Genomic DNA, 71,037 nt, shown 5'->3' with positions numbered 1-71,037 from the left:
TGAATTCTTTGGTAGGTTTTCTAGGTCATCTCATTTAAGTGCATGAAAATTGTGCTCAGTATCTTATTGTTGATATTTAATGCATTCTCGATGAACCTGTAACTTGTCCTCATGATAAATTTGATGCAAAAGTGTTAAAAGTATCTTGTGCATAATACTATTTTGTCAACACTCATAATTACATCTAACACCCAAATGTGTTGGTTGTTGCCAAGTTCCGCGTGAAATATTATTTCCATTGCAAGTGATATAGAAAAATAAATAAATTGAGTTACTCAAAAAACATATAGGAAAATATTAATGTGAATTGGAGGAGTATGGGGGATTTTCATTTGTGATAAGTGAGGATTGACATTGATCAAGTTGTCCAGTTATAATGTCTCATATATTGTCAAGTTAACTTTTAATAAGGCAAAAGTTCAGCATTTTATTGAAAGCATAGAAATGCATTTGGAATTATAGAATTTAGAAAATGTAATGTAGATAGTTTGTTAAATGACGGAAGACAAAATGAAAGCAATGTATACAAAAACACCAACCTCTACCTAATTCACCCTCCCCTCCGTTGTTTTTTCCTATCCAGAATACAACAAATGATCTACTTCATTATATGTACCTTTGTGTCTAGAAAGACATTGCTACGTTTCTTTTCCTTCTTTCTCACACACAGTGCATACACATGCAAAAAAGCATATAAAAAGTACATTGTAAAAATGAAAACGGTTAAAAGATAAGTGATTTTGATTGTTTGATCTATTGAAATCCTTAACACTCAATGGATAAAAATGGAAGTCCGACTTTTTACCTTGAACACAAAGCAATTTGATTGGTTACATGCTTTGAGAGAGACAACAATGACAATGATGATATATTCACTCTAATGGGGGTCAACTTGGCCCATGGGACCAACAATCGTTATAAAGAACTATCCTAGAGCAAAAAGAAAATGTAAAAGCTTAAATAAAAAGCAAAGATAGTTTGTGGCCGAATGCATGAGCATAGAGCATGCCTAGTGTCATTTATTGTTTTCTATGGTCTCAAAGACAAATTGATTGAAATCCATGCCTAACATCCTAAAATGTGAGGCACTCCAAAGTGACATGTTCTTGTGTTTATCATACACTGACACGACATTGGTCACAATCTTTTGTTCTCCTCAAACTACACCTAACTGGAGGTTCTCTTTTGAATGTTTATGTGTGTGCAACAATGTTAATGTGATTGAAGGTATTGCCCTCTTTGCTATGAGTTTTTGAGTGTGAGATTTATGTTACTGCCTTATACTCAAAAGCTCTCATGTGCATGCATAGTGGGAAGCATATTGCTCACAGATGTTCATTCTTCATGTATAGTTGCTCCACATATATCGAGATTTCACTATTGGAGAAATCATCCCATTTCTTCCATGCACTCAAATTCGATAGTTCTCCATACCTTTGTAAATTTCTCGGACGGCAAGAGTCAAAGCCGGAGTCCGATGAGGAGAAGGAAAAACTTAAAATTTTGAGGAATTTCAATTCCTCAAATGATGAAAATTTTAGAACTTTTGAGGAATTTCAATTCCTTGAGTGATGTGGGCAAACTTAGAATTTTGAGAAATTTCAAATCCTCAAGTTATGTTAACCTCAAGGAAATTTCCTTGACAACCATATCAGCATTGTAAAAAATTCCTCGAGTGCCACATGGCAATCGAGGAATTCCCTCTTTCAAGTTTGTTGCTCAATATCGTCACCATTGCTATAATCGTTCATTGTTGTTGAACATGTTGTCCTATGTTGCCACCTACTACCAACCGTTGGTAGTTACAGTCTCCGACCTCATCATTTTGTCGTAGTAGTTGTTGTTGCCCATCACCTTGTATTGTTGTTGTTGCTAGACATTCCACATTTTCTGACCTTTTATTTTTTTACCCTTTTAATTAGACCTAAATCAAAACAAACAAAAGAAGACCTACCCGCACATAGACAAAATTTTTTCATCAAATACCCCTCCCCTTCCTACCAACACAATTTGCATACTTATATACATATATCCTTTTTTTGGGACTACCCATTGTGCCTCAAAGTTGGGGAAAACCATGGGGACGTGCCTATTAGGAGTGGAACTAGTCAGTCTGGTGCGTTCCAGTCAGTTTTGGGACAATCTATAGGTTGGGACCAATTGAGGGCACCACATTCATTCATGCATGCTAGAGCTAGAGCCCCAATCAAGCTTACAAGACCACGTTAAGAACCCTTTTGTCGAATCTGGGTGGTCGTTGCATGTTGTCTCCTGCCAAGGGGTTCGAGTGAGTAAGTCATTTGCTCACCTTGTTTCCACTTGCGGTGCTTGAGACTTCGTTCCTTGCTTGATGGTAAGGCCATGAGGTGTCTATTTTCTCCATCGAGTCTTGCTTTTATTGCAAGCTCTCCGAATTGGCCAATTGCTCCACTATGTGGATCACATCCTCCAAGCTTCCCAGTTCAAGTTTGTCCACCTCCTCTCAGCGAAGGTCGCAATCCAAAAAGGAACCCATGCAACCTCTCAAAAATGATCCACATTAGTGATTTACAACATAATCCTTCTTTTAGAAATATGTTCTTATATATGGCTATTGGGACTAGTCACCGGGGTAGTCCATTAGGCCTCAAAGTTAGAACTAACCATACCATGAGGGCATGACTATTGGGATTGGGACTAGTCTGTCTAGTGATTCCTAGTTAGTTTTGGGATAGTTTATAGGTTCAGGACAAACTGCACACATATACAACATTTACATATACGCATTCTAGCACTCTTACATACTACCACTTAACAAATAAATTGAAACTTGCCTTATTAGAATTAAAAAATGTAACATCGACATCCCTTTACATACTCATACTTGAACTTGAACACACACGTATACTCACTCACTAATACACACACACACACACACACACACACACACAAAATCACAAGCATGTTTAAATATGTTTTTAACATATACGCCCACGGATCACGAAAGCTTACACTCAATCGCTAAAAAACCAGGAAAATGAATCCTACTCTTTGAGAAAATGTTGACAACCTTGAGCACTCTATCCTCAAAGTCTCAACATTCCCATCCTCTTTGGTTTAGGTCCCCAATGGTCCCGCTCACATGTTCACACTAGCTCAACATTCAACACTCAACACTAGCTCCATGTTTTCATGGCAACATCAATGAAGTTGAGTGTTGAGCTAGTGTGAATTTGCAGGCCCCACTTGTGAATATGTGGGTGCCTATGAAAGTTTAGCAAGATAAGCAAGGACCTAAACTAGAGAAGACGCTGTCATCGATGAAGGATTGTAGAATATGTCAATACAAGTTAAAGCATACAATCAAATCTTCCCTTTTCTTCTTGTACGAGTGCACTCGTAGGTGCATCCGTTGTATGGAAAATATATGATGTAGTAGGCCCCTTTATGTGCAAATGTCTGTAATAATAATAATGCTTTTGTAATAATAATAGTGTGTGGGCGATTATTGTGTCTAATCATATTTCTCCAGAATGTATGATTATTTTGTTTTATGTGAATGTGCATGTAGGTACATATGTGAGTGTATACATGTGATTGTCTAAATGTGTGCTATGTTTTATGTGCTAGAAGTTTTAGATGCTTCAATGAGTATATGTGTGTAAGTGTATTTGTGAATGTATAAAAATGTAGGTGTGTGTTTGTTATATTTTCTCTTTAAGTGCGCTCATGCATGCATGTCGTGAATATGTGTAAAAGGGTGTGCGCGTAAATGTGTGAATCTGTTCTAAGATGTGTACGTGTCAAGGAGATAATTATAAGAAAAGATGAATAGTCAAGTGGTTAAGGCTATATAGGGAAGGATTTGAAATTTATTATAAAGGTGAAATGGCTAAATGGTTAAGGTAATTCATTGTGTGGGGCAAGATTCAAACTCGAATGATGGTTGTGCCACAATTAGGTTTAGAAAAACAAGTAGCCACTAAGGTGGTTGAGCCACAATTAGATTTAGAAAAACAAGTAGCCACTAAGGTTATGCACCTCCTTGTGTTCCTAGTTTTACGATTGTATCTTTCATACCGTCCATTATAATCCCGGTACCGATCATATCTATCATACCGGTCATAGTTGTCCCTGTACCGGACATCTTGTGCCGGTCGGTATCTCTCTTCTCTCCTCCAACGTTCTTCTTCCTCTTCCTTGGTACTCCGTGGTTCGATTTGCCAAACCGGTGGTGCTTGGTGATTCAACAAATTGTACTTGCACTGCTCCATTGTGTGGTTCCTGGAATGGCACAGTAGACATTGCGACCGCATGGTACATTCTAGTGCTGAGTGTCCGGCATTTAGACATGTTGTGCATTGAATGGCCTGTCGAAACCAGAGATCCTCATCGGTTGGTAACGCTCGTTGGAGTGCTCCCATTGTTAGCCAAGAGCTTGTTTTCTCCATTTCTCTAATCCGGTCGATGACCTGGTAGAGTAGAAGGGTTGAAGGATTTGTACCCCTTTCTCTCAAATGAGAACCCAATGATGATGCATTTCTCTAATTTTTCGATCAAGCTTTTGTTGCTTCTCATCAGGAATGTGCACGAATGCAATTGAGCCAAATATCATAACGTGAGATAAGTCTGACTTCTTCCCAATAATGGTGGGGGTTAAAGTCATGCACTCCGGATGTTGTGCATCAATTCATTAGGTAAACAATTGTGCATTGTACTTCGGCTCAATATGATTTTGATATGTGCTCCTCATTCAGCATAACTCTTGCTACCTTGAGGATGTACTAATTCTTCTGTTCAGCTACACTGTTCTATTGTAGTGTATCTCAACACGTAAATTCTTGACTAATTCCTTCTTGCCAGAGATAAGTTGTGAAATCGTTGGAAAAGTACTCTTTTCCTCTGTTTGATTGAAGGCGCCGAACATGTCAACTCGTTTCTTTTTCGACTCTGCTTTTAAGATTTAGGAAGTTTGAGAACACTTTAGTGACTATTCTATTGCATATAAGGGAAGATCTAGGTGTGTCTAGTGAAATCGTCGATGAAGGTCACATAATATCGGCATCCTCTGAATGCTACCGTTTGTGTCATAGACATATGCCACGCCACGATGAAAGGTAAGGATTGAACCCAAGACCTCCTCTCCTGGTCTCCATTGGGCAACCCTACCAACTAAACTACATCCATCTATGCATCTTTATATAAAATCCAACTTCATGTATGGTAGATTAAATATTGGAAGTTCCTAGCTTGCATGCATCCTCATGCATTCTCTATTCCTAGCTTGCATACATCCTCATGCATTCTCTATTCCTAGCTTGCATGCATCCTCATGCATTCTCTATTTCTAGCTAGCATACATACCTCTACCTTCTTGTATAAATACTCAAGTGCACCTTGATTCTAATCCAGGTGAACAACACCAATTACAGAATCATAAGTTAAGTTCTTGTTCTTTCTCTCTCTCCTAGTTCTTAGTCTCGTCTTGGTTCTACTCTATTATACTCATCTGTATCAGTTTGTTCACCTTCTCCTCTTCTTGCTACCATGTCCGACTCCATCGACAACCTAAACCAAGTAATGGTAGCCTTGCAACAACTTCAACTTGAAAATGAAATCCTTAGGAATCATTATGAGAGCTTCAATCCCGCACATCAAGAAACCCACCACCTGCTGAGCCACAACCGCCGTCGGCACCTAGCCCAACAACTTCCTCTTTCCATCCATATGTCCTCGAACCAACCATCAGCCTACCCGACAAAGTCAATGGCATGAGGGGGTATCTTCACGGCTTCATCAATCAAATTCAGCTTATCATCTATTTACAATCCCAACAGTATGCTAGTTCGACTTTTCTTGGGTCGACCTCGTCGACTCCCTTCTCTCCGGGCCGGCGCAAGTGTAGTTTGCACTTCTGGTCGAGACCTCATCCCCTCTCTTAGAAAACTTCATCGCTTTCCTTGATGAGCTCGAAGCTACGTTCCGTGAGACCGTCCGGCAACGAACAACACTCACAAAACTCTATTCCTTCCAACAAGGCTCACGTCCAAAGTTCCGTCAGATTGCCTACGATGTCAGTTGGGATGACCAAGACTTATGCAACCATTTTCATCGCGATCTCCGAAAAGATGTCAAGACTCTTCTCTTAAACTTTCCAGAGCCCACATCATTGTCTTAATCTCCCAAGCCGTCCAATGTGATAATTATCTGTTCAAACTTCGTCAGGAAGAATGTGGGACTCGTGGGTTTCAGCCTTCCTCCCAAAATGCATCAATAGCCAGGCCTTACATCTCAGTTTCACCCCCCCACGCCAACCTTACCATCACCTAGTGATACTCATACTATGATGGAGGTCGATTCCCATACCCCGATGGAGATCAATCACGTTCGGTTCCAACCAATAACTAATGCCCAACACCAGCATCATCATGACAATGACCTCTGTCTCTATTGTGGTAACCCCGGCCATGTCATCCTTCACTACCCGATGTGGGGCCATCAACACTAATTCGACCGTGCACGTCTTGCGGAGGTTCCTTGACAACAGGAAAAAAGACCAAGTCCAGCTGTAGTACGAGCCATGTCATTGAACGCCTCTCATTACCTACCTTCTCCATGCTCCCACAAGTCCGTTCCACCATTAGGAGGGTTTGCTTTGCAAGTACACTCTCATGCTTTGATCGACTTCAGACCATCTACTTGTTTTATCGATATATCGTTTGTCCGAGCACATAACATCCCCACCGTCCGCACATCGCAACCCATATCCATTGAGGCGATCGACGACCGGGTTCTCTCTTCGAGGGTGATTACAGAACTCACTATCCCATTGGTACTTCAAGTCAGGCCCCACCATAAGGTACTAACGTTCTACCTCATTGCAACCCCCCGACATCTGATTGTTTTGGGGCTATCTTGGTTGGAGACACACAATCCGATAGTGGATTGGGGCAACCGCACCATCACTTTTCCAGTGCGGACGATTCTGGTTGGGTCACAACACTCTCTTGATTCGATTGCGGCCGATTCCGGTTTGGTCACTACACTGGCTGTTTTGTCGTGGGACATCTCTGTTCCTATCAAAAAATTTCCCCCATGATAATAGTGACTTTTTGGATATATTTGAGAAGCGAAATGCAAATCGGTTACGGGTCGGTTACCGGCACATCACCTCAATGATTGCCCAATCGAACTCCAAGTTGGCGAGCATCCACCATTCGGCCCTATTTATGGACTATTTGAACCTGAACTTGAGGCTCTCCGCACATATCTGGCTGACAACCTCGCTAAGGGCTTCATTCAACCCTCCAAATCACCGGTCGGGGCCCCAATTTTATTTGTCAAGAAGAAGGACGGTTAATTACGCCTATGTGTGGATTATCGGGGTCTCAACAAAGTTACAGTGCGTAATTGTTATTCCTTGCCCTTAATTCCAGCGCTCCTCGATCGACTCCAAACCGGGCGTATCTTCTCCAAAATCAACCTGCGGGGAGCCTACAATCTGGTGCGCATCAAGGCTAGGAACAAGTGGAAAACGGCCTTTCAGACACACTATGGGCATTTCGAGTACAAGGTGATGCCTTTTGGTCTTACCAACGCCCTAACAGTCTTCCAGCACATGATGAACGATATATTTCAAGAGTACCTCGATCAATTCGTGGTAATCTACCTTGACGACATCCAAGTTTTTTCTTCCAACTTAGAGATGCACACACAACACGTATGGTTGGTTCTAACCAAACTTCGGGAATATGGGCTTTACGCCAAAAGTGAGAAATGTGAATTCAATCGAACCTCTATCGAATTCCTGGGTTACATGATCTCACCCACTGGGATCACAATGGATGAGCGCAAGGTAGTGGCAATCACCGATTGGCCTCTCCCGACTCGACTGAAAGAGGTAATCATTTCTTGGTTTCGCAAATTTCTATAGACGATTTATAAGCGGGTTTTCTTCCCTTGTGCAATCTCTCATCCAACTTACTCAAAAAGATACTCCATTTCTCTGGACCCCCGTGGCACAAAATGCTTTTGATTCCCTCAAAGCAGCTTTTCTCTCACCCCTTGTGTTGATCCACCCCGATCCCACGAGACCCTTCCAGGTTGAAACCGACGCCTCCGACTTTGCCATTGGCGCAATTTTGTGTTGGGAACACGACGTTCCTTATGTCCGACGCTCGGCCACAACCGAGATTCTTTTCATACATAGAAAAACAGGTAATGAAACGCGACACAAAAGAAAAAGAAGAGGAGAAATGGTACACAGGAGGTATACGTGGAAAACCCCAAAATAGGGGAAAAACCACGGCAGCCCACGAACTCACTATGCCGAAATATACAACAGTAAGATCACTGAGGCAACGACCTCGTGTTCTCAGATCTTCGCCACAGGCGGCGGTTACAACAGAGGCAACGACCTCGTCTCTCTCTCTCTCTTTCTCTTTCTCTATCTCACACTCTGTACAGTTACACGCTCTAATTTCTTCTTGCACCAACAAGAAAGAATAACAACGAGAATGACAACGGTAACTAAAAGTTTGCCTTAAGTCATATTTATACTAATATGACTTTTCGGCTATTTACAAAAGTAGCCTCGATGGGCTCCATCCGGCTCTCCGCAGTCGGGTACTCCTCATCCGGTTCATACCGGGCCTACACCATCCGACTCTCCGTAGTCGGGTACTCCTCATCCGGTTCATACCGGGCCTACACCATCCGACTCTCCGAAGTCGGGTTCTCCCCATCCGGTTCATACTGTTTCGGCCTCGGCCTATCGGCCTCGGCCGAGTTTGCTCGTCGGCACTGTTCTTCTCCCTTCCCATCCGGAGGGACCTGTCTTCCAACATTTTTGTCCCAACCAAACGACGATGGCACACTACATTGGGTCGCTTTCTACTCCCAGAACTTTACAACCCCGGAAATCAATTATCCAGTCTATGACAAGGAGCTTGCAGTTATCATCTCTACCTTCGTCGAATGGCAACCCTATCTCGTTGGGGTCCCGTTACATATCCAGGTGTGGACCGACCACAAGAAACTCATCTACTTCACCACCAGTCATACATTGAATCGAAGGCAAGCTCATTGGTCATCTTTTCTCCCTAACTACGACTTCGAAATCTTGTTTTGACCCGACGTTCAACATGGGAAAGCGGATGCCCTCTCTTGGCAATCACATTTTGCGTACGCCTAGGTGACGACGTATATTCTCAGGAATCACATTGTTTATTGTGGCCCGATCAACTATAGATGTTCGCAACCTACATGTTGCATGATGATTCCTTGCTCAACGAAATCTCTCAAGCCACCATGTCAGACCCATTCGTTACCAACATCCTGGCGCGCATCAATTACCCATTCCAAGGAATGCAAACCTTGGATCTCAGTCACTTTACAACTCGGGATGGGCTACTTTATCATAATCACCTCGTTTACATACTAGCCGGAGCATGTCATACTCGAGTCCTAACAAATTGCTACGATGATCCTCTTGTCGGCCACTTTGGGGTCATGAAAACATTGGAGTTGCTATCTCGGGGGTTTTGGTGGCCCCAACCTAGGAAATTTGTCAAAGAAGTTATCAAGATGTGTGACGTTTGTGCCCACTCCAAAGTAGCTCACCATCGTCCATATGGCCTTCTCCACCCGCTTCCACTTCCTAGTCAACCCTAGGCCTCTCTCTTGATGGACTTCATAACCAACCTCCCTCACATCAATGGTCATGACACAAAGATGGGCTCACTTTGTCCCATGCTCAAAAACCATTTCAGGGGAGGAGACAACGGACCTTTTTTGGAAAAATGTCGTTCATCCACATGGCTTATCCGAGGATGTCACTTCTGATCAAGGTCCTCAATTTATCTCCCCTTCTGGCGACAACTTCCGCAAACATTCTGGACTTCTATGAACTTGTCAACAGCGTACCACACTCAAACTGATGGCCAAACCGAAAGTATCAACCAAATCCTCGAACTATACCTTCGGTGTACAGTCAGCTACCAACAAGAGGATTGGGTGGACTTCCTTGCCATGACAGAATTTTCCTACAATAATAGTATCCATGCCTCAACTAAGGTTTCCCCACTCTTTGTAAATTATGGGTTCCACCCTCATTTCAGCATTTCCATTCCTGCGATTTTTGTCAATCAGTCGGCAGAGATGCGTGCCACCACTTTACAAGATGTCCATCGTGACCTCTCCCTTGAGCTCCATTTCGTTGGCAAACAATATAAGGATCACACTAACCTTCATCGCTTGGCCGTGCCAACCTTCGCAGTCGGTGACATGGTTTGGTTGTTACATCGCCACATCACCACCACCCGTCCTTGTGCGAAGCTAGACTACAAAAAGCTAGGCAACTTCCCTATCATCAAGTGAAACAACCCAATCACATTCCGGATAGCGCTTCCCCCAACATTCAAGATTCACAATGTTTTCTACGTCTCTCTCCTTGAACTATACCATCCTTCTCAAATTCCGGGACGACAACCTCCTCCACCGACACCCGTGGAATTATCAACAAGGGAGGAGTACGAGGTTGAGCAAATCCTCGACTCCCGCTTGCATTGACAAAAACTTCAATACTTGGTCTTATGGAAAGGTTACCCCATTTCGGATGCCACGTAAGAACTGGTTACACCTTTACAAAAGGCTCCCAAGACCACTCGAGCTTTTTTTCAAGGGTACACACAGAAGCCGGTCATGGATCTTCGGAGGCAACTTAGGGGGAGGATAATGTCATAGACATATGTCATGCAACAGTGAAAGGTAGGGATTGAACCCAAGACCTCTTGGTCTCCATTGGGCAACCCTACCAACTAATCTACATCCATCAATGCATCCTTATATAAAATCCAACATCATGTATGGTAGATTAAACATTGGAAGTTCCTAGCTTGCATGCATTCTCATGCATTCTCTATTTCTAGCTGGCATACATACCTCTACCTTCTTGTATAAATACTCAGGTGCACCTTGATTCTAATCAAGGTGAACAACACCAGTTACGGAATCATAAGTTATGTTCTTGTTTTTTCTCTCTCTCCTAGTTCTTAGTTTCGTGTTGGTTCTACTCTATTATATTCATTCGTGATAGTTTGCGTTGGACCCCACACATATGAGTGAATTACGTCCATGAGGCCTTTGCTTACGTTTCTCTCCTTCGAAAATGGATGCCAATGTTGTTTGCCGATTTGGCAAACTTCACACACTCCAATACTGTCCTTCTCTATCAATTTTGGGAGTCCGATGAAGACTCCTTTCGTCTGGAGGCTTTTGAGCTTTTGGAGGTTGATGTGTCTGATTCTTTTGTGCCACAATTCTATGTCCATGTCGGCTTTGAGACCTTTTGCAAACATGATAGATTTCAACTTGTATGAGTCAAGAATGAACATTCGGCCCTCTCTTCGTCCGTGAGCAATGACTCGGCCTTCTTCCTCAATGAAAGAACTTGCGTGGTTGAAATGGATTTGCATGCCTTGTTCCATAATTTGCCTGACTGAGACCAAATTCTTCATTATGGTCAGAACATGCAACACGTTTTTGATATATAGGTTTGGTTGCTAACATGTCGTATCGGGTGAGTGGTGTCATCTCCAGGCTCAACATAGTCGGGCCGATCCGGGCTCCCTCAAGCCTCAAAACCAGTCTTGATGAGATGTCATATTGTTTAGGGCATCGGAGTCAACAAATCACACATCTTCTGCATTGGACGTCTCAGTCGGATTGGAGGCCGACATAGAATTTGCGTTATGTCTTATTACGAACATCCCTCCATGATTGTCGTGGTTAGAGTTATTGGCATGATTGGTGAGTTGTCGGCTTGTGCAGGCCGACTCACGTTTCTTCTTTCAGCACTCTACCTCATGGTGGCCAATTTTGCCACAATACCCACATTTGGTGGGATTATTTTGTTAGCGCAATCCAGCATGAAAGCTCCCCCTCCTGCCGAATGTTCCTCGAGTGTTTCCAACATCTTGCCTATAGTAGAAATTATGTTCATGCAATGATTCTCTATCGTTTCAGCCTTGGCCGAATCGGCCTCTTTTTCCACGATCATGTCCTCTTCCTCCGTCCGAGTGTGAATAGGGCATGTGACCTTCTGATGCATTGCTCCTCGTTCGGATGTGATTTTCTTCAACCAATAGCATCGACTGGAGATCAAAGAAGGAGGGAGGATTCTCTCATACGAGGACGGCTAATTTTATTGTGCTAAAACGGGGTGCTAGGCCATCGAGGCATATTTACACCATTTCATCGTCGTCAATGTTAACATTGATCGAGTCGAATGAGTCACACAACTCCTTGAGCTTCAAGGTATAGCTTGTGATTGACATATCCCTCTATTGGATGTTATTCAACTCTTGACGAAGTTGAAGTTTTTGTGTGGTTGTGTTGGCTACAAAAATCTTCATTAGGTTCACCCATGCTTCCTTCGTCATCTTAGGCTTCCGAATGAAGCCGAGCATGTGGTCGTGGACACATGACGCCAAACAGTACAACACTCGACTTGCCGCTTGCTCCCATGTTGGGTAGTCAGCGTGTGTTGGGTTGGGTTTCATTTCTTGTGCTCCCTCAATATAGCAGCTCCAATAACCTTGACCGACAAGGTATTGGTGCATCTTGTATTCCCAATAGGCAAAGTTATTTCTATCCAGCTTTTCGCTAGGGAGAGAGTTGCCTATCTGACTGTTCATGATGGTCGATTGGTTAAAGTTGTTTTCCTTTTTCTTCTTCTCTGCTTGATGAACCAATTCTTCTTGATCGTCGGTGTATAACACAACACGGGTGAATGGGTTGGATCAGAATACCAATCGCTCTAATACCACATTAAGAATCAAGTATGATTCAATGCAGTGGAATAGGTGTGTGTGTGTGTGTGTGTGTGAGAGAGAGAGATAGTCGACACAAGATAGACAGAAACTAATAAAATTGTATTCACAAGAATGACAACCAATAACGATACAAAGGAGAAGAGAAGGTGCTTATATGGTCACCTTCTCTCTACACCCTCTTACTACAACTATCTCTTAGGAAAGAGGAGGGAAATTAACTACCTACTAACTATGTGCCATAGAAGTTTAGTCTTTATGACACATTAGTTACGTTACATAGTGGTAGTGGTGTGTCCACACACTTGTAGTCTTAGGATGTGTTCACACCATAGGGAAGTTGAGTTTGATCCTCCATAGGAACAATCCACATTTGTTCTTAAGCAAACCTTTTTTACTCATTCTCATGTACATGGACCTTCAAGGCAATGAGAGGCTTCGATCTTTCCATATGAAATTGCTCAATTTGCACTACAATGATGTAATCACCTTGATATAGATGGGTCCCTCCAGAATTTCTAGAATATTCTTCCCTAATTCATGTGAAACTTTTGGCTTATCTTTAGCTCTAGAGCTCACATTGAAGTAAAACTTCTCGTAACATCAGCGAGGGCCTACATCATGCCATATGGCTTTTCCTTGACTTCGATATTGATTTCTACTTATCTAGTAACTTGCACAAAACTAGACATATAGACCTCCTCGAGATCACCTAGAGCAAACTTCAAGTTTCGCATCCATCTACACTAGCTCCAAATCTTCCTTCCCCACACACACTTGGTTGCAGTAGCATTTACAACATTATCATCTTAATGATCGGCGCGAAGACTAGCATCAACATTCATCATAATCGAGTACCCTTTAACTCTTTCAAGTCAGAGGACCATGGTGCTTGTAGAATTGGTTGTACTTCGAGTAGCCAAACAATCAAATAGGGACACTTGACTCATGCTACTCAATGCTCAGTGCCAAATAGGAAAAGGAATACACTTTAATGTAGCCGCTCTAGCAAAGAATCGAACTCTAGAACTCTTCCACACATCGTATGATCGGGGAGGGGAAGGTACGACAGTTAACACTTGGACCAAAGCATGCTTCACGATTCAAGTCACAATATGACTACGGTACTAGTAGAGTACCGACATTAATCCACAAGATAGGAATTGGGTCATATGTACCTCGAGACGATCATATGATCGGTTAACGGTTGGGTTGTTCATGAGGGACTCGGACTAACAATGGATATGGTGGTTGGTTGGTTGTATGCATGGGAGAGTGTAGCTTTCTTTCGAGGGTTGGCTCCACATAATGAAAGTGTTTTTTCCGTGGGGGGAGGATTATAAAATCAACATCTTTAGATGTATTGAATTTTGCAGCCAAACCTCTAACAGAAAAAGGCTTTAGTTATTATGTTCAATGGCATTAAATGAACACTATCCACCCTCACTAACTCTTCCTTCTCTTGTCCAACAAAGCAATCAATGGGGGGGGGGGGGGGGGACCTTATAAATGTCACCTTCTATTCATTCCAAGCTCTTATCAAACCAATCACACACTTAAAAAGAAAAGATAGACTAGAAGAAGCAAATTTTACATCCTCATTGATATACCCATTCAAGGCATGATTCTGATTGCAGCTTAAGCTTGGTGATATGGCAATGAAGATGGGAATGGTGATGGTACTGATGATGATGATGATGGTGATGGTGATGGTGATGATGGGTTGTGATGAATCCCTCACACCTTCATTCGTAATCGGAGTTAGCGCAGAAAAATCCTACGCTGCCCTTTTCGTGTTTGGCGATTCGTTGGTAGATGTGGGCAACAACAATTACATCTCCACCGCCGCAAGATCCGACATGAAACCATTCGGAATCGATTTCCCCGCTGGCGCGACCGGCCGCTTCAGCAATGGCAAGGTCGTCGTCGATTTCATCGGTCCGCCTCCTACTCCTCCCCCCTAAATTTAAGCACTACTAACCCATGGAATTAGTGCATAATTTAGTGGTGTTTAATCACAAAGTTGGACTAAATTTGCCCGTAATTAGTGGTGTTTAAATGGTAACAGATCAACACCAATGCTTTTAAAACTTGTGTGTACTAACCTATGGAATTAGTGCACAAATTAGTGGTGTTTAATCGCAAAATTTCGAATTTAATCGTAACAGATCAACACCAATACTTTTTAACTTGTGTGTACTGTCCTATGGAATTAGTGCATAAATTAGTGGTGTTTAATCACAAAAGTTTGACTAATAGTAACAGATCAACACCAATGCTTTTTAACTTGTGTGTAGAGCAGATATTGACATATATAGGTTTCTTGTGTGTTCCCAGGTAGGTTCTAATCTAACGATTTTGTGCTGAATTAAGTACTTATTAACATATATCCATTTAGTATAATTTTGTGCTGAATTAAGTACTTATTAACATATACCCATTTAGTATGATTTTGTGCTGAATTAAGTACTTATTCACATATATCCATTTAGTATGATTTTGTGCTGAATTAAGTAGTTATAACATATTATATCCATTTAGTATGATTTTGTACTGAATTAAGTAGTTATAACATATTGTCCATTTAGTGTCTTAAATTAAGTGGTAGCATTTCCATTAGGTATGATTAGTGTTAAATTGAGATTAATAAAGTGGTTTTCATTAATTATCGCTTGTGCAGCCGAGAGGTTCGGGCTGCCGTTTGCAGTACCGTACCTTGACCCGACCACCAGAGGCGCGACTATCCTCAAGGGGGTCAGCTATGCTTCGGCTGCTGCCGGCATTATCAGGAGCACTGGCTACAACTTCGTGAGTCATTCGAGGATAATTAATTAAGTAATTAGGATTGGATAATGATATATATATCGGAACATAATTAATAAAAAAAAGAGCTCGATCTTATCGCTATGCATAATGTCCTAATTGTGTATAATTGTGTGCTAAAAGTGATTAAGAGAATGCCGATCCTAATGGTATAGGTATTTGAGTCGTTAGGGTGGACTTGGGATTCATCAAGATTCGGACCGAAAAGTGTCATTGCATAGGTTATATCGAGAAAAATTAACAAGGGATTTACAATAGAGTGATTCGAACATTATTCATGGTCATTTGTGTGCCACAATAATGCAATCATACATTAATCACAAAACGGGTGGTCCACGAGCAAATGGGGGTATGTTGCTCTAGCCAAAATTCGGGTTCTCGGTCATCTTCCTCTAGCCAAATTCGGGTCCTCAATCATCTTCCTCTAGCCAAATTCGGGTTCTTGATCATCTTCCTCTAGCCAAATTTGGGTCTTGATCGGTATTGTATACCAACTTTGACCATTATAATCCAATATCCACGAGAGCCCATGAGTTAATGGGCATGTTACCTCAAGCTAATGAACTCCATGAATGTATGCACAAATGTACATTTTTGTAACAACTAATGAGGTTGTGGTGATGAGTTGGAATCCCCTCTCTTATGGGTTTTGAGGCTATGAGTTAGAATCCAAGATCCCTCTCTCTTGTGCCATATGTGTTCAAGGAACACCCATGTTCATATTGATTGTTATTGTGTGTGTATAGTCAATATGTGTTCAAGGAACACCCCATGTTCATATTGATTGGTATTGAGTGTGTGTGTGTGTGTGTGTGTGTGTGTGTGTGTGTGTGTGTGTGTGTGTGTGTGTGTGTAGTCATTTGTGGCCCTATACAAAAAGCATATTGAAGTGACTTTGATTGAAAGTTGAAATTTGGTAACAAATGTATATATGAAAGTTGGAAACTCATCTTACTATAATGTTAAATAGATTGGAAGAGTGGATTTAGACACACAAATCTCATGGTTCGAGAACAATGTTGAAGAGCTGACTAAAATGCTTGGGGCAGAACGGACCGCAGATTTCTTGAGTAAGTCATTGTTCGCAGTGATCATTGGGAGCAATGACTATGTAAATAACTATCTATTGAGGAATTCCGCAACCGGGAGAAACTATACAATTCCAGACTACCAAGATCTCTTAGTGAACACATTCATAGGCCAACTTAATGTAAGTGTGAAAGCATTGAATCCTATACAAGTTTGGACCATGGTTTTTAAAGGTTACAAAATCCTCTAATGTAGACCTATTGTTAAATGCAGCGAATGTACGAATTGGGTGCACGTAGCGTGTCAGTGGCCTCGATCGGGCCGATTGGGTGTATTCCTTCTCAATTAGTAAAAGCTAATTCGAATGGCGAGTGTGTGGAGTTTGTTAACAAATTGGCACAAGACTTCAATGCTGCACTCGAGGCGAGGTTACCGAGCTTCAATGCCAAATTGCCAGGAGCCAAGTTTCTATATGGAGATGTCTTTAACCCCATCTTTGACTATCGCCAAACTCCGGAAAAATTTGGTAAAATGCTTTACCTTTTCACACTCTTTTACTCTAACTAGCCTTCCTTTTGTTAATTGTTGGTGATTGAAGGTCCTTGAATGGATCAATGTCTTGAATGTCCTATGAAAGATTACATAGGTAGATATACAAATATAATAGTTTTTTCATGTATCTAGAATATTTCAATCACAATAAACTTTTTATTGATTTAAGTCATTTTCCTCATAGAATTTACCAAGCATTTTCGTGAAGAAGTTATGGTATGCATAATTGAGCAAGGAATTGTAGACTCTTGAGTGTGTCAAACTCACATCACCATTTTATTGTTATGAAGATTAGAAACTTAATACAAGCTACTAACAATAATGAATAAGTGTAGATTCAAAGCTAGCAACTTGTGTTTGAAATTTTATAAGCTTCTTTTGCCCCAAGGTGTGTTAACGCAAAACTAAGTGTTTCGACACTTTTGTAGGCTTCAAATACGGTGACACGGCATGTTGTGGTGTGGGAAGATTCAATGGACAATTACTATGTTTGCCATTTGTGACACCCTGTGAGGATAGGGGAGACTATGTATTCTGGGATGCTTTTCATCCCACCGAAAAGGCTAATGGATTGGTGTCCGAAAGTTTATATAAAGGCTTTGTCAACTAAGTCTAATGCCTTCCAACCATTACTTTTTATGCCATCATAAATGATACAAGTATGTAAAGTTAATGAAGGATTCATTGATGCATCCAACCCTCCAATCAATCAATGCAAGTGCCTACCTCATAACCATTTTTTGCCCTTTATTGTAAGGAATTTTCGGAGCTCTTTGATGGCCTACTGCCAAAATAAAGATTTTATAGTTCTTAATTCACTTGATCTATTTGTGAGATTCATATTAATACAAGAAATTGACAACAAAATCCGAAAGGCAATAGCGCACTATTTATTAAACAAAGATGCAAAAGAAAAAATAAACAAGTGTTTCAGTTCTCTCTTTGTAGCATACACATGAAGAAAAGACCTCGAGAAGAAATGCCCCGCCATCATTTACACGGATTCAATGTGGAACACCTTGTCATGTTTAATGGAATGGCTCATAAGATTGTAAAGAAATGTTAAAACACTAAAATACCCCTAGTCTTTTGAATCTTTACCAGTAATACATATTTTGTCGTAAACTTACAAGGACAATTCTTTGGTACAAAAAGATTATGCGGTAACTTTACGCAGAACATTTCTTTGCTCATGAGCCGGGTTGAACCTCTTCCCAATCATTGCTAGCTACATCGGAGATGACGAACATCAAAGGCATAGTGAATGCTTCAATCAGTTGGCATTGTCTGCAATATCATATGCCAACCAATTTACATATTGCATAATATTATCTCTCATCTTCTTTACTCATGCTTTCAAGGACATTTCCACCCCAATATGGTGCATCCAACCTAACATGGTTTGAAAATTTATCCTTCTTGAGCATATCAAGGATGCCTTATATTAGGAATTTGTTTTCACCTAGACATGCCAATGTGGAAATCACAGAGGAAAATCCCCAGATACATGAGATAGGTAAGGATCCACCCCTTTTATGGTAAGACTCCACTTTCAGAGCTTATTTGAATATTTCTTTGTTAACTTAATATACCGCTCAACCCTAACCTCATCAATATTTTAGCATACATGACACCCCCTACATTTGATGCAAATGTACAATGGACATCTCGGTCCTTTCCTTGCCTTTACTTAGTAGATCTTCCCTTGGTAGGTTTCACATTTGTCCCCTCAATGTTGAAATGCTCCAACAACTTCAACAGCATATTCCTTATGTTACAGCACTGGAAGTCTACTACCCCTACCCAGTCCAACTGCACCCAAGGTTGTTATTCAATTGTAACCTGAAAGCATCAAGACCACCGTTGTTCTTGTGAGCAATTAACATGCCATCCATATATACCTAGTTGTGTTGCAGCAAGACGTTGATGCAAATTACAAGAATCGAAGGAGCTTGAACGCAATGGTATTGTGGATCAAGGAAAAGATTAAACATTGAGGTCATCATAGAGCTTCAACACATTGTCTCATTGGTGTGTTTTCCACAACTCTTGCTTTCCCCCCAAGGGTAGAATCCACATAGATGTTTGACATCAATATGTATGCTAGATCGTGATTCGGTTGCATCTGTAATACTCGCTTGAATGCCTCCTCTCCTAAACTAACATTTCCATGTCTCTGGCAAGCTCCCAATAAAGACAACCAAATTGCTGCATTAGACTCTATTGATAATCTTGAAAATATGGCTTCCACCTTTGAGCAATCACCAGCTCGTGCAATAAGGTCTATCATATACACGATGTGATCAGTTTCTGGAGTCATGCCATAATCTCGATTCATGGATTCAAAGTATTCTATTCCTTCATCTATGAGTCCACCATGACTACATGCACATAACAATGAAAGAAAAGTAACCTTATTAGGAACAACATGTGCACAACGCATTTTATTGTACCAATTTCTACTGTCCTTTGAGTTACCTTCACGAGCATACCCGGCTATTAATGCACTCCATGACACTACATCATGCTCTGGCATATTATTGAAGACTTCTTGAGCATCCATCATGCTTGCACAGCTACCATATGCATGAATAAGAGTGGTTGCTATACGTAGATCCAACTCAAGTCTATACGATGCAATGATTGAATGTACATGCCTGCAAATATCTACACTTCCTGTCTCACTGCAAGCTTGTAAAGTGCAAACAAAGGTAGTTTCATCTAGAGAAACACCAACATTTTGCATTTCATTAAACATTTGTAAGGCCTTATCTTGTTCATCATGAAAAATACATGCCGAGAGTATCTCATTCCATGAATCAGTTTGACGCTGAGGTAGCATCTGAAAGACCTTCACAGCTTCCCAAATGCTTCCACATCTGCCATACATACTAATAAGACTATTAACGACAGATATGCATAAATCAAACCCATTCAGCAATGCATCATGATGTAATGCCATCCCGATTTCAATGGCATAATATGAATTCACTTGTATTTCCGTATATTTTTGGTTCTCTTCTAATATACAACATGCTTCTAGTGTAATAGAAATCGTCCACTCAGTGGGAATGACACATTGCTCTTGCATTAGTTTAAGCACCTGGAGGGCCCTCTTAGCTTCTTTTGAATCAACATATGCCGAAAGAAGAAGATTCCATGCCACAATGTTTGGTGAGGCTAACTTACAGAATGCATTTTCGGCTTCCCGAAGACATCCGCATTTGCTATACATACTAATAAGAATGCTACCAATGAATAAATAGGTATCAAAGCCCTTCCTCTGAGCATCAGCATGAAATGCATGACCAATTTCCAGTGCTATCAAACTTTCATTCTTCCCCTCTGCAAGGATGCAGCATGCTTGAAACATGACCAAAAATGTGCTCTCGCTAGGAGTTATACCTTCCTCTTGCATTTGTCGATACAAGTTTAAAGCTTTGTCTGGTTCAGCTTGCTCTATATAGACTGAAAGCATGGCATTCCATGGAATGGGATCACTATGTGAAAGTTCATTGAATACTTTTTCTGCAATAGAACAGCCCCCACACTTTGCAGACATGTTGATAAGGGAAATACCCACAAACTCATTCCTAACAAGCCCACTTCCTTCAGCATCAGCATATAGAGCCTGGCCAATTGCTAGCGAGAGAGGCTTTATCCACTGCCCTTCTGTAACGAACTTTTCTTCGTTTATTGCAATTAAGCAACATGCTTGAAGAAGTGTGGGAAATGTCCAGTCGTCTGGATTCTGTTCTTTCTGAAGCATATATTGATAAAACTGTAGAGTAATTTCACCTTCACCTGTTTCAAGGTATGCTGACAGCATGGCATTGTAGGAGACTATATCAGGCTCTGGCATTGAGCAAAAGACATTTGATGCTTCCAATATGCTTCCGCATTTGCCATACATAGTAATAAGTGTATTTAGAATGAATGGATCTGTATGTAGCTCTTTTTTCTTCACATCAGCATGTAATGCACGGCCAATGTCCAAAGATAGGTTCTTCATTGATGGACGGCCTTCAGCATTTTCTTCAGCCATCGCACAACATGCTTGTATAACTATAACAAGCAGTTGCCCATCTGGAGAAAGCTTTTCATCGAGTATTTGCCTATATAATAATATACTCTTTTCTTCCTGCCCTCCCTCAAGATAGGCTGATAGCATCCCTGTCCATGACACAATATCTCGATATGGAAGCCCAATAAATAAATCCTCAGCTTTTTTAACGTCCCCACACTTACCATACATATTCAAAAGATTGTTGCCCACAACTAGATTTGAACTGAAGCCTCTATTCCAAGCATCTGTATGGATTTCTTGAACCCATTGTAGTGACACTACTTTCCTGAGCTGACCTTCAACAACCGCCGCACACTCTCTCTCTGCAAATTTCCGGCAAGCTAGAAGAATAGCTGTGAAAGTTGCTCCATTCATATTCACCCCCTCCCGACCCATTTTTCTATAAAAATCCAAAGCTATGATTGTATTGTTCACAGCATATATCCCAAGCATTACATTATATGTCACAACATCTGGATGTTTTACCTCAAGAAGAACATCCTCCACTTCTCTAAGCGCCCCACATTTTCCATACATGCCTAAAAGGGCGCTATTAACAATTGTATTGGAGCTGAGGCCCTTCCTTCTAGCTTCCATATGCAATATCTTACCTTTCTCTAAATTACAAGAATCTGTACAAGCTTTCAACAGGCTTACATAAGTGTAGCCATTGGGTTCCACACCTTCCTCACACATGCATTGATGCAATTGCAATGCTTTTTGTGCTTTACCATCATCTACATATGCATTTATGATAGCTGTCCACGAGAAAACCGTGCGATAAGTCAACTTTTGGAACACTTGGAGTGCATCTTTGAGACTACCACATTTCAGAAAACAGCATAGCAAATCTTCATTAAGACTTAGGTTAGAATCAAGGCCACATTTTGCAAAATGTGAATGTATGAGTTTTGCCTGAATCAAAGCCTTTTGTTCGCCACAAATCTTCATGAGAATGCGATATGTATTCTCAGAAGCAACAGCATCATGCTTATCCATGACAACCAGAAAATCTATGGCTTTCTCCAGTTGAATTTCTTTGCATAAACTACGCAGTTTATCATCCAGCCTAGTGTTGGAGCAATTCTGCAACTCCTTTATGGTTAGCTCATCTCTTCCAGTATATCCCAGCGCCGATACACATACCTTCATGTAAGAACTAAGGTTATGAGTAAGCCCATAATATGTTAAGCATATAAATTCCAAAACTATGAATAGAATAAATCCATCAGCATATAAGATCTAAAGGTTGTGGATACAGGCTCACATCTCTATTACTCATACAAAAATGAAAACTATGAGTAGACCCACTATGTCAAACTTGTTAAGCATGTATATAAAAGAACTCTACGATTATTCATGGACCGCGAATAATTTGTTAATCATATGAAATCCTAGATTAGAAATTGAACCTCATCACTCATTAATCTAATAAAGTCCATGTGAATGACTGGGCCCATCACTTGCCAAAGCATTTAAATATTCAGTATTGATGAGCAGATCCATCACTTTGAAAAGATACATATGATAATAAAATGCAAGATGATGCATAGAGCACTCACCACACTTGTTAAGCCCATAATTAGTTATGTTCATAAATGTCTTTAACATGGGCTGTGAAAGTAAGAGATGCACATATAAAGAGACCTGGGATTTGAGGCGGATTGGTAGGATGTGGTTTCTTCGCCGTTCTTGGCCACCACTGCTGCCTCGTATCAGAGAAGGCTGATGACTCAGGAAATCCTTGGTGTGGGGTTGAGCCATCCCTCCAGAATACATGGCCGAGTCAACCCAACTCATCTTCACTATCTCCTCCATGGCTTCATCATGTCGTCTCCCAATTATGAGGGGGGACCTTCTCCTTCTGCATGGCTGCTTCTTCTTCTACATTGTACACGGCCCATACAAGTTGGATATAGCATACATACATACATACTGATACATATACATATACATAAGGATATGGATATGGAGAACAGTGAATGGGCCCGGTTTCGGCTCGAACCGAACCGAACCGAAAAACTGTGGCTTAACAGTTTATAAGTTCAAAGATAAATCAACGGTTTGGTTTGGTTTCAAATGTTACTAATCGGTTTCGGTTCGGTTTTGAATTTACCGGCTTATCGGTTTCTGTTTATGTGGTTCGGTTTATAGGTTTATAGGTTTATAGGTTAAAAAATACTCAAAAATATTCTCTATAGGCTCTAACTTTCAACTTTTAATTTTAAACTCTTGTTTTAACTTATTAAATTTTATATGTATTATATGTAGAGTCTCCTTTTCATTTATGATGATCAATTATGATAAGTATGATGATTAAATTTATGATAAGTATAATGATCAACTTTATGATCAGTATGATGACCAAATTTATGATAAGTATGATGACAAATTTTATGATTATTATGATAACAAAATTTATTCTCACACAAATTTATCATAAGTATGATGATTAATATCAATAAAAAATAGTTTGGTTTGGTTTGGTTTTGATTTATGATAAACTAGTTTGGTTTGGTTTTAATTTTTCGTAAACGGTTTGGTTTAACTGTTCGGCTCTAAACGGTTCGGTTTAAATGTCTTCATAAATTTAAAAACAGTTTGGTTCGGTTTATATTATTATAAATGGTTTGGTTTGGTTTGGTTTGGTTTCAAGGCCAAGAAACCGAACTGGGCCCATTGCTAGAGAACATCATCATCATCAAGACAAGCAGGATATATTTCCTGAATTGCCCCTGCTTGTATTTTGGTCATTTTGCCCGGCCATTGCGGTCCCTCGACCCACGGTTAGAGTTGGATTCGACATGTGGGTCAGACACAAAACCTTCAAAGTATGATTCCTTCGAATCGAGCATATGCATATACATATGTCCGAAGAAGAGGCTTGATTTTATGTGCATCAGGTTTGGTTCGGTTTTTATTATGGATAAATGGTTTGGTTTGGTTTCAAGGCCAAGAAATCGAAACAAAAGGAGAGGCTCGATTTGATGTGCATCAGGTTTGGTTCGATTTTTATTATGAATAAATGGTTGGTTTGGTTTGGTTTCAAGGCCAAGAAACCGAACGATGCCCATCACTATTGTCTACTCCTTGTGACAATCCAAGAAGGCTCGAGAGAAAACATACACAAGAAATATACTTTACCTAGATGATACCCCTCGACACATCTATTTTCCTCCTAGTGTTTTCTGGTAACGTTCATGTTATTCCTCAGGCAATCTCTATTTGATTGTCTGCAACTTAGAGACATCACGCTACAAATTTACACTCTTTAGTTTGAGTGCTTCTAAGCTATTTAGTGTCTAATCGACACTTGTATACTTCTCTTTGAAGGGGTGAACTGCCGTATGTGTCTAGTCTAATGAGACAAGAAGGCTTCCCAGTTTGGATGGAAAAATCCCGAATCCACCCAATGTTTTTGGCATTTTCCAAGATGATACCATTAGCAATATTAAAATGGCGTGCAGTTTATGTGTAGATGCATGTACGTAATGGAAATAATTAGAGTTACCTCATTCATGGATCTACATTAAAATAAAAGAAATATATACACAACTACTTAAAATGACCCCTCCATTAGATCTATGTTTTGAGTAGTCAAACCGTGTTCCATGTTATATATCTAAGATGACGTGAAACAAGTGGAACAGACATTGATGCACATTCTATATCTATTGATATATTGGAGTAGCTTAATCATTCATATAGAAAGTTGTTGTGGGTAGGTAATTAAAGTAACATGGTAAGATCAAAAGCTATTCTTGGCTTGCCAATTATTCAATGTTAATCATAAATATATCGTGGCTTTTTGTGATGTACATACATGGTCTTTCATGTGCAAACTTTATATAAAGTTTTCATGTTTTTGCACCATTTTAAAACCATTGAACACTTAATTTTGGGATAAAAGATTCCAACATGGCGCTCTCTTTTGGATAAATGCCATTTGGTCTTATCAAGACGAATATAAAGTGCTCTTTGAAGTTTCCTTTTTCTTTTTCTTTTTTCAACACCCACAATCGTTTTTGTTCATGATTTTGAAACATTTGCATATTCATAAAATCTTGAAAAGATATCATGAATATCATATACGCATTTAATATCATCAATGGGCATTATGCTTGGATAAATGACTCACAAGCATATCATAATGAACACACTACTAGAAGAGAAGCATGCTTGTGTAGATTTAACTACATTGCACGATTTATTCACTTCACTTGTTCGATGCATACTATGTAAATTTTCCGTCTTTTTATTTCATATACATAATACAACAAGAAAACATTAGAGGGAACAATAAGCCTTGCAAGAAATAATTGTATGATATGTATGCAGAAAACATAACAATTGTTTGTGAGGATCAACATTGGGTCTATGGAAATGCTCATTTGCAACCAAATACCACATAAAAGACTTAAGTAAATCAGCAGAGTTTAAAATCTTACTGTTGTCTTTAATTTGATATATTCCATACTGTGAACCTGCCTGACCGATTACGAAAGAGTAAAAGAACAGCATTGTCAATGAATCTCACTTCACATAAATAGTAGACTTATCAGACCTTACTGGAAATATCTAGCACAATGTACTCACACTGGAAAGATAAGACAGTGTGTTTGAATTTCACACAAAATAGAAATCAAGTCAAATATAATATGTCAAAATAATTGCAAAAACAAAAATGTTTTATGGTTAGCTCGGGAATGGTTTGAACCATTGTTATGCGTATTGTGCTCATCCTTTCTTTTATGGACCCCCTTTTTCTCCTATTTATTTTGCCATATTTGTTGCTTCTGGATGAGGGTAAATCGAACCTGAATGGTTTCGATACACAAGCAACAAGGGCAAAGTATATCAAAACATGCCTTTGTTTTGCATATACACAATACCATCCACTCGGTTCAAGTGAAAATGTGTTCTTAGCCGACAATGTACAAATAATATTTGCAACAAGTAGGAAAAGGTAATCAAAAGAATTTCCTATGCTTTTATCATCCAAGCCATGCACATTCCATCGAGGGTACATCTGCAATTAATGGGCTTTGAATTGCTACGCTGCAGTCATGTTATAGTGAATGCAGATTTTCGCCCATCCATGGAGGCTAATAAAGTGGGTGTTATTTCACACCATGACATTCACCATTAAAATTACAACTAGAAAATATTATGAACCAGCTTGCTGCACATACCTGTGAAGTCACTTCAGTGTGATGTTTGTCAAATTTGATACATAAATGTACATAAACTAGCATGCCAAAGAGGCTTTATGGAAATAATTATATAGTACTTTTGCCCATCTACAGCATATTATGTCTGCACAAGAGATGAAACATCTAAGAAAAGATAGGAACTGTTTGAATCATGATTCGCCTTGCAATGCTAGAAAAACTGTCATATGTATGCATTAAGTTTGATCGGGCAAAAGAGGAATAGTACAGCCTCAATCAACCATAAGGGACATTAATTATGCCTCCTAATTCCTCTTTTGAAACCCCTTCCATCCTCTCTACCTTTCATCATAGCTTTACTGTTATCAAAATTCAAAAACCCTGCCCTTTTAAGACCCCGATGTGTGCCACCACTTGAGTTATTATCATCCCAATACAGACCTTCATTAGTTCGAGAAGAATGATACACATTGAAATCCTGGTCCCTTTCATGACCATGAAACCCTTCTTTATCCATTGGTGAAACACGTTGATTCTTATGCCGTACATCTGAACCTGAACTTCCAAACTTCCTTCTTAGGTTTCTAGTTCTTCCTGAAATATAAACATTTACATTTTCAGAGAAGCATCTCTTTCTTTCATGAGAGAATACTGAGTCATTCCATTCTTCAGGTGCGGTGGTGTGAAATGAATCTGTTCCATCAAATCCAGTTTCTTCATCTGATGAAGCCAACAGCTCATCTTGCACCCATGGCATAGCTGTGGGTTTGGGCCTACCACTAAGTTTCTTCCTCCGGTCCTTTGGCGATAACCTTATCTCATGTCCACATACAATGAATGTAGTTTGCAATGAAAGCAAAGCATATGCAAAATCAGCATTAGGCAAACATGCCACAATATCCAAACCATCATCACGGTCAAGATAACCCACTACTAGCATCCCAACCTCCAGAAGGCCAGTATTTGAAAGTGCCCTTTCAAACAATTCATTCAAGGCTCCCCGAAGCAATTTATATCTGTACCCTTTTGGAAGACCTTCAATGACTACAAGTGAATCTGGATCAGACGAAGACGCTCCTGGCCCATTCCACATTGCAGCAGGGGGTGGCGAAGCACCTATAGAAATGATGCAATCTGGCTTCTTTGCAGGTTCATCAACATATTTGCGGCAATTTTGCGCAAGAGATCTAGGGTGCTCTCCATGCATTCTGATGTGGCCTTGCTTCTTTGCAATTGCTAGTGTCCTATCTGTTGTCGAATGATATGCTGGTTTCTGTTGGCCTCTAACCCTAGAATCCAAGCCACTAGAATGCCTTTCCAGAGTTTCGGACGAATTATACCTTGCTCCAGGACGTATATACTCTGGAGGCCTCAACATTATGTATGTGAGAGGAATGGGAGAATTCTTGCAAACAAAAATTTGTGTGTTTTCAACATATTCATCCATGATAGCATCAACAACCATCTCAGAGTTAAATTGAAAGAATGCATAATCCTTCCCAGGTTGAACTGATATGTACTCTAAATAGGCATATCGGTTGATCTTCCTTGATATCAGGGGTAAAATATCATCAAAAACCCTCCGGACATGATCAATCTTGAAATACTCATCCCGAACCGAAACCCCAATAAAGAGTGACCTTTGTGGGCATATATCAATTTTGTGCCTGGACATCATTGGCGGAGAATTAGCATCACGACAAATGAACACATCTTCACCAATGTCTTTCAAAAGCTGGTTATTCTTGGTGCATTTATATATAAGTGCATCAGCAATGTATTCTGTAGCCAGCTCCACATAAGCATCAGAAGATTCAGGAAGAAGGTAAACTGACACCACAGGCTTCATATCAGTTTTCCCATCAGATCCCCATAGAATTGTGGAGAAAGCCTCTTCTATATAGTCTCTCTTCCAATGTGGCTTAGGTACATTACCAACAAAAATGACTCTTGCGGGCCTTAATGGTACATATTCCACAAGAGGCCGGACTGAGGAATATGTCCCCTTGCATCCTTCTATATTGAAATGGAAACCACTGATTCCCCATTCAAATACATCAAGCTGATTGGCAGCCAATACAATCTGCACCACTTTATCTGAAGCTAGCTCTAAGAAAGCAAAATCTTTGACGATTCTCACTGCTAGAATATCGCCTACTTCAAGGGGAGCAAAATCGAATCGCTCAAGAAAAGCATCCATCAAACCGTGTAACACTTCATCTATATTCTCAATACCCTCCGGAATGCAGCCAACAAATACCGACCTCTCTTTAGGCCTTAACTGTACATCACCTTCACAATCAAATGAGCCTTTCCAATTTATTTGCATATCATCAACGAAAGGCGTGACGTTACGATGGTCATCAGGAACCACAGCATTCCTTTCCACATATTCATATTCATAGTCATGCTCTTCATCGCCATCATCGTCATCATCATTATTAATGTTATAGCAAAACCCCTTCTTCTTCGGCGCACTGGCAGTGTGAGATGGAGAAGAAGAGGATTGGATGTATCCTTGAGGTCGGATGGATTGGTCAGCAGCCCTTCGGCTTGAAGGACGCATGAAGCCTGATGATAAGAGACAGGACTGCGACTGCACAAAGAGGAAAATTAGGGTTTAGCAGGGGGGAGCAGGGGACCCTGTTCTGCAGACAAAGCTCGAAACCTTCTGTGTGTCTACTCAGCGCTTTCACACCTGGTGTCCGCCCAACACACTGTTTTGGAGTTGTCCGGTTTCACACTGTGGGCCATGGTAAGTTACACATTTAGTCTTAGTTTCCGAGTCCTCAACACGTAGCCTCTTTTTTTCTTTTTTTTTGGGTGAAAACATATAATTATATTAATAAATGTGTGTAAAAAACACTACTTATAATGGGTGTGACCATGAAGTATGGTCACCTAATAACTACACTACACTACATGGGTAATGGAACATGTTGAAATTGCCAATAGGCAAGCCGAACATTCCACCGAGGAAAGGATTTCCACTTGCTCCAATAAAGAAAATTGCCGCATTAGTGCTCCCTTCAACTTTCGTAGATATGCTTTCACTCTATGTCTACCATCAAATACAAAAACGTTGCGCATATTCCAATTATGACGCAATCCCCAATATCTCAAAAATAGAAAAACAATCTCCATTTCTGACTTTGGGTCAACCTGTGTAAATTGTGCAAACGCCCATTGTCTAGGGGTCAAATAACACCGTGATAAAACTTGCCAAATTTGAGAAATGTAACTCCAAATCTAAGAAGCAATCGGGCATTATATAAATCGATGAGTACTATCTTCCATTTGAACAGTGCAAAAAAAGCAATTACCCGTTGCTAGTCCACTACGCTGTAGAGCTAATCCCAAAGGCAATCCTCCAATCAAAACTCTCCAAATGAAGACCTTTGCTATAAGTGGCAATTTAGAATGCCAACTACGTTGTAAGATTTGCCACCACCCATGATCAGATTTGTGTAATCTCCATTCTTCTTCAGCCTTAGATTATAACCATCCAAGAGACTCAACAGAGCAATGATACAAAAGATTAGTAGTCACCTGTAACAACGATGTTTGACCCTTTAAACACCAATTAATCCACGTTTGTTCTCCTGTTTGTAGAGGTAAGGGACCTTGCATCAATGGAATATTTCGTAGTTGTTGCCAAATAAACCCATAATTAGGCGGAATGCGTAATAATTGTCGTGCTTCAACAAACTCCAAAATTCTTTGAGATGGAGCCTCAACTATATCTCCCACCTCTTTGACCCCCAAACGAAACAAACGATTAAATTGAGAGTGTAATCTCTCCTTTCCTGACCAACATAATAACCGAGAAGACACAAGTAACTCTTTTTGCAAAGAATTACAATGCTCTCTACTAGATGATGGTTTCCATACACATAACAAGAGTGCTTCTTGCCATGAGGTAACCAAGAACACGTAGCCTCTCTCCCTCTCTCTATCTCTTTCTTTTTTGGTAAAAGCACACAATTATATTAATTATATGTAAAATCCAACTTGTTACAAGGAATCGGCAACGGTTGGTTTCGGCTTAACAGATTTGGCCTTGTCCAACCCAAACCGGTTAAGCCTCAACCGGTTTGGGAGTTTCCAAACCTAAACTGAACCAGTTCCTAAACCGATTTAGTTTGGACAAGGCCAAACTAGCTAAGCCTAAACGGGTTTAGGAACTCGTTTGGCCAAGCTAATTAAATCTTAACTGGCTTGGAAACCGGTTTGGCTAAACTAGTTCCTAAAGATTTAATCAGCTTGAGCCATCCCAACTGAGCTCAAACTAGTTAGGGAAGCTCAAGCCCAAACCGAACCAAATTGCCAAACCGTTTAAAGATGGTTTAAAAATCGTTTGGGGGAATACATAACCATCATTTGGCATCTTCAAATTCCGCCAACCTTTGAGATTTATTATCAACCACATCTCCCAATTGTACAACCCCCAATCAAAATAAACGATTGAATTGAGATCTCAGCTTCTCTTTTCCATGCCAAGACAACACTCGAGAAGAAACGAGCAAATCCTTTTGTCATAAATTGCAAAATTCTCGATCACTTGATGGTGGTCACTCAAAAAACGATAATGCATCTTGTCGTGACCTTACTAACTGTTGTCCACATACAAAATATTGAATCTTTAGAGGAATACATCCATTGAGTAATGGGCACCACGATGCTTCTTTGTTTTCCCATTCACCAATCCTTCATGCTCAACAAAATATTGCATCATTGATATCCATGGTTGATCTTGTTGACACATATATCGTAATAATGCAAATCGACGAGCCATCAAATGGTTGTTGCACTACCTAACCATTCGGGAGTAGCGAAATAGTCCCATTAAATCCCATCATTTCTCCCTTCCACAACAACATGAACTGAGAGAGGTTGCAACCATATTTGTAATGCTTTCATAGTCCAAGGAAGTAACGGTAAAAAATTTAATACCATGGGTATCAAGAAACGTTGCACCACTTTGAGCCATATATCAAACGGTCATAATTGAGACTTCCAATACATAAATTTGTCCTTCAATTTACCACCAATCCATTCAATCAATTGAACATTTGCAACGTAAACACCTAATGGATACCCCAAATGCTGATAAATCAATCCTCATGTCATCACTGACCCTCACCATTCTCGCAAATTGATCCCTAACTTGCATGCTCCTTTCAACCTAACTTGAATAACTTTGTTGAAGAACTCGTATGAGGATCAACTCAACCTAGCCCAACAATAGCAAAATATATAGACTTTGCAAAGATTTAGTGGATCCTGCTGACATGTTGAACTCTTTCCGGTTGCTACTACACATCAATCATTAAAAGACATGATCTGTTTCTAATAGGTAGCATGAAACAACCTTAATATTTCATTGACATTTCTCATCTTCTCACTCATCAAAAGGAAACTTGAACAATTAACTAAACTAAAATACCATTAATGTTGCACAATAGACCAACTGGTTTTGATTCATTGCATCTTTCGCAATCCCATACCCTCGTGGCATTTTTTGAAAACATGTTAATACTTCTATAAGACAAAAATAAAACTGATAGTGAACTAATTAATGCTTTTACATATTATTCGTTCATTTTACAATCCATTAGAGATCTTTTTGTTTATTTGGTTTTGACCTACAATCCTATTTACCAAATCATTTTACGTTCATGAATCATAATGTATGCATCATGCGTAAATGGCCCTTGTCCTGAAAGGTCAATCACGTTCTTTCCACAATCATTCCCGTTAGGCATAATGCATTGTTGCCCAATACAATTCTAGACCTCCATCTTACTTAGCCTCCTACCTTCAATTACAAAAAATTCTAGATCTCCATGTTACTAAGCGTCCTGGCTTCATTGACAAAAGGATCAGTGTATGAAACTTGATTCATTTCTCAACAAGTTAATATTTACATTCGCACTGAATATCTTGGTGACTTCCTCCAATATGACCACATACAAATTTGTGAACAGCCATCCAAGAACTCAGGGGCCATAGGTTGATTATAGTATACAAGCAGTGTACAAATTTCAATCCACAAGTCAATAATCCCAAACAAGTCGATGACTAAAAATTAGCTTGATTCAATAGCTTCCATAGTAACCCAGTAATACAAAACAAGAGAACTGACAAACGAAACATTTGTAACCCTAATTGGTTCCTGAAATTAAAGGCACGGATGTAGGATGAATTCATATTAAACATTTATATGCACATCAATATCCTTGAAGCTGACTTGCCCTCACTAACTTCTTCAAGAAGATTGCAGCTTGCACAGACAATGGTATCACTGTGTTTAAAATCTGTTTGCAATTTACACTGGTATTAACATGTAGACAACAGTATTACTGTGTGTTTAGGGTTTTATATACCCTGTAAGGTCATGTAGAAATCAATCACGTTTCACACAATTCCAACAATAGGTAATAAGGAAATAAAACATTACTGGTTCCCAATACACTATTATACCATCTAATCAGTTCAAAAACAATGCTTTCAGATTCCACACAATTCCAACATCAGATCATTAGGAAATAAAACATTACTAGCTACAATACACCATCACACTCTTAATCACTATCAATAAACAAATCGTTAGAAACCATATATAAGGTCATTATGATATGAAATAAAACATTACTAACCACAATACACTATTATACACGCTCTTAACCACTATCCATAAACAACTCGTTAGAAACCATATAAATCTTAGAAATACATCAAGATGAACAACCACTGTAGTAAAAGCCCCAAGGAGATTAAGATTCTGCCAAGAGTATGTAAGACTGGCTACATGATGCCATAAGAAGCCACATTGCAACAAATGCAAGTTATCCACACAATACAGCTTGTTTACATCTCTTCTATAAAATCAATGGAATATGAACAAACTCAACCTGCCCTTTTCTCCTTGCTCGAAAAATCAGGAAAAATATACTTGAGACAGAAATACATACCAGACAAATTAAGCAAAATAATAACACAAAATAGAAAATTGGGGCTCTAAGCTTAAAACAATTGCAACCAAAAGCTTCTGAGAACTGTTTTTAAGTTAAAAAACTCACAATATGCTTCCCCTTTTCATATTTCAAAAGCAAATTGTACAGTTAGTTTCCCTCACATCTGACATAAAAGCACTCATCAGGATTGCAGTCATAACAATGCCGAAGAGTATACACATTTCTAACTCTCACAAGGTTCCACTCTACTTCCGTTGATGCTGATTGGCATCATCACTACAAATCCTGAACACTCAAACCTGCACACAATGAAAACAAATAGGTTATAGAAGTTATCAAATGAGGTATCGCATGCTGTACTATAAATGTGGTTATCAAATGTATTGCTATATATTGCAATGCAACAGACACTAAAGTGTACATTGAGTTGAGCATCATATATAAAAGATATGATAATTATCAATATATGCAAACAAAATCCTATGTATTGCTATATATTGCAATGCAACAGACACTAAAGTGAACATTGAGTTGAGCATCATATATAAAAGATATGAAAATTATCAATATATGCAAACAAAATCCTAGAGCCCACTAATTGAAGTTGAATCCAATCCAAACATAAAAAAGAAGTAAAAAGCCTGCACTAAAGAGGACACATAATTGAGCCTGTTTCTCTAGAACCAATATGCAAGAAAAGTTCCCAGAGTTGGGACTTTCTTCTAGATTCCACAGCAGTTTTCACTATGTTCATGTTGGATTTGTAGCATAGCACAATCACATAGCTAAGCAAAACTCCTGCAAACTTAATTCTTTTAGCCTGTTTCTCTGGAATAAGTCTATCAAACGTCATTCTGATCAATATTTGTGGATAAGTTTTATTAATGTGTGGCCAATAGTACAGGTGTCAAAACTGGCAAACTGCAGGTTTGGTCTGTGTTCTAGGCGTAATACAACAGAAGTGTGGAGAAGAAAAGTTTCTCTATATTCCAATATAGTTTCCAAACCCAGTTCATAGACTAGTTGAGTGAGGGTAGATACTACAAGACAATGTCAGCAATGGCACCCATTAAGAAAAGTGAGTGGTACCCATAACTCTGATTCTACGCAGCATGACTAAAAAGGGACAAAAATAAGAATTGTCGAAGTACTAATTGTCTTTCTCGAAAGAAAGATGCCAGTAAAGCCTTCTCTATACTGCGCTTAAAAACGATGAAAGTGTGAAGGGAACACTTTCTTCATATTTCTCTGGGTAAATGAAGTATAGGTCTGTTACTAAAATGCAGTAAATATTTTCATCTTCCTCTACGCTAGTATTGCACGATGCCAAACACAAAAAGAAAAGACTGAAAAAAGCATATTTCAACCGCATATTTCTAGAATCAACAGTATAACAATGGCATGTAAAATATCCGAAACAAGAGGAACTTCCCATATACTACAGTAACTTTCAAAATGGATTCATGAGGATTCTTAAAAGTTTTTCTTAGAACAAAAATCCTAAAAGAATTTTTAAAATCAGAAATCATCTTTTGATCTTTCTGTAGCTGTTGCTAAACGAGTGCACTGTAAGAAGAGAGGAAAGAAAACATACCCGGAGGAAGGGACTGCTTGAGTTTATCAGCCTTATCGGTATCAAAGACGCAGAGGGTATATAGATACTTCTTGCATCTGACCTTGAACTTCACCACTTCTTTGCTTCGTTTAATCTTGATGGACCTGGCATCTTTTCGCCTCGCAGTGAGGAGGAAGTCCTTGATCTCGTTGATCTGCTTCGGCTGCGTGGGTAAAAATAAATAAATAAACAAGGAAAATCATAAGGAAATAACACAAAGAACTTCAGCAATAAGCGAGAGATAGAGAGAAGTGGGGATGATGATTGGCTTGATCTGCAGACAGAAAAGATCAGAAAACGGATATACAGACAGAGATGACAATTAAATTACTACACTGATCTGCAGGAAGGGATAGAATCCAGAAAACCAAGAGAGAAGGAGATGTATAACAGAGATGACAATGACGATGACGATGGTGAATAGATTGATCGATAGAAAAATAAGCAGAAATCCAGACAGGGAAAGGGAGACAGAAAAGCGAACAAAAGCATTGAGAAGGAGAAAGAGAAGGAGAAGGAGCTCACCATGGCTGCTGCAGGCGAGGTGTGGTCTGCAGAAGGGAAGCTCAGTTTGCAGAGATCACAGCAAATGATAAAACCCTATTCGGCAGTCCGTTTCATACTTGTCCGGACAAAACGCCCTCCTTGTGTGTGTGTGTGCGTGTGTGTGTGCATGTCTGGATGTGGCCCCTGGGTTTCAATGTTTGTCTTGTCTCTCTCGAAAATACATACGGCTCTCGAAGGGGGGGTCTATCTGTCTATTTGTAGGTTTGTTTCTTTGCTTGTCTATCGGCCAATTCTTGTACGTACATGAGATTGGATGGCCATGATATGGTCCGCTTGATTGCTAGGGTCTTTCCGACAATGTTGTGCATTGATTCAGTGGGAATAGTGAACTGAAGAATGAGCTTGGATGCGCCCAATTCGCCTAAGGGGAAAACCCTTGTTTCTCTCTTTGCTTCTGTCTATCTACTTTGGGATCTTGCACATTCGCACGGACAGTTACGTAAAATCGAATTTTTTTTTGTCTCTAACAACTTTGGCTAAAGCTTGGACAGGTCGATGAAAGCCTTCTTCATCCACTCCAAACTTGTTTGTTCCCATAACGATGCTTTTCTTGTGCATGGCTCCTTGCTCGATATTATTTTCAAAAGTCCTTCGATCTCTTAGGCGACCTTGAGCCCATTGCCATCGCTTTTATGTGGGCTTGATACATAGCTTTATGGAAACTTCTATCTATTCATAATCCACAGGGCAATCAACACATTATCCATATTGATCACATAGGATTTCCCTTGGATGATCTCTTTATGTTTGCAATGTCTCTAATGCATTGGTATCGGTGAAAACTCACATGCCTTGGTTTGTTTTCAATGTATCTAATGATGTTAAGTTGTAAACATTCTTGGTAGGAGTTCGGTCCACTTTTGAGGTTTCCCACCATTAAAAAACAAAGGCAAAACTTGTGCAAGACTCTCAACCACATTAACCCGTGTTGTGGTCACGGAAGGATGGATTTTATGTATTAAATGATTAACAGGACCTTTAATGCAAAGTTCAAAGTCAAAGTTCAGCCAAAACCATTTACATTAGGCAATACCTTGAATACTAGAATGATTATTCATTTCAATCTTGTGGTAGACGAACACACAATCCCTAATATCAATAATGTAATTCTAGTATGTCCAAGTTATTCAAGTTTTGGGTGTAATGTCTTGCTTCAGGTTAAAGTACATTTGTTCATTGTTCAAACTTTCACCTAGAGGCCATTATCCAAGCTTATGGCCCACCAAAGTGTGCACAAAATGGTATTCCTTTGAAGGTTAGTTTCTTCTTGAAGGCAAGCAAACGCCTTCCTAGCAACAACCCCCAAAGAGAGTGCAAAAATAGGAATGCTAGCATTTTTCGAGGTTCACCCATCCATGCCTAGACATTTGTGTTTATAGCAAATCATGTGTTGTGGTTCAAAGAGGTAAATCATGTGTCGTGGTTCAATAAGGTTATAAGTGTCTTTGGGAAACTTGTAGTAAGATAATGATCCTTGGAGAATATTGCAACAAGGAGAGACTATGAAGGTCTGTCTATTTTCGCAACCTTCGGGTTCCTGATAACATCTATTTAGCCAAAAAACACTTGAACTGATCATCTGCCCTTACTGCATATGTATTCTTATGCAAGTAGCCATTGGCCATGGAGTTAGAGAGTGTCATTTTTACATTTTAATCATTTGTCCACAATGTCAGCAGTGAGCACCACTTCTCTTGTCCAAGCCTTTTCCTTCGGACATGCTCTTGGAACCGAGCCTTGATATAAAGATCACAAACAATGAGAATTGTCAAGTTATCTGAATGTGAGTTTCGATTTCGAATAGAAAAGTATTGTTTTGTAAGCATAAGTGCATGCCATGAATAATCATGATAAACTAAGGTCATACACCTTCATGTGAATTCCTTTTCCATACAGCTATATTTTAGCATTCCTTGATTGTATGGTTTTTATATATCATAACTTGGCATTGTCTGCATTTTGAGGTGTGTTATCATTATCCTTTATGATTCATAGCATGTATGAGTTTTCCTGCCTCACCATGTCTTCCTACTGCAGAGTAGATTTTAGATAAAATTAGGTACGGTGCGGGTTCGCTTGAGTCCATCTTGAACATGCCTTCGGCGATACGCTCCCCCCTGTTTATATCAGTTTGATTTATACACGATTGTAGCAACGCTGTCCAGGTCATGATTGTGGGCATATATGGCAATTCTTTCATGAGATCTTCAGCTTCATCTAGCCTTCCAGCCTTTCCAAGTAAATCAATTACACATTCATAGTGTTTTTCACAAGGAGTTAGTGCATATTTCTTCATAAGGTTCAGCCATTGCAGGGCTTCATCAACACAGCCACCATGTCTGCAAGCAGAAAGAATGGTCACAAATGTGACTGCATCAGGCTTAATGCCTTCTTGCTCCATTTGATCAAAGAGTTGAATAGCCTTAGAATATTGACCATTTTGGGCAAATGCAGCAATAAGAGCCGTCCAAGTAATAGCATTTCGAGTTTCCATCTCTTCGAAAATGGCACAAGCAACTTCTAGGTTTCCACATTTACCATACATATTCACAAGGGCAGTCTCCACAACAACATCATTCTCAAAACCAGAACTCCTAATCAGTATGTCTATCCTCTTTCCATCATAAAGGCTTGCATGGTTAGCACAAGCATCAAGAATGCTAGGAAATGTTGCAGAATTAGGCAAAATGCACACTTGTTGTAGGTCATTGAATGTCTGCAAAGCTTCTTTATATTGCTCCCAATGTGCATAAATAGCAAGCACAGCATTCCATGAAACCACACTGGGCTGAAATATAGCATCAAACATATCCCTTGCATTCCCCATGTCTGAGCACTTGCCATACATGTTGATTAGACATGTTAAGAGAGTAGTTTCCAATTTCAAATCCATGTGTGCAATGGACGCATGCAGATGTTTTCCATCTCTTAGGTTGGTCTCGGACGCATATGCATCGAGAACACTGACAAAGGTCACTATATCTGGCATTGAACCTTCTTGTTTCATTTGTTCATAGAGTTCATATGCCTCTTTGCCACAGCCTTGGTTAGCTGTTAGGGCAATCATGGAACTCCACAAAACTGCATCACGATCCTTTAACATGCCGAAAATCCTATGCGCGTCTTCAAATTTATCAAGTTTTCCATACATATTAATAAGAGATGTCATGATGATCACATCAGTATCCAAACTTTCCCTTATGATGCAGGCATGCACCTGCCTGGCTTGTTCAAGTTTTAGCAGGTTTGAGCATGAGTCGATCAACTTCTCCGAGCATGAGGCTATGAACTTGTCTGAGCATGGATTGCTGAACTCGTTTTCTAAAGGACTAATTAACTGGTTCGACCACGATCCAATCAACATGTTTGAACATGGACCCATTAACTGATTCAAGCATGGATCGATCATATTGTTCGAGGATGGATTGTTCAAATTTTCCAAGGATGAATCCATCAACTGATTCGAGTATGAATCGATCATCTTGTTCGTGCATGGATCAAGTAACTGAATCGAGCATGAATGAGTTGAAGGATTTGAGCATGCCTCAAGAAGCGTGAGGATGGTGACCCTATTCGGTCTCATCGCACGTGCTTGCATCTGACCAAAGTACCAGAAAACACATCCAACCTTTCCATATCTAAGAAAAGAGTTCAGTATAGCATTCCATGTTACAACATTCTTGAAAGGCATGCCATGGAAGATCTTCAAAGCTTCTTTAATGTATCCACCCTTAGAATACATAGAGAGCAAAGAAGTGGCTACAACAACATCTGATTCCCATTCATTTCCTCTTATCATGGCATGGAAACGCCTTCCTTGCGCTACATCAGGGAATTTTGAGCAAGCAGAGAGAAGAGTTATTAGAGTTACCTTATCAGGAAGAAAGCACTGTGATAGCATCTGATTGAAAAGCTCCATGGAATCTCGTCCTTGTCTGTATTGAACAGATTCTTTGAGAATCAGGTTCCAAGGAAGTAAGCTCCAAGAGAATGTGGTCGTGGGAGCAACAAAGGACGTCGCCATTGCTTCTTGGGCGATTCATAGATTCTCTCTATCCCTCTCCCTTCCTCTCTCTTTCTCAATCTCTGAGCCTTAATTCCTCACCACCATTACGACCATCATCATCTCCGTTTTCACTGTAATTCTCTGAGCCTTAATGCATCATCACATTCACAAGCATCATCACCATCATCACTGTTGTACTGTTTCACTGTAATACTCTGAACGACAGATGATCAGAGGCAGCCATGGCTGGCAAGCTATATACATGATTTTACATTTCTGTGGGGTTCAAGCCCAAGCTTTTGAGAATCTTCAGAAATGCCCACATCCCTTGGGTCTTGTAAATTCCATCACCTACACTTCTCATACCAACACATTCAACATTGTAATTGAACTTATAATTGTTCTGATTAGTAACGTAACTATCAATTGCAATATCACTTATTGCAATTAGCACACACTAGAATGGAAATCACCACATTAATAATTGTACGTGACCTCATGAATCAGATGTTGGTTGTCGTAATTAACGCTAATCACAGTACAATACATTACATTACAAATCAAGCATGTGAACGAAGCATTACGATGTGTTGGTTTTGTAGAGGAATCTCTTCTATCCGATTTTTTTTATGCCGATGTTAGGTACCCATCTTACGTAGCACAGCCATGAAGACATTGGCATTGGTACCAAGGACAAAGTGTCTGAGACCAAAGAGAAGGGGAACTCAATAGAGCTAGCTCTAGAGCTTTCGAGCCTAATGGTAACAATATGTTTGTAAGTGAAGCATAAAGGTCACCTTTGTGAGGGGGAAGTTTTGGTATATGTGTCTAACACTTATGCTATGTAAGGCATTACTAAGCTTTTGCATCAAGTTAGTACTTTTGAGCAAGCACAAAGTTAGCATATTGAAGGCGATTGTCAATCACTCTCGCCTAACTTGTGATCAAATGGGTACATGGCAGTTCACACTCTCTAACTACTAGATCAATGTAGAGGCATAACTTGACTAGTATGAAGAGGTGCATTTGGTGAGAATACCTTGATCTGATAGAGTCAATTTATGTACCCCCTAGTTTATTGAAATGACACTTGGTATGTTACACACAAGACTTGACAGACACTATAAATTTACATGGTCGATTGACACTCTAGCATGTTCCATTGTAGTTTGTATAATAGAAATAAATGATTTTTTCTTGTCGCGAGGAAATTATGGATCAATCACTCACTCAAATCAAGCTAAGTGCAAAAACAAATAAGAGTTCCCACTTGCAAACTAAGATTCCAAAGCAAAAGCCTAACCACTTGGATTTGACAACATTCAATAAGTAATGTCAAATCCATAATTTCATTACATCTTGATAAATTGCAAATGAGAAAAATGAGAACTACAAGAATGAACTAATATGCTACCTTTGGATGTATTCGAAAATCGATTCAGGTTTCAACTCTTTGTCAATAGTTTTTTCAACAATAATAACTATATTGTTTTGATCCCATCATGGTAAGTGTATCTCAAACAAATTTTGGGGTGCGTTGAGAACAAACATGGGGTTGTTAACCGATCCACACGTGGGGTTGTTCATGAATACCCTTATATTTCTGTATTTCGAGCAAGGCTTGAGATTCTTTAATTAAATTTCTCTCTAACTACCACACACATCTCTCTTCGGCAATGAGACTCCCTATCCCTCTTTATTTCTTCACTTGCACTACATTCTCTCTCCATGTTTGTTGCTATGCCACAATTGATGCCTTCTCTTTAGCTCCCTTTACTTATTGACTGGCTATGCAAGAAAACAATAATACTTCACACACCTAGTGACATTATAATAGAAAGGGCTCAAAAAGGCTTGTGAACCATCCCTCTAGTAATTATATGCTACCAATGATGCCTTGTTTTTGTGTTCCCTTCGTATATTACTTAATTGTAAAGGAAATAGAACGCTACTTAAAACATACGACACTAAGGCATATGAGTCATCCTCTCATTGAGCTAGTTATCAAATACAATGGCAGAAATGACTTCGCAAATAAGCTAAGTTATTAAAGCTAAAAATATCTCAGTTCATAAGTAAAACATTTGCATAGCTCTACAAAATGGAAGATAAATCCTCCAACACAAAGAAGGAATAGTTGACGAGTCTTGCAATACTAAGCCTAGTTGAATATGTATGTGCTTATTGCATTTTCCAAAACATACCAAAAAAATAGTTTCCAATAAGATTCTCTTTGAAGGGTAAGAACTCTCACTTAAATAATAATATAGAACTTATATAGCCAACCATAGGATGTATCAATGTTTCAAATTCCATGAACATCTAGAGAAACTTGTACATCCTCACACAAAAATAGAATTTAGGAAGTGTCAAACAGGTTTCTACCATGTTTGATTCATAATAGTGAAGAGTTGGACAGGTTTCTACCATGTTTGATTCATAATAATGAAGTGTTGGGCAAGTTTCTACCTTGTTTGAATCATAATAATGATCAACTAGACATGGCAAGATTGACATATGAGCAAGCAATAAAGCAAGTCTTTCCTTAAAGATAAAACATGATTGCTCATATGCATGGAATGACACAGAGAAAATCCAAAGATTCTTCTTATGCAGGGTTAACCGTTGAACCCCCAAGCTCCTATCATGTAGTGCAAGCAAGTACTCAACCCATAGAGGCATTGGCCATGCAAGCAATATAGAAGCGTATTGGAAAAGTCAAGAATATGCATGATCATGGATGCCAAAACAAGTTTGGAATATTGGATAGATTGCAAGACATGCAAGGTATGTAATGAAAACCTAGTGGAGGATGAACAGCACAGACAGAACTTCTTGCATGCTCAACATACAAGAACAATCTTCCTAGGTTTAGGCTGGCCCATATATAGAGATAATGTCCTTTGTAGACTATGGGATGCAACAGTCCACTGAAACCATGATTGGTGCATGTCCAAACATATTAAGAAATACATTCATTTCAAAACGAATGCAACGCAACCCATAGATCGTTATTACACTTTTAACATCTAAAAACTGAATGGAGATAATCATCAATTCTGATCGCGAAGGAGGACACTCAACTCAACATTGAGCTCAGTTCAGTATCTAATTAAGCTGTATGAAATGTAGTTCATATCACAACTCACACAAATTAGAAAGTTTATATTCTTTGGAATCCAGTCTATGCATTAAATTCAGTCTATTGTCCAGACACATTTTGAGTTGCACAAAGTGAAGCTGTAAGAGAAAGACATACATAGTGTATGTGGCTTATTAGATTGATGTAACGGGCTCCTTGAAGGCCAATACAAGCTTTTGATGCATCTATTTATCACTGTAGATTGTGCAAATCAAACTCTGGAGAAGAAAAACCTTCCAACTGAATCATGCCACCTGTTTAAAGATAAAGAGGCATAATAATAAAGCCAAAACAAAGAATTGAATGCATCAATGCACTCTTCAAAGTTAAAATGCTGCCCAACCGCCAACATGACCATTGTTGTTCGATGCTGTTCCAGATGGAAGACTTAACTGTTGTGCAAGAGAATTATACAAGTAAGCTATCAAATTCAGTGAAAATAAAAAGAGGAAAAACTCTGAGACTCCTCATAATTTAATGCCCCTAAGTTTTCATTGATTACCAAATGCCCTAGTTCAACCACTTCTCTCACAGTCATTTGTCGATCTTATACAACCAACACATCCTCTGTTTCTCAATTATATGTGCTATTGGAGCAATTATATGCACAAATCATCTTCTTTCTCTCTTTCAGAGTTTGACCAGGGTCAAATGGGGAAATAATGAGAACTTAGGGGCATTTGGAGAAACAGAGGAAACCAAGCTTTATCTAAATAAAAATGATTGAAATTCATGCAATTTGACATTAGGTTAGCACTGACCCCTAATTTGGAAAGATCCGTAAAAGCACCATCAGTGGATCTACTACTTTCATCCGATGTTTTCTGTAGAGTTTTTGATAGTGACATATTTGATGGAATTGTTCTGTTGGTTTGAGGGCTTCTTGTATCATTAGGTGGTGGTGGTAGTGGAGAGCGGAGTCGACCACCACCTGGAGGAGGAGCCAATGGTGCTTTCATTCGACCGGTGCTTCCAATAACCTCACCACTATTTGCATTCGATATCATCCGAGTATTGGATGTAGTCGTCTTTGGCTTCACATTTATCTTGATAGTTTCACCTTCCTAACCAACTAGCCAGTCAGTGCGCATTAAAGAAATTATTTGCAGAAAAAAATAATGAATTATTTCTGGTTATATTTTTTTGGCTGACTATAGGACTAAATGTATAAAAAAACCCAGCAGAATTGCTAAAATTGTAAGAGCTGTGATATGTGAATGAGGGATTCAATCACAAAAGAATGTGAATCCTGACCTTGCACTTAGAAATGAAGATGTAAGGGAAAGATATCACAGGATGAAATAACCACCTTCATGAAGACAGCACAAAAAACAGGCTTTGGCTGCTAAGATACGGAGCTTTCTGTTGCACGACTCCTTTTCATATTTCAAATACAGGAAATTGTTCAAATTGTGACATATCACGTTCTCAACTTGCTTATTCACAGATCAGCTTCTCACTCCCTACTGTTGCTAAAACCAAAATAAGAAGTATTCTTTCCTCTAGGTGTTATTTCTCACCCTACACTTCCTTTTGAATCTGAGATCTACGGTTAATCCAATTCACAACAGTCTGACACAAGATTTGTTCTTTAGAAGACCTGAAATGCATACATATTTTGCCATCACAGGAAGCCAGTTCCCCCTTATTCTTTCACATATCTTACTTTGTATGCAATTCATATTTTACTTTCATGAGAAATCAGTTCGATCTAGATCTCTTATTCTCTTATTCTTAGAACCATTTCTCACCTTACATTGTTACAAAAATCCAAAACAACAAACTTTTCTTACATATACAATCCAACTAAGACTAAAAAGAATCCTACCTTCAGTCGGAGATCTAACGAAGGAATCGAACCGTGAGACACATTGTTCTCCATCTGATTACTATCTGACATATTGTTCCGATGCAGGACATGCTTCTCATGATCAGAGAGAGCGACATTGAAATCGAAAGCTTCATTTCTCTCTGCAAATCCAAGCCCAATGAAGGCATGCTTCCCATGCCCATCATCGATTCTGAGCACAAAGTAGCGCGAAGAGTCCATGGCAGGCTCGACACAGAGATCTCTTTTTCCAGGATGGACATGGCATGCGGCGAAGAGGACACCTGTGTTGGAATCTTCGAGGCGGATCTCACAGAGGTCTTTGACGGAGACAACACGGAGGCGACCCGTCCAGATCTTGTCTGATTGAAGCCATTCCCCACACTTGTAGCTCCCACTGGTGCTTCGGGGGGGGATCTTGAAGACGGAGACCTCCCTTACCACAAGCAGGGTGTGCTCGAGGCTTTCTTCGATGTCGTCGTCTGCGTCGGTAGGTGCAGGCACTCGGGAGGACATGGCGATGGTGATCGAACGATATGAAACAAAGAAAGGGGGGGGGGGGGGGGGGGGGGTCTCAAAGAAGTAAGGATCGGATAGGAGGAGGTGCGACTGGTCGTCGAAGGAAGAGGCGATGGCGATGGCGATGGCGATGACAGAGGATCGATGGATGGATCGCGACACAGAGAATCAGAGACAGGGTCCGAGTCAGAGGAAGAAGAAGAAGAAGAAGAAGAAGAAAATGAAGAAGAATTGGGGTTTTACAAAATATCAGGCGATACCCCTCCTCTTCCTGGGATTTTCCAAAATATCAAAGATTGCCCCTCGCAAAACCCCACCTTGTAAGTTGTAAACAACAAACACCATCCCAAGACATACGAAGCCACTACCACCTCACATATGTGCCCACAAACTCTAAACCCTAAACCCTAAACCCTAAACCCTAAACTCTACCACCTCACAAATCATTTTCGATCCTGTTACGAGCGTGCCTATAACTTATCTCGTCGTCGTTTGTAACGCAATTCTTCTACAAGTCTTGAGGATAAAAAAAATGTGAGGGTTAATCGCAGTATTCGGCACCCTCAACACTTTTTATCCTTGTGTGTAGAATGCTACTCTACTAACTACCACGAGATCAGTTATGGTGATGTTCGTCATAGGATCGAAACGATTTGTGAGGCGGCAGCGTTGGGGTGCACATGGGATATTTGGTGGTGGGTTCTTATGTTTGGGTTGGTGTTTGTTTTTGCAAGTGGGGTTTTTCGAGGGGCAATCTTTAATATTTTGGGGAACCCCAAGTCCTTCACACTTTTATTCTCGTGTGTAGAATACTGCGATACAAACTACCACGAGATAAACTATGGGCATACCCCTAACAGATCCTCTCGCACCCTCCACCATTGTCACCTACACCATCTTGTAAGTAATCCCATCTTGCACCTCCCTCGACTAATCGGAGTAGCAAGCTCAACCCCACATCATGACCAGCAACAGTGCCCACATCCATCGCGCCTCCATGTGACTCAACTAGTGTTGCTCCATGAACATAAACAATATATTCAATTGGATGTTCCTTGACGAAATATGGAGTTGTCGACAACAACATTTGTCGTTGTATAGCGTTGATCTTTGTTGTTTTCTTTTATTGTATCTTAAACTTAAGCCTTTTAGAATTGAATGTAACTACTTGAAATAATCCCCCCTTCATGTATTAGGGAAATGAGTTGCAATTATGTTCTTTGCACTTCAAGATTGAACAAGGATCATTACAAAATTTTCGGCAAAAAAAACCAAACACCAAGCAAGAATCTATGTATTGCTTAATTTTGTAGGAGAAACTTTGAACACAACCTTTTGAGTAACCGGTATACTAACTTTGAGCCAGTCCTATGAGGTTTATGACCAATTTTTCAATTTGGTAATCTACACACCAAAGTGAGCTTTCACAATAGAAAGGAATGGTAATGAGAGGTGGGATTCAAACCCGCACCTTCATTGGGGACACTTTGGCTTTAGCTAAGGTCAAAGACACATACATATGGGCAAACAAAAAAGGAGAGATGGGCGTCGCTCTATTGCTTTGGCTACTCCTCGAGATGACCAATCACTATTGTTGCCACCGGTATAGGCCAACATTGGCGTTCAACACTCAATGTTGGACTTGCAACATCATGCCTAAATGAGGAGAATTGCCATCCTAAAGATCAATAAGATAATTGCACAATTAGTGCTTGTACTTACAATCCACATTCCATTTTCCAAAGACATCAAGAACACAATTGTGTTTAGTTGGAAGTGGGATGGTTGTGGAGTCTTGAATGAGTGATAACAATGAAGTTGGCACAATAAGGAACACTTATACCTGAATATATACCTCTAGTATGTGTGCAAAGGCCCTTGCCAAATCGAGTATGTAATTGGAACAGTAAATGTCATGGCCACCCTTGGATCAAAGATAATGTCAAATACTAAAGGGAAAGTAGTAGATGGAGGGGGGAATGGATCTAACTACCAGAGAAAAATTTGTCGATGGGAAAATTTGTCTTTGGTCTCTACCCAGATTTTGAAGTTTCACTCTAGTATTATAATGCATTGCTAAAAAGCATTTGTGTGCATGCACATGTGTGTCACTTCATGAAAATATTCAAGTAAAACCATTACTGCGATGTGCTCTGATATGTCCACTGGAAAATCTCATGACCTAATGATCCTTTCAACTTACAAATGAGGAAGCTAGACCACTTTTTGAGCACTGCATTTCACATACACAAGGATTAAATAGTAAACATTTACATTTTCCATCTCCTCTCTCTACACAAATAGTTAACCAAAGCAGAAAGTGGCATTATTATAGTGGGAACAATTTACCAAGGGTACTGACCTAAGCACAAATTGGTGGGACAGATAAATGGGCAAAAGATGAAAAAAGTTGCTTCTTACACCATTTCTGGGATGGCTGCCCACTTAAAACTTGTTATATTACTCCTTTTGGTCATCACTTCTCATACACAAAATTGCCAGCCTAAATTTAGACTCTGGTCCATTCCTATGAAGGAAAATCTCAGGCCTAAAATGTAATTTGTATAGCACCTAAGATTATTATCATACACTTGCCTTTCTAATATACAATGTCACTTGTGACACCCTATTTTTATCATCCTTGCATGTTGATCAAGGTACCTACAAGAACTTGAATTGGATTTACAAAACATTGCAATAAGTGTCAAATCATACAGAAGACATTATCCTATGTTATTCCTTTTATCTGCCTTTGATCCCATCATTTTGGTGCTGTGTTAAGTGCTTTAAGAAGTACTTTTCATCACCTTTAAATCAATTGTTTAGAGAGAGAGAGAGAGAGAGAGAGTACAAGACAATAATGAAAGATGTCTCTGGGAGAGCCGGTATGTGATGATGACATATAGAAACATGTGAAATGCTCAAGTCAACAAAGACACCTTTCTACATACACAAACACATGATTTTCTTAGATAACGACATTCGCAGTAAATTTAATACTCATAAATACAGCATACTAATAACCAATTGAGTTGTGTGCATCCCAAAGTTCGGGTTATAACGTATCTGATCAAGCTTTTACGAGACACTAACAACTCTCTAATAACACGCTTCATTTGTTGCCTCCGTTTTCCTCTACATTCTATTCTGCTAATCTAGACCAACACTTTCACTTGATTCCCCAGTCGTCTTATGTGACAAATCACTTTCCTTCCATCATCAAAATATTTAGACTCGCATCAAGTCATTGTTTTCCTGGGAAAGAACATAAAAAATCAATAATGTTTATAGCAATGTGAATCTAGGAATTTGCTCAAGTCGATAACAATGGTTGAAGAAGATACAACTACCAAATCAACAGAACATAAGACTATCTTCTCATATATTTTTGTTCGTGTCCAAATACCTTGCCAAAAGAGCTGACCAAATGTGATAACTGGGTAATACTCCAAAAGCCAAAAGGAACTTCCAAAATGACACATGAAGGGAAGCAAGCCCATAGAAGAATAACTGGTCCAGCACCTGACAGCACTATAGACATTAAAATACCCAAAACATATGATAGTAATTCGAGTTGTGTCCAACACCGATATCACTTGTAGGAAGCAAGCCTCTACCTTGTGCTTATTAGAAATGTGTTGCAAACACACCTTAGCAACTATGGAGGCAGACAAAGTCCAAAAGAAGGTGCAAACCTCTAGTTCTTGGCAAGAACTGATTGAATCTATTGTTTGGGCTCATAATAAATTGAAAGTTTATCCCGTTACTCAGCCCAGAGCTCTGGGTATCATAAAGGGACGTGGCATGGGAATAGCTCATTACCTTCTGGGTGGAATCGCCACAACATGGACATTCTTCCTAGCGAGAACCATTACATGGATAGAAGATTGCCAAGGTCTCTTATCTAAACGACAGATGGTTGCATTCATGTAAATGGTTGATTGTTACCTTCCAACAATGGAATGATCTTCTGTTGCAGATAACAATGCCATGTTCCAGATATTCTTTTCTATGTATATGTATGGTCTCGTAACCAGACATTACATTGTTTTCCGGTCTCTATCATTGCACTTAGGAACAATAGTTTGGGCCTCCCACAAAAATGCTGGCCCTCTATAAAAGGTGATTATGTAAACGTGTACATAAAGCACAGAATCCCTCATATGGTTTTTCTTTCATATCAGCCCCACCCAGACGTTTTTTGCACATATCTTTTGGCATGGCAAAAACACATGCCCTAGTACAGACGGATGTTGGACATGGTTGATTTTGATTGGATGTTTTTGTTCCTTTAGGCAGTTTATTTCTTTTTGCTAATGGAAATATGATAGAGCAAATACTATATTTTAGGGGTGTCATAAATGCAACATTCACAAACCCTTTTTCCTCACGTATTCATTCAGATAAGAAAATCCCCCCAAAAAATCAGATTGTTTTTGGAAGAAGATTGAAATAAAAAGCATGATGCAAAGTATTTGATATTTTTTCACGTTTACCAAAACACAGAGCCATCAGTACATTGCATAGTACTTATTGGAAGATGTGGCAGGTCATTTTGAGGATGGGAGAAACACATGACAGCAAACATTGAGGCCCATCAATAAAAATTACATGGTTCCACTATAGAGGCCTTACCTTTATGTACTCTTACAAGTCAGCCTAGTGAAATTACAATCAATAGCAAAATTCACCCTATTAATCTTGTCTATAATTTCTTTCAATCATATTGATGTCCCATCAATACCATTGATGAAATGAAAGCGCGGAAAACAATGAAATGTTATCTTGACATCATTGCATGGGCTGCAATCCATCAATCCACAAATAAATCTATGAGTCATTACAAGATAACATCTAGTCAGTGTCCTTTCTTCATAGTAATTGGAGCTTTCTAGAACAACGCACTAGGTTTAGTTTTGAATCACAAAACCTACCCCACTTTAGGGTTATGAGAGTATTTATAGACAAGTGGAAAAAATGCCCCTGTAGTCCTCAGTGTGTTCACGCACATCACTGTCCTAAGTGTGTGAACACACATCACTACCGAAATATATCAACAAATCCCCCTTGGAATTGATGCGATGAACAAGGATTGTCACTCATGGTTATGGAAGTGCCAAGCTATGTGGATAGAGATCAATCCACAAATGGAAGTAGGCCTAAAGCTTTGCGGAAAGCTTCAAACTTCTCCCTAGGCAAAGCCTTTGTGAAAAGGTCTGCAACGTTCTTCTGCGTGGGCACATAAGCCAAACTGATCTCCCCAGCGGAGAATCTCTCCCTGACATAGTGATTGTGCACCTCAATGGTGCTTAGTGTGAGCATGGAACACAAGGTTCCTCACAACTGCCAATGTGCTTTGACTGTCAGTGAAGATGGTGGTGGCAAAAGACTGTCCAACACCCAAATCAGCTAAAAGGCATCTGAGCCACACACTCAACTATAGCTATGAAAGCTGTCCTATTCTCAGCCTCACAACTGGAAGTGGCCACAGTAGGCTGCTTCTGTGCATGAGCTACCAAGCATGAAGCAAAAACCACTTGTAGACACAAGAGTCATAGCAACCAGCCCAATCATGTCAGAAAAAGCATGCAAGTCTGGAGGTAGTGATCCCTGATTGGGATAAAACAATCCAAAGTGGCTGGGTACGACTCAAGTAGCGAAAGATGTGCTTAAACTGCCCCCCCCAATGCTTAGATCTTGGGCAATGCATAAACCTGCTCATCTGAGAGACAGCAAACTGAATATCAGGTTGGGTTATGCATAAATAAATCAAGCATCCAACTGCCTGCTGATAGAGAACAACATCAAATGCATCTCCAGCATCATGAAGGCTCAAACGTAAACCTGTTTCCATGGGAGTGGCAATAGGTTTACAGTCTTCGAGGCCAAAACGTTGCAATAATATGTCAATGTATTTCAATTGACACAAATCTATTCCACCATCAACTTGCATAAATTGAATGCCCAAATAATGATGCAAACGTCCGAAATCTGACATCTCAAAAGTGGCATGCAAATCAGCCTTAAAATCAGCAATGTGCTTCTCATTGGGACCAATGAGCAACATGTCATCGATATAAACAACCATGATCAGAAATACATCATCAGCATGCTTAACATATAAGGTGCTTTCAATTGGACTATTCTCAAAAGCAAATGCAATCAAATAGGCATGTATCTTTTCATACCAAGAACGTGGTGCTTGCTTCAAGCCATATGATGCCTTTCTCAACCTACACACTTATGTTCATGCCCTTTCTGCACAAAACCACGGGGCTGAAATACATACACTTCCTCATGAAGATCACCATTTAGAAATGTTGTTTTAATATCCAGCTGATGTACATTCCAACCATGATGAGCTGCAATTGCACAGATGCTACGAACAGTAGTCATACGGTAGGTAGGAGCAAAGGTCTCATCCAAATCAATGCCTTTTTCTTGGGCATAACCTTTCACAACAAGCCTAGCCTTATAGCTGTCAACTGTTCCATTAGGTTTACGCTTTAGCTTATATACCCACTTAGTGCCAATGGCTTTCTTGCCAGGAGGCAAGTCACATAAAGAACATGTACCAGTCTTCATAATAGCATCATATTCTTGCATAGCAGCCATCCAATTTTCTGAATTTTGTGCTTCATCAAAAGAAACAAGCTCATTCTCATCACAAAGACTAGAGGCAGCCATAGCATAACAATCTGATGCAAAAGAAGCACTATGAGAACTGAATAAGTAAGGTATGACAAAGGAAAATCTAATTTGCTATCTTGCAAAGTCTGCAACAGCCATTTAGGCTCAACCTTTGCCTCCTCTATATCAGCCCTCTCAACAGTAAGTGCATCATGTAAGTTTGCATCAGAAACAAAATGATCTACATCATTATGAATAGCTCCCAAAGGCTGAGAAGGTGCCTCAAGTAGGCCAACACTTAATTGTCCACTTGTAAAAAGAGGCAACAAAGTGTCATACACATCTCTAGAGCTAATTGACGTCTCCTTAGTTCATGAAAGCAATGGTTGAATTGCATCCTCCACAAAAACATCACGGTTACCAGAATGCATTTTGTCTGTGGATGATACAAACGATAGCCTTTACTTTCAGAACTATATCCAACAAAAACATTTCACTGATTTATCATCCAATTTTTTGTGTTGTTGTTTAGGCACTAATGCATATGCCAAACAACCAAAACCATGCAAATGAGCAACAGATGGCTTGTAGCCATGCCAAGCCTCATATGGAGTGATAGAGTGCGGTGCTTTAGTGGGACACCTGTTAAGTAAGAACATTTAAAACGGTCTGCACAAGTGAACTATCTGGTATCATTTCATCAGCAAAAATTAATTGTTCCTTTAAATATTTGATTTTTGTAAGAAAACTATCCATAGAATCACCTTTGTTCATGTGCTCACTCTCCAATTGTTTTCGGAGATAAGCAATACGAGAATCATTTCTTGCCTGGTACAAAGTAGTAAGACTATCCCAAGCATCCTTTGCTGTTTTGCAAGAGCAAATATGGGGAATAATGGCACGTTTCACAGACAGCTATCAAAACATGTGCCTGAGCATCTCTACCATCCCAGCGAAGTTGCTCTGCATTTGGTACAATAGAAACTGCATCATGAACATGAGTAGGATGATCAACATCTTCAACAAAATCAGTACCATCAACGTTTCTGTTCACAACAACAGGATGTTTTTCAACCCACTGAACCACATTCTACAACCCTTTTGCTACTAATACATGGCACATCATATAAGCCCAAAGTGGGTAATTTGTTCCATCCAATTTATCGTCGACAGCAAGCATCCAAAATACATCATTGGTCTCAGCTATGGCCATTGACTGAACACGTTTTGATGCAAAAAAGAAACCGTTGAATGAATAAAAAGGAATAACGTACCTCTTTGACTTAGAAGATGAACCAATGAAGAGAACAAGAAGCAAATCTAATTTCTGTGCAGCAACCGCATAGAAGAGGGTTGTGGGAAGGTCGACGAAGACTCATAGATTGAATCGACTTAAAGCAGAAAAACGCAGCTAAAACTTGCACATAGAGGAAGAAAACACACAGAAATGTTTTTTGCAGCAGCCAAAAAACGCCACCACAAATGGCGCACACAGAATGCGGATGGGGGCCGTCACCTTGCTGTTCACTCATTGCGTTGCTGCTCAAATATCGCTTAGTTTCTCTGATACCACTGTTGGATTCTTGTTTTGAATCACAAAAACTACCCCACGTTAGGGTTATGAGAGTAGTTATAGATAGAGAGAAAAAACCTCCTGAAAAGGGAAAAAATGCCCTTGTAGTCCTAAGTGTGTTCACACACATCATTGCCCTAAGTGTGTTCACACACACCACTATCCTAAGTGTGTTCACACACATCACTACCGAAATATATCAATAGGTTTTCGAAGTCCCCTAGACAATTGGTGAGTGAGGGGATTGTTGATGTTGGTATCCCAAATGGCATCATCATTTGAGAATAGATAGACTACCATGCCTCTACTCCTTGGGTGCATAATTTATCAAAGTCACTCACCCAAAGATTAGTAAGGCCATCAACCAGAACCTCAATAAGGTAGAGACTAGGACATGGATGGAACCTCATCAGGAGTTAGATATAAAGATGGACTTCTGTCAAGACAATTTTCTTCATATCACTCAGGATGGATTCATTCTATGCCCTGATGTTCTGTCTCATGCATTAAGATGACCATTGGACAGCTCTGCACCTCATCACATCCGATGAACATAGAGATGGGTAGGTTTAGGGGTTTAATTCCCGACTCGAGGATGGGTCAACAACAACATACAAAGCCAGAGTATGAGAAGCATAACATGTACTGTTGGACTCAGAAGGCAATGCCAAGAAACCTCAGAGAAAGCACAACCAGCCCTTTGTAGGGGGATATTGAATGACCAGGCAATTTACTTTGCTCCAGATGCTTGAGTGTATACACTTCATATATATATATATATATATATTGGCACTATAGAGAGTATACAAAAACATTACAAAAGTCAAGAATATGCCAAATCATGCTTAAAATATTGGATGTAAACTACAAAAGAATCAAAAGAGAAAAATTCTTAAATCTGGTTGGGTGGTTGACATCAAAAAATGGTTCAAAAGATGGGGTTTGGAATATCTCTAATTGGTTTCAGGCGATGCTATGAGGTATGTAGATATTAAAGAAAAGTTAATGGAATCACCAAGGAAGAAGTGGGAAGATGATAAAAGGACAAAATTATAATATTAAATTGCAAACATCAACCCTGAATGTTGGATTAAATATAACGCAACATGGCCTATTGATCGTACTTGACCTTATCTCATTACTAATATGAGTATTAACTCTTATAGAGTCCTCACACTCCTTCGCACTTGATTGAAGTTGCACTATGGAATAAAAATCTGTCAAATATGAAGGCATGTGAGGAAGGGCTAGTAGGGAAGGAATATCACTTGCTTTGTACATGCCCAAAAATTATCTAGTCTCCCTCTCTCCCTCTCTCCCTCTCTCTATGTGCAGAGTTACTAACCTCCTCACTCATCTTGTGGAAGACAGCCTCTAGGGCATAAGGTTTTACTCTCTGAACTTGATGGTAACCTTTCAAGATTCCAACCCAAAATGGTACATATAGCTCGACCGAAACCTCGATGCTCTTGCCTTCTCTTGGTCTTCTGGATTTTGCTTGCATGCAGTACAACACTGGTTAGGCCAGTGAACATTTTTACAGCTTTACCTTTAATAGTGGAGCAGACCAAACACTCAAATTTTCCCACATTGCATTGCTCCTCATACAACTTTGTGAGCTCGTGATTCTCTTCAAAGAGCTTCAAGAAGAAATCATAAGACCGCTCTTCCTTTCCCTTAACTGATTGAGACGAAGATAAACATGCCTCCTCATTTTCAAAATCAGAATAGAATCCATCCTCTGTTTCATCATCATCATCATCACAATCATCATCACTTGAATTGCTCATAAATTCAGAAAGCTTTTCTCGTGCAATTGTTTGAAGGCATTTCTTCACTTCTGAAGCTTTGGCAGCATCTTTTTCTTTTTCTTTCAAAGGCTTTTCTTCACCAGCCAAAACAGAGTCCCCTGAGGAAGTGCCAGGAGCTCCCAAAGACATTTTTTCCACTTCATTTTTCATCTCAAAGTGGGTCTTGCAAGCTTCTATCCATTCACAATCCTTCTGAAAAGCATCATTCTTTTGAGATCTCTTGTTTTCTTTTTCAATGGCATTTTCATTGTGAGCAAAATAATCATGCCAATCATTGGTACGATGCTTTACATGGACCTCTCCATTCCATACATCATCATTACTATAGTCTTTACAAAGAATACCTTTTGAGCCATCATCTGCATGTTGTTCCTGGGTGAGACCTGCTCTGAACAAAGAATGCAAGTCTCGAGTCTCCTCTATCAATGCCTCAAGATTAGCAGGTTTTTTCTTCCTCTTCTCAAGCTTTGCACCATTAAAAGCTTTTCTTTTCAGATGATTCTCGTGATTCATAGATTGGTGAATTGCATGAAAACCCGGCGAGAAATGTGATAATGAAGATGTCGAACGAGAGTTCGCATCAGCTCCTCCATGCATTGGCATGAACCCTAGAGGCGCTTGTTGGACAACCTTAGGTGTTGGATGGGCATTTGGAATATGTACCTGAGATGTCAGATGAGTCATGGGTGAAAGAACCCCAGCCATTGAATGAGATATTGGAGGAAGAAACCGAGATGTGAGATGAGTCACCGGAGAATGAATCTGAGGGGTGGGAGGAGACATTGGAGGGTGAATCTGAGCCGTCAATGGAGTAAAAGACAACATTGAACCGGAGTTTAATATTCTTGCATCATAATCCATGTAAACAGAGGTTCTTTCTCCCACATAATTGTCTACCTGTATCGATCCATGGTGCATAAAACTACTGCTATAAGGAAGATAGGTTCGAGCTTGCGTGGCAAAAGATCCATGAAGAGGCTCTGCAGAGTGATTTCTTGAAGGCCCAAATGAACCAAAATGATTGTGACTAGTATCTGCAAAGGAGCTTACATAAGACGACCCAAAATCAGCAGCATTATGAAGAATGCGAGAATGATTGTAGTTGTTACCATATGCAGAGAGAGGAGGTAACGAAGAGTCTACACGGCCATAGCCAGCATAGCCACAAAAGCTATGGTTACTGCTAGAATCAAAAGAAGCAGAGGGAAGCCGGTGATAGCCGGGATAGCTACTACCATAGCTAGGGTTATGGTGATTGCTGTAGGCAGAAGGAAGGAGGCGGCCATAGAGATGAAGATCCTCCTCCATGTCCAAGGTTGGGTTGATGATGATGAAGAAGAAGAAGAAGAAACAGGGGAGAACAAAAAACAGAGCTTTTCTTTGGGTTGGCTTTGTATGTATGCATAATAATAAGCAAACAAAACTTACAAAGGGCCCAAGAGACTTGAATATGTATGTGTCAAATTTTGTGTTCTTTGTTTGGGCACCATTGGGCACCTGGGTTTCACTCATCGGGTTCGCAATATGTACATATACATATGATGAGTTCTTGTGGGCTATTGCTACGCTACCCCAGGCTCAATTGCGCTCCTCATACTGTGTGTCTATATACCCTAAGGAACCAGGGTATTGCAGGATTGTTCGCACCACATTAGGACACCTCGTACCTCTCGGTTTCGGCTATGTGGAACCAAACCCATCATACATCCCGAAAAGCCTCCTATCCTAATGTCCCCAGCTGTACAGAGAAGTCGTCAATTCCCACCACCATACATACCCGATTACGAATGCCGAATCACAACTTATAGGCAATGAATCTTTAGATTCCGAAACGTGTAGTTTTTCAACGATGTTGCTACATAACCACACTAACCCCCTCCTCAAGCAGAAGGACAAGAGAGACCGAACATAAATTACCATCGGTGTCCCATACCAATGAATATTACTGCATGTTATGGCAATAGAGTCTCTCGACAACATCTCTAGATGCCATAATGAAGGGGGTGGTTAATCCCATCTATATAACCCAACATCTAAGGCTCCTAGACCGGTATGTGTTCCCATGTGTCATAGTTCCTTATGGGTTTGTCGTTAAGTCCCAGTAGATAGTTGGTTACCCAACTATCCTTCCCTCATTAAAAGTAGCTTTTAGAACTAGTGCTTAAGGTTAGGCCTACAACAACACCAATCTAACTAGCTTTCCCTAAGAATATTATTATGTTGAACATTGAGAGCCAAGGTCTAGCAACCCTTGTCCAAACACACATAGTTATGTAGGTAGGGCTTCACTTGCAATAGAAACTCATAATTTGAACACTACCAAGCAACCAATGTTGACAACGCCACAAACCCAAAGTGCCTACCTTAGCACGTTGATCCTTTCTCACAAAAGAGGTTCATAATGTTGAAATATTATATGACAACAAACATCTCACGTACACCAACAATAGAAGTACCTCCAAATACGTAGCATTTGTAGAGCTTGCTTGAAGAAACTCAAACACTGAACATTGTGAGTACTTGCCTCTTACTCCTCCCCTCCATCGACATTGGTTGCATGACGAAGAACACTCATGTCAACTCCTCATCATATAATGAAATGGGATCTTATAATGTGTGTGTGTGTATGTTCTTCTCTTTATTTGTAATGATAATATAGATTTAATGCTATATTTTCAAACGTGAATACATTTCCATGAATACTTGCAAATTAGATAAGAAACTTGGAATGTACATTGATTTTTAGTTGTGTCACTAAAGATGTGTGACAATTGACAAGTTATTTTTAGTTCAAATCATCTTTGTATTGATATGCTTTAAATGTGTTGAACAAGAGCCATGTTTCCTGTTTGTGTCTTTCAACACATGACAATATAGCCATTTTCTTATAATTTCAAATGTGTAGTTAAATGGATTATATTTCATGGATCAAGCAAGTGCGAATATTGGCAAACTATACTATGGGATAGTTCTAGAGTAATTGCAATTTTGCTCACACATGAAGAATGTAATTAAGGTTCATTTAAGATCGTTAGACACAGACTTTCCAAAATGATGTTACGTGGTTCAAATTTCAATCATATGGCCATAAACCAAAACTACCTTTGATTGTGATATATTTTCTTATACATCACAATATGAGCATAGAAGTCAAAGAAATCAACTACATACCTTATCATGGATCATAACATCAAGGGGAGCTAAATACATCACATCTAGGTGGGGTGGAATTTAATTTACTAATATGATGATTGCATGATGGATGACATGAAATCCTGTAACCTAGATAATACAAGCAATGAACAATGAACATATAGAAATCGCAAAGGTCTATTCCTTAACCCAAAAGTGTTCAAAGATCTTAACATTAGCTAATTACAAACATCTCAACCGTTTGTAAAAAGATAATCTTCCATATGGACACATTAAAATATAACTATACATCCCTCCCTATAAAAAAGACCTTGACACTTAGTGATAGAGAATCACTTACTATTATCAGAACGTCCAGCTTGATCAACACTAGGCTACTTTCAAGCTATTTAAATCAAATGAACGTATGCAAAACATTACTGATAAGTAGCAAATTGGTTTCAAAAGAGCTGATGTGTAAAAGATTGCAAACTGTAAAACCTATGAAATAAATCCAAAAGCGTAAAAAAGAAGTAAAAGTAAATCCAAGTGGTCAAATGGAGTTGCTTGTCATTATGTATAATCAGAGAACAATAGGCTAGAAACTTGAGTTATTTGGAGAGATATAAGCTTACAAGATATAAGCCTATAAATTTCCTCGCTATTTTGAAGAGTACAATCATGAATGGAAATCACTCAATCTCAGATAACGAGTGCTTAACTAAAAAGATCTTAGAAAGTCACACTATTAAAGTTCTGCCGGGGACCTTAAGTACACAAAAAAGGTAACTGTAGCTAGAAGAGCATTACAAAACTGATCACACTTGTGGCTTGTTGATAGGTTGAGTACTGCATCGGCTTCTTCTTTTCTTATGAATTTCACAGCCACTTTGCAAGTTAGATACCCACTGAAGCACACGTTTCTTGCTGCTCACCTCCTGATTCCAATACTGGCATAGACATCATCATTCTCAGAATTCCGTAAAGAATGCCACATTGTTTGTACGGTCATATAGAAAAGCAACATAAACAGCTTTTGATCCCCTGCTTCCTATTCATGTAGCAAGAGCAGAGAATGTTCGTGGAGACCCTCGATCATCCACTCATACATTGTAAATTATACAAAAAACTATATCATGTTTTTCAGCTTTCGCTCAACATACAGATAGACCAATCTAGCATCCTGATATTTGTCATTCCAAGTTTCCCCAAGGTTCTGGAGTTTTTTACTGTAAGACTGCCTCAACACTGTAACGATCTCTCCACTTTGAACTAATAATGCCAAATCTGACTTCTTATTAAGAACTAGTATCTTCACTTCTTCATATTTTGAACGAGGACCTTGAATGCAGAGTTGAGACAATTCACCTGACTTCACACCTTCTATCAAATTAATCATATGTTCTTTCATCTTCATGTCAGTTAACTTTCTTCCAAATAATGCAGAAATTTGGATGCCTGCCTTTATTGACAAGCCAGCAATAACAGGGCCAATGATCCATAGTGGTATTAAATCCATTGATACAGATGTTCCATAAATAATACTGACAATAAGGAACCATGGAACACTGAAAGTGTCAAGAAAACACAGTAAGTTGCAATCAAATCTGCTCTTAAACATGAAATACATAACTAATTTTTATAACATCATTACATTAGTGAAAATAGAAGACTTACAAAATTGTAATGGGTAACTTAATCCAAGGTTGAGCTCCAGCCCACCAACATAATATAGATGATGCCAATTTGCTTCTTTTCAGTTGTTCAAGGCGCGTCCCTTTGTCTAAGGATTGCAGCTCAATTTTCAAAGTCTCTAGTACATGCTTGATGCTTTCAGAAACACCTTTTTTCCTTGTGTTAGTATACCAAACTTGAACACTACATAGCGGTGATTGTTGGGAACCTTGATCTGATTGAAAAACGCCAGCATACTCTACTGATGGAGTTGGTCCTTGTGATGTGCCACCTTCAGAATCATTGTCCATTGTGACTGCTTGAAGTGGCAAAGCATGGATGAGATAATGTGGATATTTGCAAGATGTTCTCAGATAATTTGGTAGTCCATTGCAGCTGTGGCCAGACCAGTAAATCAGTAAAATGCATTCTGATACATAAAGATGCTTACATAGGTATGTGTGCTTCATATAGAACGAAGACAAAGCCCTACCGCATCGAATTTAACAAGTGATGTAAACAAAGGGCTGAACCATATAATTTGCTTATATTTATCTAGTACAGTGATAAAATTCTAAGCATTCATATAACTGCAGAATATGTACATACATGGCAAAATTTTCTAAATTGGTAAACTATAAAATGCTGTAATTCAAATTGTTAAACTAGAAAAAACTTAATATGGAATGCTGGAGACAGAAGAACACTCCTTACAGGAGTTTAAATCTTATCTGCTCCATGTACAGTATGGTGTAGAAGAAGAGATCATTTTCCAAATATATGCTTGGCTTAAATTAGGATTCCTTTATAGGAACATTCAACACTACTAACCATAGACGTTGGAAGCTTCTGTATCGAAGTTGCTTGGCTGGTTTGGCACTAAAGCATGCACTTCTTAAACTGAAAGGTACCTTCTCAGCTTGTCGAAAAGCTGATGGATGAGAAGACATTGCAGCACAAATAACCTAGGATAATACCAAAATGTGTTCAGTCTGCAAGAAAACTAATCCAGCAGCACCAAGATAAGAAAAATGCAAAAAAATCAAAGATCTAACAGCAAATTACCCCACACCTGAAATGATGTTAGAATTTTACTTGTCACTTAGATTATTTAATTCCCTAGATGCCTAGATATGAACAGTGTGAATAAGACAACATAATGAGCAAGAAAATAGCAAGCAATTGAAAATATACCATCATACAAGCAAAAATACCAAGACGGATTTCAAAATTAGGGATGAACATTTCCCATGCAAGTGCTTTGTACATAACATTAAAAAAAACATGCCCAAAGCCCATTTTTCCTATGATCGTGACACATTTTTCATTGTCCACTTGTGTTGCTGCTTTGTAGGGTCTTATTATTCTTTTCTATAGGTCGTACATGACTGTAAAGACACATCAATTGAAAGCATAGATCCCTTCAGTATGGCCCCTCAGTTCTCATTTCTATCACTCATGTCTGAAGCTTACAAGTATTGTAGCTCTTACTCCATTTTCCCAATCACACAAGCTCATCCACAAAGAACAATCACAACTTTCTTTAGCCCCATCACTCCTAGTAATGCTAAAGTCAATTAAGGGATACACAAATGGGCTCCCGACTAGGACATAACAAAGCGGTTACAATAGATCAGGCAATCGCAATTTGTCATGCACGTAGGCCCCAGCCCCATGGACCACAACCTCAGCATCCTTGTCATTGATAGATAAAGGCCATTATCTCCCATCATCGCAGGTGCTTCCCTCACTTCTTCAAAGACCTTTCCATTCTGGATCGACCTATGTTAGAGATCTTTCAAAGACAAAAGTTATAAAATTTCTAACTTGAGAATCTCACATGTGCCGAAAACCAGACCCCCTCGTCTCTTTTTATCTTATTTAATTTTATATTTACTGAGCAATATTTCTTTTATTTTGATTTGTTGTTCTCAAAGAAGAGACAACACTTAAGATGTAATCTCCTGTTTGGCCATTTTGGCCTCTAAAAAGACGTTAATATATCTTTCTTTCTTTCTTTCTGATATATCTTCTTCACTTAGTTCAAATGCATTTCTTTCACAAGTGTTTCATACTTTCCTTATTTCATTAATACCTTTTCCGTGGTTGCATATGTTAGATTTTATGATTTAGGACTTACGAAATTACAAAGATTCTCCATCCACTTCAGGACTATAATACATTAGAGCAGAACAATTCCTTTTACTATATTCTAGGTTTTTTGGAGCTTGTTTCACCTTCGAAGAAACAAACTGAATGGCTGCAACAAACTTTTCATTTAGTTTCACTACCTTCCCCATTCCTGACAAGCTGAATGGATCCGACTAATAGATCTGAATGACAATGAAGACTAGCTGCATTCTCAACAATGTACCATGTACACTGTTGACTAGCCAAAGAAAGATTCTTGATTTGGAAAAAACTTGCTCCAAAATGTTTCTTGATATAGCAAAATATTTAACTTATACCTTCTTCACTATGCTCGTTACCCCAGTAACCTACTAAAATTCTACTTTGCTAACGTCATTTACACGCAAAATATTGATACAGGCTCCTCCAAATATGCTGTGGACATTGGTCTGCAGAGAAATGCATGAATTAGAGCACGAGGATTAAATACACATGAAGTGGTAGCATTAAGAAACAGAAACTAGTATTTTTTCCCAAAGTGGCAAATACTGGATAGTAAAGTTGGATTAGTTAGGAATCCCTCTTCTACAAGATTTTTGGCAGCTTGCTGCAAGCAATCAGCTGTCTACAACATAAATTGACAACAGATTGAAGAAGAGACAAGGCATTAGAAGCGCTTTGATGGATTGTTAATTGATATTCTTAGATGAAGAAATACTGGAATGTATCTAACCAACATAATGGGAATCTGCTTAGCGCCAACAAGGGCGATATACTGATAACATGAGTGGGAAAGAGCAGAAAGAAAATCTTGAACAGATTGGACATGTCCAGTAGCTTTACTATCTACAATCCAACCACTAGTTCGCTATGGAAAGTAGTGCACGATTGCCCATGGTCAATTTTTCACCAGCTGTGATAATGTTGTTTTACATTGATTGAGTTGTTCTGACTACTGAATGTTCCAGAGTTCTCATTCAAGCTTGAAGACCAGGGCATTAGATTTGTCTTTGTACAGGTATATTAAGTCTCTTCCATAGGCCATGAACACATTATTGTTTGATCACCATTTAGGGATGGGTGTCCAAATGGTGAGAGAAACAAAACCATATACGTTTATGTGAGCCAAGTTGGAATTTCAGCATAATAGTTGACTCCACTGCATTTTGTTGATTCCATCCTAAACTCCATTGATTAATAGCATGGCATTTACTTTTACATGCAAAATAAGACAGTCGTTTTCAGGTAGTTTGGTAGATAAAGTCATGAGTGGAGACACAAAAGCATAACATCTAAGAATCTAAGGGCTGATGGGAAAACAATAGAGATAACTATTATCAATTTTAAACTATAATGGAAGGATTAGATTAGAAGCTTGGGAAAAATAGAGTTCATAAAATCTAAGCTGAGATGTAGTACTGATTCATGGGAAAAGGACGCACCTCTGTTTATAAAGTCACATCTAACACATTTACACAACTCTCTGAAGCTGTTTCCCAGATTTGGTTAGAAAGGTATGTGAGTATTTATATGAAATGAGGATGCAGGATTAATAGAAAAGGATATGAGCAGAGCTATAGCTTTTGACCTTTCTTGCTAACATGGAAGATCACATATACACTATCTGAGTTGAAATCAAACATGAATTACGATGGTCTTCAAATTATGTGAATGATTTTCTTGGACTCAAATAAATGCACCTTGCAACATGCAAAGGGTCAAAGCAGGTCACTAATAGACCATCTGAATTGAAATCAAACAATTGATATGATCTCCAAATAGTGTACATGAACTGTTTGGACTAAAAAATATGCATCTTGCAAGATGCGAAGGGTCCGTCAGAGAATGAGTGGATATGAAAAAACATGTTATTGTTAGCTTTGTCAAAACAAACATCTGTCCAAGATCGAAATGGTTTCCTTTGCATTGCTATCCTCAACATTTTATTACACAATACTTCAGTTTTGCTCAAAGTAGATAATATCTTGAGTTATTCAGCTCTTTTTAACTTTATGAAGCAGTTAGAGAAGTGCAATTGTTCAAATCAGAAAAATGCTTGAACCAATGTACATCTCTAATTCAAACTGCTAACAGAATTAAGGAGTCCCCTATATTGTTATTCTTGATATTTTATACAATGGGCTTCAGATTTGCTCAAATTAGATAACATCCTGATGCATTTGATTCATTTCAGCTGTTAATGATTCCCTTGCATTACTATTCTTGATACTTTTTGCACTGAGATTCGTTCAAGTTAAATAATATTTTGAGCAATGTACATCCATTTAAAGAATTAAAAGAGTATCCTGCATTATTGTCCTCACAATTTTATACAATGTGCTTCCAGGTGCATTTGGTTCATTTGGGCAGTTAAACATCCTCTTGCATTGTTATTCTTGATACTCAGCTTTGCTCAAATTAGACAAAATCTTGCGCAAATGCATAGCTTTGACTCTATGTCTCAAAAGTTGGCATTGATACCAAATTCCCTAGCATCCTGATAAATTTCTTTTACTATTTGCAAATATACCAAAACTAGATATTCGTTTGTTATTCCACTTAATGATCGAGATGAATTTACAAATCAAGGCATCAAACCCAAATGAAGATTAAGCTTTCCTGCCTCAGGAAAACCCAGTAAAGAATAGAAAATGTAGAGAAATAACAAGAAGAAGAAAACATTGCAGAGCAGACAATAACAGAAAACCTAGTAAAGCATTACACATGGAATAGACATCAGATCAGGAAGACATAATGAATAAGGAAAAATCAAATGCTAGGCAAAGCGTAAAACAACAAAAAACCTAATAAAGGACACACGTGACCAGAAAACCTAGTAAACAATGAAACGTGGAAAAATCCCACGCAATGACGGAGGCACATAAAAGCCTGGTAGGTCATAGAAAGTATAGAGAAACGCCATCATGAGAACACATAAAAGCAAGGTCTTGTTAGCAAGCCATGAAACGAGAGAGAGAGAAAAAAACACCGAACAAAGCAGAAACCGTCAGAAAAGAACCACAGTAAGCCCATAAAAAAGGGGTGAAGAACCCCGCCCATCATATGCGGAGAGCAGAGGAGAGCAATTGTCTTTGTATATATATGTATACACATACCTGGTCCATTTGCGAGGGGGAGAGGAGGAACAAAGAAGGGAAGCAAGAGAAGGGAAGAGGTGCCTCTGAGAGATGTCTGCTTCTTCTCTGCAGGATTGTGGTCTGTTGCTTCAGGGGGGGAGGGGCATCGCCATCGCTGCGGCACAGGACTTGGCAGACAGAAGAGCAGCCATATATGCTTATCTAAATCTTCATGTGTTTATATGTATGTATATCATGTATGCATGTACATATATCATGTATGTATGTATGTATATCATGTATGCATGTACATATATCATGTATGTATGTATGTATGTATGTATGTATGTATGTATTTATGTGTGTAGCTCGTTGCTATCCTGCACCAAATCATAAAGAGGGCTGGTGAGGGAATCGCGGCCACAGACGGTGCAGGTCGCCTAGAGGAAGGTGCGTGCGATCTGCACCGTCAGATTTCGATAAGGAAGAGCGCGCGAAAAAAAAAGTTGTCAGAGGTCGCCCAACTCTGAGTCGATGGTCACCCAACCCTGTCAGAGGTCACCCAACTCTGAGTCGTTGGTCGCCCAACCGAAATTGGTCACCCAACTATGACTGTTGCAAGTTGCCCAACCGTTTTAGGTCACCCAACCCTGACAGTTACAGGTTGCCCAACCGATTGGTCTCCCAACCGTTGCAGGTCGCCCAACCAAATGTATCATTCCAACCAAAATCTTCAAATAAGCTTGTTAATTACCCTTAAAACTTACAATAACATATCAAATAGTCACAAAATTCAACCTTAAAATACTTAAAACCGACGATCTTTACCATACTTATGTTAAAACAAATAATCATATTAAAACATAAAAGTTGAAAGTTAAAAAACATTTAAAACATAAAACGAAGAATGTAAACTTACAATAACATATCAAATAGTCACAAAATTCAACCTTAAATTACTTAAAACCGACGATCTTTACCATACTTCTGTTAAAACAAATAATCCTGGCAAAACATAAAAGTTGAAAGTTACCAAACATTTATGGCTCATCCGGAGATGATGGCAAGATGCGACCACAATTCTTGCAACAATCAACATTTGAGTCCCTTGATCTAAAGGTCAAGGCATCGCAATGCAAGCATCGCATTTTATCTGTCGCACATATTGGCAACCGCCTCCTAGCTCGACTTGCGCCTCTTTGCATTTTTCCTGTGTGTGCCTTGGAAGTGTTTGGGGAGCTGCCAATAAGATCTTGTGAAATGTTGATTGATGCTCCCCTTTTTGCACCAATTGCTTGCTTACGCCCTATGGATCCACAGTCTTCTTCGTTAGTTGGTTTCGGTGCACCTGTGTGATACACCAATGTCTCACTTGTTTCTTGAATGGACTCCATACATGCCAAAATTGCTGCACAGTCGAGGGATTGTAACCCTTGCTTAAAACATTGAATAGCCCCCTCAAGCGTTTGTAATTTCGACAAACATTCCTCCACTCGTGATGTTATAGGGTTTGTCTCCTCGACTGGTTCTACCTCTGTCTCCATTTCCGTCTCTGTGAAATGGTCATTGCGCATATAGGTTGCATGATCTATAAAAGGCAATGACCCACATAGATGTGGCATGTGCCTCTCAATAATCATCCTGATGCCAAGTATATGCTTACATTTACTCGCAGGGTCGTGGCAATCACAATATGAACATTGGAGCGATACATTATACCATACATCCGGTTTTGTCAAGCTCAATATTTTAAACCAATATCGAGGCTCGTCCACAATATGCATTGTCGCATTATTAGTTTCATACCTCTCTAGTAGCCTTTCGGCCTCTTTAAGTCTAGTTGTTTGATCCCTACAATTTGCACGTGGTGCAAATCTACCACTCTCACATATTTCTTGTCGTTGCTTGTACCATTCAATAACAGTACCCCCGATGCAAGTGCCAGTTTGACTATCCCCGATTAAAACATGCACAAGATCGGTAATTGATCGGTTTATCCTCCCTCTTAAGGCAGTATATTTGATAAACTACCAATGTCTCTCCACAAGATTGGTAGTGTCAACATGTCCGTAGTTGAACATTCTACCAAATTTGGGCCACAGTTTCCTCCACACACATGTCAAGCCACACCATCCTCCTTCTATATATTGCCAAACACCTGGCTTGTTTGCATATTCTACCTTTAAGTCCTCACATTGGGCATTGAATGTGGATTCCGTAATGCATTGCATGAGTTGGCACATCCGATTATAAAGGTGGTTTCTCTCACTTGCACTTACCTTTGGCAACAAGTTGTCCAACCATGCTTTTTTTGCATGGAAGTGACACAACAAAAGTCGACAATGTGTTTGCGACCTTTGCCCATTTGTAACTATCCAAGATAATCGGTCTGTTGCAACCACATTACTTATGGCATTATACGATGTCCAACTTTTATCGATGACTATGGCATTTGGCCTCACATTGGGCATCCGTGCAAATATGACTCTCAAGCAAGTTTCTAAAGCTACTTGCTCATGGTTAGACCCCTTATCAGAACTACATATCATGTACCATAATGGGATACCAACTCCCATGGCATTTGGAGCCACAGCTGCATATAATGGCAAGCCAAATTGGTTTGTTTTAAACGTGGAGTCGATTGCCCAAGAGTTGTTTATCGACAGTCGCTCACACATCTCTAACATCCATTCATCTTGGAGCACCAAGATGAACGGTTGCCTTGCGGGAGATCCATATTCACCAGGCAAGTAGGGTTGGACATGAGCCACCTTCCCAAGATCTCGGAGGGCATAGGCATCTTGCATCATCAAAGACCAATCAACCCCTGACATGGCACTCCCGATTTTTAACTTGTTGGCCATGTTATTGACCTCCTTTGGTATCATAAAGAACCTATAACTCACAAGGTCTAATGGACTAGCCTTGGACTTATGATATGCTTCCTTACGCATGCTCATCCGTGCCACGTGTCGTGCGCAACCAACATCAAAAAGGTCATCTCTACAACAACTTATAACATTTGGGGCCACTGGCAAATAGTATGCATCTGGTCTACTTCCCGGTACATGACCCGTATGAGGTCCATATATTGAAAGGGTCACTGTCCCATGGTCAACCCCGCCATTCATTCGAGCGTTCACATGAAAAGTACACCCACATCGAGATGAATGCTTTCTACGTCGAGTGCATGGATATTGCTTGTTGGCCACACCGGATCGGTGACAATTATACCTAGTCACATGTGCACCCCTTGTGACCCCTGTACGAAAGCGTGTGTGATACCTCAATTGAACATCTATCAACGTATCATCAACCCTATGTGCCTCTATCTTGATCACTTCTATGGGTCTAGACTTTTTATATTTCACGACACTTGTCCCCTCCATGTCAGATGGAGTTAACCTCGACACAACTTGACAACCGCATTGGTCAATCACTGCTTTCACATACGCACTAGGGATCCCATAGTCACGAAGGTCATTGGACCAATTTCTCTTTAATTCTGTCAGAGTACCTGTCAAAGAACGGTGCGATGCGCCACAATGTGACGCCAATACTATCTCCCTCCATTTCTCTACGTGCGTAATCTGAAGATGAGGCGATGCCTTAAGGTGTATTGCATTCTCATTCATAAGCGTGAGACGACTCTTCATGCGCCTCCATGCATGTAAATTAAGAGGTGCCCCCCTTGCGAGTGTGCTTAATATTTCAAATGTTACCTTAACTTGACCTAATAAATCTTTAAGCATTAAATCGTACATACCTCTAGTGAACGCAATATACCTCGCCGAACAATACATGAAGGGATCAACCTCCTCCGCCTCTTCTTCGGATGAAGCCGACTCATAGTCTTCGGATGTAGACGAATCCAAGTCATCGTCGATGGTTGCGGAGTATGGTGATGCATAACCATCCTCAGAATCATACAAGGACGTGATTAAATCTATTTCGTTGGGATTCATCTCGAATGAATCTAACTAATCTGATTAAGAATCTAACTAATCTGGTTATAAGAATCTAACTAATCTGATTATAACTGATTAAGAATCCCCCTAATATGATTAAGTATCTAACTAATCTTATTAAGAATCTACAAAATCTGATTATAACTGATTAAGAATCTAACTAATCTGATTAAGAATCCCCCTAATCTGATTAAGAATCTAACTAATCTTATTAAGAATCTAACTAATCTGATTATAACTGATTAAGAATATAACTAATCCTGATTAGCTTTTAGAGATTGTGCAAAATAAGAATGTGATTAAGACGCAGAATGTGATTATAAGACAGATATTGGAGATGCAATGAGCTATGATTAAAATGACAGAGAATGGTTTAAAGTGACAGAGAATGTGATTAATTTACATGTTAAGATGATCGTTTTTCTGGCCGTTTACATAACAGGTTGGGCGACCTGGTTGGGTGACCAAAACAAAAGATAATTAATTTTAAAAGGTTTGGGCAACGTGGTTGGGTGACCAAAACAAAAGATAATTAATTTTAAAACCATACATTCAGATCATCCACAATATTCAGATTGAGATAAATACATTCAGATTGAGATAAATAATTGTTGTAAACAATATTTCCATTAATAAGTAATCGCGATATACAATGAGTCGATTCTCACTATACAAAATTTTTGGGGATTCCAAAATATAGTTACAACATCAGCTCTATAGCCAAATCTGTGCTGAAAACAACATTCCCAAAATTTACAATATGGAGCCACCGGTCGCAGGTGCAAATCCTAATACCGATCGTGCCCACTCGTCCACATGAATCCGAAGTGAATCCACTTCGCGTTTGGTGAACCACATCTCTGTGCCCTGTAACCAAATATGTATAAGAACACATCTATACACAATCCACATGAACAAGGATTTGCAATTACACTTACAAAAGTCGAAGATATCCATCCTTGTAAGAACTCCCTCACCAACATTTGGATAGTCTTCATCACATAAAAGCCACAATCCCAACAATTTGGCTGTGTTGGGATGTGCAGTACCTGATGTCGACCATTGGGCACAATGGTGTGGTCTGACGGTTCAGATGAAATTGTCCGAATCGCCAACTCTGCCATTCTCCGCATGTTGTCTGTTGCTGGTCTGTTCAATGGATCGCAGAAGACTACTTTGCTAGTTAGCTTAGAAGCTTGTTGTCGCATGGTGAACCACAAGTTCCAATGCCCATCAAGCACGATCGGAATGAACGTAATCTCACATTGCGCAACTTTCTTAAGGATGTCTTGCTCCTTCATTGCCTACTGGTGTAGCTGCTATCTTCTTCGTCAACATCTCCAAACGCTCATCCTTATTGGAGTCGTATATAGTCATCTCTTTGTCCATAAATCGTGCCACGAACTTTGCCTGTGTGTCAAGACGGAGTTCAGCAGGAATAGAGTTGTATTTCGAAACAGCCCTAACCTTCAACTTTCGGATATATTTTTGTCGATTTCTGTAGTACTTGATTTCCGTGTTGATGAATCTTTTGAGTGATCTTTGACGCTCATAACTGTTAAAGCATGCCCCCGGAATACCCTCCTCCTCCTCTATACGCATCCCTCGTGGTAGGACTACGTCTATTGCATGTTCTCTGCGTAAATGTGACTCCATGTCACTTTTTTTCCGATACCACCTTGGCGAGAGGCGGCAAAACTCAGTGTAGATACATGCACGAGCCTTGTTCCCATTTGCATCTCTTCCAACCTTATACAACAAGTCGGGACGAGGAGCAACTGTTCCTTCTGCACCTGTGTTACATATTTAAGATTGACATAAAGATTGGCATAAAGATTGAGATATTGCAACGACACCAAATCCACATACCATTTGGAGGAGCATCTTGGTCCATTTTGTCCCCACTCGTACACATGTCGGCTCCTCGACTTCGCCAAT

At 39.4% G+C, this 71,037-nt stretch overlaps 9 protein-coding genes across 12 annotated transcripts in view; 1 reads left to right on the top strand and 8 right to left on the bottom strand.

The window, feature by feature from the left end:
• The first annotated feature begins 14,401 nt into the window (after nt 1-14,401).
• Nucleotides 14,402-18,031, top strand: LOC147863316 (GDSL esterase/lipase At1g71250-like). Its single transcript, XM_087321597.1, has 5 exons — nt 14,402-14,747; nt 15,490-15,617; nt 16,603-16,842; nt 16,935-17,187; nt 17,642-18,031. The coding sequence occupies exons 1-5, from the start codon at nt 14,462-14,464 to the stop codon at nt 17,821-17,823; spliced, it is 1,089 nt and encodes a 362-aa protein (XP_087177723.1). The 5' UTR covers nt 14,402-14,461; the 3' UTR covers nt 17,824-18,031.
• Nucleotides 18,032-18,119: 88 nt separating this feature from the next.
• Nucleotides 18,120-23,192, bottom strand: LOC147863315 (putative pentatricopeptide repeat-containing protein At3g01580). The gene is made up of 2 exons (XM_087321596.1): nt 22,927-23,192; nt 18,120-22,425 (listed from the first exon to the last, which is right to left on the bottom strand). Exons 1-2 carry the CDS (start codon nt 23,095-23,097, stop codon nt 19,216-19,218), a joined length of 3,381 nt encoding a protein of 1,126 aa, XP_087177722.1. The 5' UTR covers nt 23,098-23,192; the 3' UTR covers nt 18,120-19,215.
• Nucleotides 23,193-26,385: 3,193 nt separating this feature from the next.
• Nucleotides 26,386-29,061, bottom strand: LOC147863314 (uncharacterized). Its single transcript, XM_087321275.1, has one exon. It carries the CDS (start codon nt 29,014-29,016, stop codon nt 26,743-26,745), a length of 2,274 nt encoding a protein of 757 aa, XP_087177401.1. The 5' UTR covers nt 29,017-29,061; the 3' UTR covers nt 26,386-26,742.
• Nucleotides 29,062-33,499: 4,438 nt separating this feature from the next.
• Nucleotides 33,500-35,701, bottom strand: LOC147863313 (large ribosomal subunit protein eL38z/eL38y). Its single transcript, XM_087321897.1, has 3 exons — nt 35,568-35,701; nt 35,022-35,205; nt 33,500-33,726 (listed from the first exon to the last, which is right to left on the bottom strand). Exons 1-3 carry the CDS (start codon nt 35,568-35,570, stop codon nt 33,704-33,706), a joined length of 210 nt encoding a protein of 69 aa, XP_087178023.1. The 5' UTR covers nt 35,571-35,701; the 3' UTR covers nt 33,500-33,703.
• Nucleotides 35,702-36,648: 947 nt separating this feature from the next.
• Nucleotides 36,649-39,662, bottom strand: LOC147863312 (pentatricopeptide repeat-containing protein At4g39530-like). The gene has a single exon (XM_087321018.1). The coding sequence runs from the start codon at nt 39,631-39,633 to the stop codon at nt 37,585-37,587; it is 2,049 nt and encodes a 682-aa protein (XP_087177144.1). The 5' UTR covers nt 39,634-39,662; the 3' UTR covers nt 36,649-37,584.
• Nucleotides 39,663-42,760: 3,098 nt separating this feature from the next.
• ABCI18 (non-intrinsic ABC protein 4) lies at nt 42,761-45,298 on the bottom strand. The gene is made up of 3 exons (XM_087321019.1): nt 44,586-45,298; nt 43,519-43,821; nt 42,761-43,149 (listed from the first exon to the last, which is right to left on the bottom strand). The coding sequence occupies exons 1-3, from the start codon at nt 45,099-45,101 to the stop codon at nt 43,084-43,086; spliced, it is 885 nt and encodes a 294-aa protein (XP_087177145.1). The 5' UTR covers nt 45,102-45,298; the 3' UTR covers nt 42,761-43,083.
• Nucleotides 45,299-48,067: 2,769 nt separating this feature from the next.
• Nucleotides 48,068-56,483, bottom strand: LOC147863310 (uncharacterized). Its single transcript, XM_087321403.1, has 2 exons — nt 54,653-56,483; nt 48,068-48,359 (listed from the first exon to the last, which is right to left on the bottom strand). The coding sequence occupies exon 1, from the start codon at nt 56,424-56,426 to the stop codon at nt 54,657-54,659; it is 1,770 nt and encodes a 589-aa protein (XP_087177529.1). The 5' UTR covers nt 56,427-56,483; the 3' UTR covers nt 48,068-48,359; nt 54,653-54,656.
• Nucleotides 56,484-58,800: 2,317 nt separating this feature from the next.
• On the bottom strand, nt 58,801-65,318 carry LOC147863309 (uncharacterized). The gene is made up of 4 exons (XM_087321680.1): nt 65,171-65,318; nt 60,756-60,889; nt 59,928-60,320; nt 58,801-59,818 (listed from the first exon to the last, which is right to left on the bottom strand). Exons 1-4 carry the CDS (start codon nt 65,177-65,179, stop codon nt 59,380-59,382), a joined length of 975 nt encoding a protein of 324 aa, XP_087177806.1. The 5' UTR covers nt 65,180-65,318; the 3' UTR covers nt 58,801-59,379.
• Nucleotides 65,319-69,739: 4,421 nt separating this feature from the next.
• Nucleotides 69,740-71,037, bottom strand: part of LOC147863308 (uncharacterized) — a 2,869-nt gene continuing 1,571 nt past the window's right edge. For 3 of the 4 annotated variants that reach the window (XM_087321433.1, XM_087321431.1, XM_087321432.1), the window contains 4 exons: nt 70,969-71,037; nt 70,849-70,892; nt 70,038-70,148; nt 69,740-69,966 (listed from right to left, as the gene is read on the bottom strand). The exon at nt 70,969-71,037 is cut by the window's right edge and continues 17 nt beyond it. In XM_087321433.1, the coding sequence (XP_087177559.1) occupies nt 69,853-69,966; nt 70,038-70,148; nt 70,849-70,892; nt 70,969-71,037 (338 nt within the window). In that variant the 3' untranslated portion in view covers nt 69,740-69,852. The remainder of the gene's footprint in view (nt 69,967-70,037; nt 70,149-70,848; nt 70,893-70,968) is intronic. The other variant, XM_087321434.1, reaches the window with a different exon arrangement.

The sequence above is a fragment of the Azolla caroliniana genome, unplaced genomic scaffold (genome assembly GCF_043228905.1).
Source record: "Azolla caroliniana isolate FFs.n. ecotype wild unplaced genomic scaffold, voAzoCaro1.0.p SCAF_6, whole genome shotgun sequence".
Classification (NCBI taxonomy): Eukaryota; Viridiplantae; Streptophyta; class Polypodiopsida; order Salviniales; family Salviniaceae; genus Azolla; species Azolla caroliniana.
This window is presented reverse-complemented; position numbering and strand designations above follow the sequence as displayed.

What these genes read in the sequence shown, in the direction of transcription:
- LOC147863312 (XM_087321018.1), bottom strand. Translation starts at nt 39,633, where the DNA reads ATGGCGACGTCCTTTGTTGCTCCCACGACCACATTCTCTTGGAGCTTA.
- LOC147863313 (XM_087321897.1), bottom strand. An exon ending in CAAGCAGTCCCTTCCTCCGG is followed by an intron (nt 33,727 to 35,021) that starts GTATGTTTTCTT and finishes CATTGTGTGCAG; the next exon opens with GTTTGAGTGTTCAGGATTTG.
- LOC147863310 (XM_087321403.1), bottom strand. Translation starts at nt 56,426, where the DNA reads ATGGAGGAGGATCTTCATCTCTATGGCCGCCTCCTTCCTTCTGCCTAC.
- LOC147863315 (XM_087321596.1), bottom strand. Translation starts at nt 23,097, where the DNA reads ATGGAGGAGATAGTGAAGATGAGTTGGGTTGACTCGGCCATGTATTCT. An exon ending in CAATCCGCCTCAAATCCCAG is followed by an intron (nt 22,426 to 22,926) that starts GTCTCTTTATAT and finishes TCTTACATGAAG; the next exon opens with GTATGTGTATCGGCGCTGGG.
- LOC147863316 (XM_087321597.1), top strand. Translation starts at nt 14,462, where the DNA reads ATGGCAATGAAGATGGGAATGGTGATGGTACTGATGATGATGATGATG. An exon ending in GGTCGTCGTCGATTTCATCG is followed by an intron (nt 14,748 to 15,489) that starts GTCCGCCTCCTA and finishes TCGCTTGTGCAG; the next exon opens with CCGAGAGGTTCGGGCTGCCG. An exon ending in CCAAACTCCGGAAAAATTTG is followed by an intron (nt 17,188 to 17,641) that starts GTAAAATGCTTT and finishes ACACTTTTGTAG; the next exon opens with GCTTCAAATACGGTGACACG.
- ABCI18 (XM_087321019.1), bottom strand. Translation starts at nt 45,101, where the DNA reads ATGTCCTCCCGAGTGCCTGCACCTACCGACGCAGACGACGACATCGAA. An exon ending in CGTTAGATCTCCGACTGAAG is followed by an intron (nt 43,822 to 44,585) that starts GTAGGATTCTTT and finishes CTAGTTGGTTAG; the next exon opens with GAAGGTGAAACTATCAAGAT. An exon ending in CGGATCTTTCCAAATTAGGG is followed by an intron (nt 43,150 to 43,518) that starts GTCAGTGCTAAC and finishes CTTGCACAACAG; the next exon opens with TTAAGTCTTCCATCTGGAAC.
- LOC147863314 (XM_087321275.1), bottom strand. Translation starts at nt 29,016, where the DNA reads ATGCGTCCTTCAAGCCGAAGGGCTGCTGACCAATCCATCCGACCTCAA.
- LOC147863309 (XM_087321680.1), bottom strand. An exon ending in AGAAGCTTCCAACGTCTATG is followed by an intron (nt 60,321 to 60,755) that starts GTTAGTAGTGTT and finishes GTCTGGCCACAG; the next exon opens with CTGCAATGGACTACCAAATT. An exon ending in AAGTTACCCATTACAATTTT is followed by an intron (nt 59,819 to 59,927) that starts GTAAGTCTTCTA and finishes TGACACTTTCAG; the next exon opens with TGTTCCATGGTTCCTTATTG.